General features: G+C 40.3%; 2 protein-coding genes across 2 annotated transcripts; one reads left to right on the top strand and one right to left on the bottom strand.

Annotated features, from left to right (window-relative positions):
- Positions 1-13,253: 13,253 nt before the first annotated feature.
- On the top strand, positions 13,254-28,759 carry slc12a4 (solute carrier family 12 member 4). The gene is made up of 24 exons (XM_083901214.1): positions 13,254-13,401; positions 19,971-20,068; positions 20,155-20,286; positions 20,622-20,768; positions 20,981-21,035; positions 21,250-21,380; positions 21,614-21,855; positions 22,126-22,340; positions 22,466-22,630; positions 22,792-22,890; positions 23,004-23,061; positions 23,153-23,327; positions 23,710-23,828; positions 23,916-24,014; positions 24,159-24,278; positions 24,365-24,469; positions 25,010-25,178; positions 25,278-25,473; positions 26,597-26,766; positions 26,857-26,988; positions 27,630-27,737; positions 27,831-28,009; positions 28,228-28,361; positions 28,468-28,759. The coding sequence occupies exons 1-24, from the start codon at positions 13,266-13,268 to the stop codon at positions 28,557-28,559; spliced, it is 3,276 nt and encodes a 1,091-aa protein (XP_083757340.1). The 5' UTR covers positions 13,254-13,265; the 3' UTR covers positions 28,560-28,759.
- Positions 28,760-45,303: 16,544 nt separating this feature from the next.
- LOC310936488 (uncharacterized protein) lies at positions 45,304-46,140 on the bottom strand (the record flags this gene model as incomplete). Its single annotated transcript, XM_083900561.1, has 1 exon — positions 45,304-46,140. One exon carries the CDS (start codon positions 46,138-46,140, stop codon positions 45,304-45,306), a length of 837 nt encoding a protein of 278 aa, XP_083756687.1.
- Between the last annotated feature and the right edge of the window lie 25,949 nt (positions 46,141-72,089).

Below are 72,089 nucleotides of genomic sequence, written 5' to 3'. Positions count from 1 at the left end.
TAATTGGCACGTTTCCTCTCATTGGCTTCTTCAATCCGCTCTTCCCAGGGCATTGTGAGTTCCAGCATGATCAGGTGTTTGGAAGCCTGAGAGATGTTGGTGCAATGTGCTGGGGGAACCTCAGCTGTTTTTCCAGGTCAATGTGCAGCTGCCAATCAGCAGCTTTGTGGAGGAGGCCTGTTGTTGTCTGCGGACCTGCCGGTGGTCTTTCTCCAGCCTTGATGAAGGGGATTGCCTTCTTCGGAGCCTGATGGTGTTTGCTGGTGCTGATGGCTGAGGCTATACTCAGGTTTTCAGGTTAGTAGCAGTATTAATGCAGCACATAAAAACGAGTTCTCCTCAATAAACAATTGATGAGATGGAATTTGTATTTTACTAGTATGAAGGTACTACCAGAGGTCTTGAGTAGTCATTCTGGCTGGTCACACTGTAAATATCAGTGTCATGATGCATTTTCACAAAGCTAAAATATCATCAGGAGAAACCTTTTATCTGTTAAAGCTGGTTGTCATATGATGTTAGCTGCTCTTATCTTCAGCTCAAGATCACAAGCACACAAGGCCATAGGGCAGACTTGGCTACACACACACACACACACAAATTCACACAGCTCTGTCCTTTTAAGGACTCGCCTTGACTACAATTCATTGGGACAACCCAACTAAAGTGTTTCCCCTAATCTTACCTATAGCCTAACAGTTAATGCCTAATCTAAACCTTCACCTTATCCTAAACACAATTCACATTTGAGCCCTAAACTTAATCAGTCCCTCAGAAATTAGATTCTGCCTCATTGGGACAAGGTTTTGGTCTCCTTGAGGACTACTGGCTGCCAGTGTTTATGCCAATAATGGTCCCAAACAGGTAGACAATACAAAACAAGACCACACACACACACACACAAGTTTGCACAGCAGCATTCATAGTGAGGACACTCATAAACACAATGCTGTACATAATAATGTGCAATCAAACAGACAATTGAATGTTCCAATTACTATGAATATCAGGTTTTGTGATAGGCTCTGAAAGTGTCATCTAATCCCTTGCCTGCCTCTCAATGCCTCCAGTTCTACCTTAATGGAGCATGAAGGTCAAAACCACAAACTTTCATCAAATTTGTTTAGCCAATAAAAGTCAAGCCTCACCACCATAGACTGTTTCTTAATTGGCAGCTCAGGGGAACACTAATGCGATTGAGTCAAAGGAGAGCCATTTGTTATGGGCATCCCTAGACTGAGGACTTGTTCTTCATTCATAATCCGATTGCCAGGTAATAATCCATGTGACTGATCACCAAAATCTTTTTTGTGTGTATGTGATTGGTCGGAACGCTGGAGAAAACTTTCTGGCATCCCTGTAGCATTTGGCACACAACATTATATGTGAAGTTTTGCTTATTATACTCACTGTATAATAAACTGCTCAGTTTTTCAAAGTTCTTATGAAACGCACATATGATATGAAGTATTTGAGACGCAGTTCAGAGTCAACCAAGGTCAGCTTTGTGTCCGCACCTGTGAGTGCAACTTGAGGTAAACTGTGTTGAGCATGGAGGTGAGTGTTAAGTTAACGGCTATTGTGAGGTTAAAATCCCAAACTGGATGGGATTAACCGGGAACAGCAGGCATCAGTTTTCTTCCTGGAAACACACAGGAAACACTGTGAGCGATGAACGAACCATAACCCAATTTTTTAAGGTTTGAGGGTTAATGAAAACATTTGCTGCTACTTAAATGGGACTGTTTTTCTCTGTTTTCAGTTTCGTAACGCCTAATTTAATATTAAATTATTATCTTTTCGGATTTTGCTGCCACGCTAATTTTTTACAATGGGGCTATTGATTGTGATCTTTGCGTGTAACCAGAAGGGTAATGCTGACTTTCAGCGACCACAGATCAGCTGTGAGGATGATATGATGACCAGCATTCCACACGGGCTATGTGAACACTCAATGGATGATGAAGAACACTGGACCAAGTCCAAAGTCTTTACTAGAATGAGAGAGAGCTGTGAGGACGCCATAAAGCCCCTCATCCACATCTGTACTTATTTTTCTAAGGATTTCCATTAAATGCTTCTTGACCCTCTGAAAGCAAAATGGGCATTTGTTGTGACTGTTGTTTCATCACAGGCCAAAAACGCCATTATTCAACATAATTTGGAATCGTTTTACTTTGCTCCTCTCTGGCAGCTCTGCAACAGCAACAAGACGGTGTTTCACAGATTTCCGCATATTTTTTTTTTTTTTAGCTCATTCTCCACAAAAATAAAAACTACATCAATGTGTTCAAATGTTTTTTTGAAACATTCTCTGCTGAAAAACATCACATTTATCTTATTAACACATTTGTCCTGGGAGTTTTATGGGTTTATGAGCGTTCCCGCAAATTTCAGACACATTGCCTTTTATTATACTTCGCCAAAGAAATTTATTTTTTATTTTTTCCTCGTGGAAAATGTGGTGATCTAAATCTACATTTTGTTTTCCCCCTTAACAGTTTCCATGATGCTCGTCAACAACAATGCATAACTGTGACCCTAAGAGGCATTAAACCAGAAAGGACCACCATGAAGGACATATTGTCTAATATAATAATAAAGGTGCATTATGTAATAAATCTAAAGAAACTGGCCATAAAATCCTCCTAATATGTCACAGAGACTCAGGAATAATATTCATATAACAAACTGAACTCACCAACAACAGCCAAAATATTTGCATTAAAAAATATATTTTGCAGACTGCAAATCATGTTTTTGTTTTGAAATCATGTTTTGGCATGTGGCGCCACCTACCGCCATCTACCAATCATGTAGTCAGTAGAGTCTCAGCTGCCAAGCAACCACGGGTTGCCAGTTACGCCAGGAAACGAAACCTAAAAGACCTCGGTATTTTGAATTTGAATGTAGTAACCGTTTTTGGCCACATTCTTACATATGGCTCCTTTAATGTGTCCGTTTACAGTAAGTCCTTCCCGATCCTGACAGTAAGTACAAGATCTTCAAGCTCTTTGACCATTCTTCACATATCACACACTATATCACACTCTGAACTTAATCCTTGCTGTTAAAAGTGACAACGCTTTGATTTGCTCAACCATTAAAAGTGACATCAGAACAGGAACCTATCAGTCAGACTAAATTCGCCTGACCCTATATACTACATCCGCAATTATCTCTGAAACAACAACAGCAGGCCCATTTCTGTAGTTAGCGCTATAAATTCCTGTAAAGTGCTTTGCCTTGACATAAAATTTAAAAAAATAACAAATCAAAGTGCAGACAGGAAGTGTGTATGTTGGCTGTGTGTGTGGTAAACAATAATTAGCTCTATATTTAGACCCAAAGTAACATGGCTTACATTTAGTAGGTTTTATAAGTTCTCTGTGCACTGAACCCATTAAATCACAGGATAAGGGATGAGATGAGTGGTCCTTAGTGGCAGCTAGTGGTGAAAATAATAATACAATATTAGAGTATTAGCAAAAGTTATGTTTGATTAAAAAAAAAAAAAAAAAAAAAAAATTCTAGACTTCACTCTGTGCCATTTCTTGTTTTATTCTTTTCCGTTATGGCTCAATTTACGTCTTGTCATTGATCCCATCCGAACCACAATTACATGCCCTGTCCTGATTACTCCCAGTGACCTGTGTTCTGTTAGTCACACTTGTAGTATTCAGTGTGTTCATCAGTGAGTCTCTGCCAGTCTGTCATTTGACATTACCTTTTCATAACCTGACTGTCTGCCTGTGTATGGAACCTTATTACCACTAAATGAGAAATGCTTTGTGTCCTGCCATTGAGTCCACTCCCTGCTCTATTTGAGATAGATTCCCATACGTGCAAAATTTAGCAAAATATTTAGTGGGCTCTTTGTAATTGTATATTATTATTATTATGTATTGTGTATTATATGTTTAGGGGAACATCTGCACATCTGTCTGTCCAGGGAGTGGATCCCTCACCTGTGGTTCTCCCTAAGGTTTCTACCCTTTTCCCCTCTTATAAGGGTTTTTCCCCTGGTAGTTTTTCCTTACCCTGGTTGAAGGTCTAAGGACAGAGGATCCCTCTGCAAAACACAGGGGGGTCTGGGGGGGCTAGACCCCTGATTAACATTGGAGACCCTCTGAAAGCCTCAAAGGCAAACTTTGAGGGGGCCTAAAATAATGTTATATGTGTAAAATGTTACAGTCTAATTGGAAAAACATATATACCTATATATTTTTTGTCATTTCAGTTTTACATATATTATCTACATATATAATACACTTTGCATGCTTTCTTATCCTTTATAACCAGACAAAATATAAATTATTTTATTTGTAATTTTGTATTTTAATGTTTTAATTGATTGCTTTCCAAATGCTGTGGAAAAGGCCTGACAGGGAAGATAGCCAATACTGCAGGGTGGCACCTGGGGTGTTGAAACAGTGTTCTGCAACAAATGGGAGATGGGAACCCCGATTATTAATGGGTATTTCGCACACTGCAGAGGGTGTTACCAACCCTGTGAAGTCCCGTGAGACAAACTGTGTTTTGTAAACTGTGGGCTATACAAATACAATTTGATTGATTGATCGATTGTGCCTATTGTTCATATGCCAGTCTGTGTAAAACAAAGACAATAATACGAATGAAGGAAAACTGTACATTTAAAATGTTATTTTCATACCATTTATTATTCATATTTTTGTTTCTTGACAGGCTGGTAGGTGTTGTCATGACCAAGAAAGCTGGTTGTGTTGAGTTGTTGTCTTGTGGTTTCCTGTTTTATTTTGAAATTTCACTCTCCTCTCGTTTCAGGTAACTTCCTCTTCACTTTGCGTCTTCCCAGCCCCGATTGTTTACACCTGTTCTCCATCACCGTGAGTATAATGGTCTGCGTCTCCATTTTGTCTGTTGCCAGTTCGTCCTGTCTTGTGAACAGGATTAACACCGGTTTTCTAGTAGTTTTTCGTTCGAAAGAATCGTTTTTTATTCGTTAGCTTTCCTTGAAAGAGTGATTTTGTTTGTTAGCATTAGCCCTTGTTTTTGCTAGTAGTTGGTTGGTTCTTCGTTGCACTTTCAAAATAAAAGGTTATTTATTTGTTTTACTTAGTCTCCGAGTCGTGCAATTGGGTCCAAGTTCTTCTTCTGTTGTGACACTTGTATTGGAAGTGTGTCAAGAATATTCACAGTCCGTAGTAGGCTCTTGACTGTTGTGCATATCATGCCGCATGACACCATGTAAACCTGGCATAAGTCTTGTGTTTTTTAAAGATATATATATACACACACACACAGTGTAGTACAACTTCGCTTATCTCTATCAAATGACCAAAACAAGATACTCTTGTTGTTCTTCATCCATTGCATGTTGAAGCATATACAGTATCAATGACAAACCACTCAGTGAACCCATGTGTACTGATGTTTTTAAGTTGTTTGCCTGTTTTTCTTTTTTGGAAGAAAACGAAAATGTTTACTAGACCTCTTGAAGGGTAATGGTAGACCAAGCCACGCCTAACTGAGCAGTGAAACTGTTGTGTAACACGCATCAGTGAGCTGAACTCACTGAATCACAAGCAGGCATTATAGAGTGATCCTATGTGGAAAGGGGGCTGCGGTGCTAAATAAATAAATAAATAAATAAATAAAGTGAGTGTAAGCAGCTGCAGAAGGAATCCCAAAGGACTGCATGCTTGCTACTTGTGCTGCTCTCACTTGATCCTCATGAGGAGTGTTATAGTGTAGTGCAGTTAGACGCTCCAAGGAAAGGAATTCCCACTAATTGGAGTTCAGAGGTTTCTCAAGGAAAAAAAACACACAAAACAATCGCAGGTCCTCAGTAACTGATGTTTTCCCTGATGGATGCAGCTCTCATTTCATATTCTAAAATAAGTGTATCTATAGAGACCACTGAGTCTCCATATGGCAACAATTGATACACATTTAAAATTCAATCTATGCAGTGCAGTATTGAAGACAATATGCATGCACATGTAAAGACATCCAACTTGGTGCCACCTGTTCTTTCTCTCTTCTCTCTTTATTTGTAACATATTTAGGGGCCTTTTGCCTTGATTAGACAGGACAGCATGAAAGAAGAAAAGACATAGCGAACGGCCATGGCTTTAAACACACACAGATCACTGCTGGGGGCCCTCGGCCCATGGGGCACCAGCTCTAATCTATCCAGCACTCTGGTTAAACGTCACTTCTTATGTGGGCTAATCAAGACAGTATGAAAGACAGAAATTTCAATGCTGCCAATAACTGTCTCCGTTTTCTGCCTCCCTCTCTTTTCCACACTTTTTTCTCCTTCTTACCTCCACCCCGTCTCTGTATCTTTTCCACCCTCTCATTTCTAATCCTGTTTGAGCTGGTTCTTCGTCTGCAGTCTGTCACAGAATGGCCCTGATGTTATCATGTCCAACAGCAGTAGATTTCCTGAGAAGAGAAGACTGTCTCTGCGCAAACAAGTGTGCATGTGCGTTTGTGCATTTGTTGGGGGGGGGAAGCAAAGCCTCATTCTAAACTGATGTGTTATACACAAAAAGGATCTTTAAGGCGGCTGCTGTGTGTGTGGAATAATGTTTCATCCTCTGTCAATTCTTGATCTTGTCAATCTGAACGAATGTCAGGTGTATCTGATATAATGAAAAACAAAATCCTTTCCTCTAGAAATGTTTGTGATTATTATATGAATCAACTGCTGCGCCTAACCTTGGATGCAATGTAGATGTGTCATAGTTGGACTTTGCTCAGTAGCATGTATGCAGGATTGTTGATGGTATATTCAACTCCCTACATGTTCATTTTGTCTTATGTCATTTATCAGGAGCCTGATCCTCAACCACACTGACATAAACTTGGAATACCAATAACAACGCTGGAAAGCTGCACAAGGATTTGTCCTTCCGCAGGGTCCACTTTGGCTCCACTCCACCCCAAGATGCCAATTTCTTTCAAAAACATTTTGGTAAGTTTAAACATGTGCTTACTTACTTTGGATTTGGCAGTTCATCAGTCTGACGGTGGTCATGTAGCAAGCATCCCGACTTAGTTTTGACATTTTAGGAAAGTGTGATTTTGTCTCTCAGCAAATGAACTGCATGTCTATCTGAAACATGCACCTACTGCAAGACACTGAGACTATGTGTACATGACGGCCTGCTGTGATTCAAACCATTTGTTTTTCGTACATTACTTCATGCTTTTTGTGATGAGACTGGATATCGTGAGAGAACATCCTACACTCCGGGGATTTAACTCATGCTGTCTACCCTTGTAGCAGGTCCTGAGCTTAGGTGTCATCATTATTTTGATGGTCTTTGCTTCCAGACAAACACTATTTGTATCGGTTTCTGCTCTAAAACGAATTTGTGAGTCACATACGTAGGAGGGAACACTGTTCAAAGAAAACTGTAAACTGTGAACCCGTATTTGAGACCTGGTCATATATTGGACGCTCTAATTTGACCATAGGTGTGATTGTGAGAGTCGATGGTTGTTTGTTTCTGTGTGTCCCTGTGATGGACTGGCGATCTGTCCAGGATGTACCTCGCCTATCACCCTATGTCAGCTGAGATTGGCACCAGCGCCCCTGTGACCCTCATGTGGAACTGTGAACTCTGAAGCCTTTGATTTATATTCAGCAATTTAGCAATTCCCGAGCCACCTGCACCAGTCAGTTTGGAGTAAATCAGGGTAGTAACACTAATCCTTCATAAATAAAACAGAGTTTTACTGCATGTCTCTTTTGCTAAATATATATTTCTTTCACTGCAAGATAGACTAGAAAAATATAGTTGACTGAGTTATTCCCATAAATGTCACACATGAACAATGTGTCTAAACCAAAAGAGACACATTTCCTTCAAAATAAAATGCGATAGGACTTGCATGGATCTTGGTTTGAGTGAGGGCTTCTCTCTGTCTCTTAGCTTGAGATTTTGTTTTATAACCTTTGGAAAAACACTCAGAGACACTCGGAGATATCACTTTGTTTAAAACCTCCCACTTCAAGAACAAGGCTAGGTTTTAACCATATGCCTGTTTTGACTATTACATTATACATAAACATAATCATTTATTAAATGTTTTTAAATGTCTTTAATTGTCCATCAGCTTATTTGCATCTAATGGTTTATACCTTATGTCCAGTACTTTCCAAGATGTAAGAAAAAAATCTAAGAATAATCCAAAGTCACATTTTTGTAATGCAGCGAATTAGCCTACATTAAAAGAAATCTGATCCAACGCTATTCAAGCATCAGTAGAAACTACCAAAACATGATGTTAGTCCAGCTGTAGAGAACAACAAAGCTGCTTTTTTTAGACGTTATATTACCATGACCAACCTTTCAGTCACCAGAGCAGCCAGACTGCATGGCATTCACATTTTCCACAGGTCCAGATCTGGAGACAAAGTGGAAGGGCCCTGAGGGCCACGTCAAGCTAATTATTGCAGCCAAAGGTAATTGGATCGACTTAAGTCCCCAAAGGCGCATTATTAGAAAACCCTAATCAATGTCACCGGTAGAGAGACAGGGGAGCTTAGCTTTCAGAACCGATTACATTTATCCATGTAGCTAAGTACCAATTATTCAAAATGCAGAGAAATCCCCCTCTTCAGACAATACACTTTAAAGTCTCTTTCTCTTGAAATTTTCGAAGATAGACAGAGTGACTGTGGGAAAAGGTGGTTGTCCAAACAAATAATGGAAAAAAAAAACACATGTGAAATGCACTGTAATGTTATTTATGGATATGATAATATAACCTATATTATTTGTGATGAGTTACACAAATGTTTCTCTTCCAACAATATAGAATATATTATATTATATATAATATAATTAAATAACATTTGGTATTTGATGCACTAAGCACTATTTGCATCATACATTTTTCTTATCACAGGAGCAAAGTGAGCTTGTATGTTTTTATATAACAGTTTATTAGTTAAAGAACATTAGATGTCAATTTCCCAGTTCAACATGATGTCTGTGACTGTTTAGTAATTTATGCAATGTTTGTAGTTTGTAAATGATACCTCGCAGTAGCCTGTGCTCTAATATCAGAAGAATGACACCTAGCGGGTCTTACATCTTTACCTGTAAGCTAAAAAAATAAAATGTCCTTGCAGAATCTTTGGGGTGTTCAAAGACTGCCATCCAGTGGATGTTTGCCGTAACTACAATTTAGCAACAACTTCCCCAAGTAAGACTCAACATCAGGAAGAAAAAAAGTGAGAGCTATGATTGGATCTCATCTTATAACATCAAAACCACAAATGTTAAAGGGCAATTACAAAAAGTTTCAAAATTCAGTGTTTACTGTAACCCTGACAAGCAATCTTCGTTTGAAATCCAAACATAAACTAGCTGACACATATACTTGTTTGTCATCATACCGGGAAAAGTATAGGCACGAACCACGATCATGTGTGAGCAGCTCCTTTCATCGCACATTCTTCAGCTCACTTTACTTTTACAGCGCCCAAGCCTCTGCAAACAAGCTGACCCATGTGAGGCCTGCTGTTTCCATGGACATGCCCCTCCTGCTTACATGTCTTTCCACAAAACTGAGTAATTGCAATGTGTCAGGCCCTGTGTGCTGCTCACTGACCCTCACTTGAACACAAGTTAATCTAACAAAATGACCATGGTGGAGGGCATTCACAGAAGAATTCTTCTTCTTCTTGATCATGGGCTTTTGACAACACTTTAAAGACAATGCATGCTAATTAATGTGTGTGATAGGGCAGATTCAAATAAAGGCAAGTTTATTTTCAAGATCATTATTGGCTCACAAATGTAATAGTGAATATTTGCTTTGCTGTAACTTTGACTGTTTTCCATCTTGCATTGTGCAATTGCCTGTTCATTTGTAGTTGGATTTTTTGACACATTTCTCTGATATTGCAGATGCAGTAGATGTTTTCAACACTGCTACTTACAGGCTGGATTGAGAAACCTGGTGTGAGTGAGCCGTAACTCTCCTGCCAATGTTCTTGGACCACACAGTACAGTACTTTGACAGTGAGCTGACTTTCTTCAAAAAACAAAAAGTATCTCAGAATGGCTTGAAATTTACCATCATAATAGTCGGCATCGCCCTGAACAAGGATGCGTTGAAAATATTTGCAAACCTCTTAAGGAATCATTTTGATACATTTTTGAAATTCAGGAAATGATCCATTTTCCCTAATGCACTTTGACAGTGAGCTGACTTTCTTCAAAAAACTAAAAGTATCTCGGAATGACTTGAAATTTAATATCATAATGGTCAGCATCGCCCTGAACAAGGATATGTTGAAAATATTTGCAAACCTATTAAGCAATAATTTCAATATATTTTTGAAATTCAGGAAATGATCCATTTTCCCTAATGCACTTTGACAGTGAGCTGACTTGCTTCAAAAAACTAAAAGTATCTCGGAATGACTTAAAATGTAATATCATAATGGTCAGCATCGCCCTGAACAAGGATATGTTTAAAATATTTGCAAACCTATTAAGGAATAATTTTAATACATTTTTGAAATTCAGGAAATGATCCATTTGCCCTAATGCACTTTGACAGTGAGCTGACTTTCTTCAAAAAAACTAAAAGTATCTCGGAATGACTTGAAATTTACGATCATAATAGTCGGCATCGACCTGAACAAGGATCCGTTGAAAATATTTGCAAACCTCTTAAGGAATAATTGTAATGAATTTTTGAAATTCAAAAGCATACATACAAACTGATTATGATGCTTGTTTTTCAATTGTTAACTATCCCTAACTATATCGTATATTTTTGTTGCTACCCTTAACTATAAGGTTTACAATCAAGGTCACACAGAGTATATAATGTGTGTGTGTGCACATCATGTACATATACAGTAATTAAGAGCAGTGGCGGCTCCTGAAGAAAATTTCAGATGGGGGGGGGGGCATTTTTTTCTGATAATGATTAAGGTGACCCATTTAATAAGTGCATAAAGCAAGACAGTATCAATTTGTTGTTAGATGATAAACAGTCCTTCTTGTGTCCACTAGATGGCAACTTGATAAACAAATATTATTCACATTAATCTGATGTATGATGTAAAATAGCTAAACAGGACACAAGATGTGTCCAGCAACCACATAAAGACGGGGGCAGCATATTAAGTCAATTATTTATTAACTGACCAAGTTTTAAGAGCTTTCACAACCTTTACCAGATACATACAACAAACATATGACAAGATATTGCAGACAAATTATTAATTAAGTGTAAAGGAAAGTGCAGAATTGGATCTTTAGATTGGTTGCTAATGGCATCTTAGAGTAATACTCTCTTACACAAAACAGTCCTAATGTCTGATTTGCGTGACCTGCAGTTAAACCCTGAGCGATACAAACATCAACAATGTTATCAAACAAGCTAACGAACATAGCTTCAAATGACTGCTGTCCGCTGCTACGAGCCATAAACAGCTAACATGTATGAAAGCTAGAACTTAGTGGCACTGGTAAAACTACATGTACTTCGTGCTTCAGTTCGTGCTGGGACCGATTTAAACGAGCACAATCCTCCGCGCATTGTTAAAACGGTGACCTTCGCTTTGCTCAGAGCGCCGCGAGCAGAGAGGCGAAAAACTTATCGAGAGACGTGAAGTGAAGAGAAGTTATCCCCTCCTCTCTTTGCTCAATTTAAGTTTGACGGCAAGCACGTGAGTGCATGCACATAAATCGCCATTAAAAATGCATGTATGTTTTTGGAAAAAAATATTTTTTTAACATGAGAGTCAATGGGAGAATTTTCTGGGGTTTCTCTACGTCTATAAAATCGCCCCAGAAGAGGCGGAACCATAAAACGTGACTTGAATCTGATGATTCTGATTGGACAATGACAGATAATATGTCTAGAACACTGATAATAACTACCTTTGCTGGCAGTGATGGCTGAAAGGAATATTAGTACTAAGGATCTTTGGAATTGCTGAGGAAAAAAAATTCTCTTTCTCCTCCTAGTTGGGAGGGCGTCGCCCAAATCGCCCCTATACACCGTCCGCCCCTGATTAGGCGAGTGAACCAGACTTTAGGTCTTAAGTAGATACATTTTTAAAAACAAAGATTCTTGAACCGGAAAAACAAGACTATACATTATATGCATAGTCCCTTTAACGGTACAGTGTGTATGGATTTGTGACATCTGGTGGTGAGATTGCAAATTGTAATGGCCTTTTCATTCCAGAAACGATGTTGTTCTTCATTTGTGTCGTAAACTCTTGCTTCCAAACATGCAACATATGTTGTGGCTGGTTTGTACGTTTTTTGGGCAGCCATAGAAACATGGTGAAGCAGGATGGTGAACTCCATAAAGCAAAGAATTTAATTCAAAGAATACCAAAACCAAACTGTTTTTATTTTTAAGAGATTTCAGACTGCTGGACATATTTACCCTAATGAAGTTAACCTAACCAGATCTATCTACTACATGACACATGGATTCTGCTGTGTGTGAAAACAAACTATCCCTTTAATTGTGTGAGTGTAGCTACCATTCTTGGAGAGAGGAGGGATAACGTTTCCTTCTGTCAGTGATGTCACTATGATTTACTGCTGAGACTTTGTTTTTTATAGTTTTAACAGCTGTAGACCATTTCAGCTGACAACTATGGTGCAAACAGTCTACATAACATTCATGCATTGCCATTAAATCAAGGAAAATGTGAACAAAAATGCATTAAGTCGTGATTGATTTTTAAGTCGCAGATTTAAAAGAAAAATAACTTTGTGCTGTGGTTTATTTCCCAACTCCCTCCCTCTTTTCCTCTCCCTCCATTACTGTTTGATTTTTTTTCCCCCTCCAACTGCCACGTGTACTGTCTGTGTGTTTTGGTAAAGTCCCACATACACAGAGGACTGTCTGTCTGTGTGAACCTTGAACAGATGAGGTCTCCTCTGTCAGCTGTCAGGTTACTTTAACACAGACAGCAGGAAAACGGGGCTCATCCTGTACCGTCTCGCCCTCTCACTCTGCATGACTCATTCATGACAAAGCAAAGCTCTGCCCCACAGGTCACTCTCCCAGAGTGCATCCCAGAGAACTCCACACCGACTCTATTCACACTAAAACTCCAGGAGGGGCTGTCCTGTGGGTGGGGAATATGATAATACCCTTCGGAGGAAGTGAGTGCAGTGTGGTGGAATGTAGTTGCCATTTGTGGGAGTTGGGGCTGGCTAACAGTTAGCCTGCTATGTTGAGTGTGAGCTGGAGACGCAGAGGAAAGTGATGAAAACATGCCTCATTTCACAGTGGTACCAGTGAAGGACCAAGCTCAATCCAGCTATGACAGTCTGGAAGGGATTAACTGGGTGGATTACAGGGACACTGGACAGGAGAACCATGAGTATCAAGACACTGTCAGCTCTGATGGTAAGTCCCACAGCTTGGTCTTTATCTCTTAACATGGACACAGAGTGACTGCTTTGGATGTTTCAAAGCTGAAAGAAAAGTCACCATAAGTGATATGAGTTGTATTTAACAGAGCATGGTGACTATTTCCTTTGTCCCCGAGACACTTCTGAACAGCTGGTTGTATGGTTACCATGACAATCCCCGAGAGCCAGAAAGCAGTTTTCCCACAGCAGGCAGGTCTGTTTTTGACAGCTCGCTTTAGGTGAAGTTGCTGATGCATTCTTTCTGTCATTCTGGCGGTTTTACTTTCCCTACCACGGAAAGTTTAAAGTAAACTGTCAGACAAGTGAGTAACAAAGGGAAAGTGGGGGGAAGAAGGAGACAGACTGGGGGTGGGGTTGTATGTTTGAGGGGTACCAGCTAAAAGAAAAGGCCTCAAGTGCTTTGTCACACAAAAGATGGAGCTTCTCTTTGTGCCCGGGGGAGGCTTTCCTTTCATAGGAGCAAATCTATCCCTCCTCACTCCTCTGCTTCTGCTTCTTTCCCAGTGTCACTTTCGCTTGTTTTTCCACTGTATCAACATGGAAAGCAGACAGGAGAAAGAGAAAACACACAGATGGGAAAAATGAGATGAGTTAAGAGTTTGTAGGTGCTGGAGAGGATTATGTGAGGACAGCAGTGATTTGAGTGAGCGCAGAAAGAAAACCGACTTGGGCAAAGTTTTCTTTTTTTCTTTTTTTTCTCTTTTAATAAAAGACTTGGTTAGGCGTGCCCTTCAAAAGAATCACCCACGCTTAACCAGGCACCAGCAGTCCTACACACTGAGTGGCCATTAATTTATTTTTTCTACAGTCTGTCACACAGGGGAATGTCCCTCTGACAGGTTGCTTCCTACAAGGAGCTGGAGCTATGAAAGACTTAAAAGCTGCTTTGTGTAAGGTTATACGGTTATATACATGTTTGTATGAATGCGTCAGTTTGCATAAACAATGTTACACTTTGCTTATGTGCACTGATATCAAAGCGTCTGAGGAATAACGAGAAGGAATCTCAGCATGTTGAATTCTTTCTGGAACACATGGATGTGAACTGCAAAAAACATTCCAGATTAGAGGTAAAAGTAGTGTCGCAGTCATAGCTGAACTTTGCACCATGTCTGTTTAAAAGCTTTTGATGACAGAAGGGGAAAAATCCTGTTGCTTTTCCTCTTGTTTTCCTGCTGTCCAACGCCTGAGACCAACAACAACAACAACAACAACATTAAGCCATTTAACTGTGGACAACTGCAAGAATGAGTAAATGCTGAACATTGTGAGGATGAGGTGGAAAAGGAGGAAGTAAGTGTGACACAAATGACAAGGCTGCACAGAATGTTTCAGAGACTTATGGAAAGAAGACAACAATATCTTCCCGTGTCAGTGTAACCGGCAGCATTTTAGGCATGAACATGTAGAATATTGCCCGACCTTTAGTTTTAACATGTTGGATTCAAGGAGGAAAACAATGTTGGGTGGGAACGCAGTCACAGTGGTTACGATCTAAAAGTGGCTCCATGTATGGGATGACTTTACCATGGGAGTGGTGGGTTTGTCGATGTGGTACATGCTACAGTGTGACGTCTGCAGCACGGAGGAAGTGACACAGAGCAGAGTCTGTTTCAGGCTGTGAACTCAGCTCTGTTCAGCAGCAGCAGACAGGACACTGTGGTCACTGTGGGAGTTCTGCTCTCCCGAAAATACACTGCACCTCTCATTTGACACTTGGCTCACAGTTGTTGCCTTAGAAAGCACAAGTTGAAGGAAATGAACACGTATGGCATTATGTTGCAAGTTGCTACATACGTATCCAATGTCATCTTACAACGATTTCTTGCTTGACCTGTTGATTGTAAAATCCCACAAGTATCGTAGCGTCAGGATTAATTATTAAAACAATTATACAGTACATCACCTGAAATGCTATATTGAAAAGCAAGGTGATCATTTTGTTTTGATCAGGATATATTGATTTGTGGACTCGCCAGAGCACTCCACTGTTTCTACAGTTGGACAAACCAAACAATGGCTTATGGTAGATTCTAGGTTTTCCTACAAACCTGGAAAGAGACACTTTTTAGGGCTGTTTTTAGTAGCTTATCAGTTGGTTGTATTATGCAAACTTCAATTGCTAATTTATCCAACTCATTGTTACCTCTATTACGATTGTCGCAATGCTTTACTGTTTCCGCATCTGACATAATAGCAAGTCATGTCTCTTGCCACCTTGTTTTTGTCTCCACCGGCTGTGATTTAGAAGCGCTTGTGGCTAACTTAGTCTGATATGGTGCTGGGGTTTATTCAAGCTGAAAACAGCTGCTTGCTATAACTGGAAGTGATGTTCATAAGATGAGAGCAGATTGAACGGAAAAAAGTTGGGCCAAAAAAGATATGCACTTAGAGATGCTCAAACACTTTCTATACTTTTCAATTTTCACCTGACAGTGTCCTTATGGTAAAAGTACAACAGGGACTGAAGACCTTACATAAGGAGAGGCTAATTTGGAGAATGCAAAAGAGAACAGTATAACCATTCCTGTCATGCAGTCTAACATACCACATAGATAAAGAGATACACACCGGGATGGGGCAGAAATGTAGAACGTGGTCTGATTGCAACAAACTCGCAGAGTCAAACGTATGCATATCTCTTGACAACTCATTATTTGCAGAAGGTTATTGTTTTTAAATACCACATTTCACTTAAATAGACAACATAATGCAGCTTTTATTCTGTCACAGAAAACACACTGTGTGAAATCATGAACCTAAAATGCGAGTAATTTAGTATGTGTATTGTATTGTGTATTGGTGTGTACAAATTTCTTGGTCGTATTCCGTTCATTCAATTTCTGTAGACCAGGTTGTATTTCAGTTGTAAAGATGATCAAATCATTCCCTTTTCTGATCTGCTCTGTGGACACGAATGGCTCAGTTTTAAAGGTCCAGTGTGTCATTTATGAGGGTTTTTTGGCATCCTACATCTACGGACACAAAATAATACTACCCATTAGTATTGTATTGTATAAGAAGCAAATATAATCTCGTATTATTTTTTGGTTGTACCCTAGCCAAGAGCCTAGCTTCACATAGTCTGCCATTTTTCTACAGTAACCTGAAAGGACACATTTTGATTTGGTTAAAGCATACTCAAACAAAGGAGGTGCGAATGGAGGAGTCTTTTCAGCACACTCACCATTATATATCACAAATTCTTACTGGATTTTTAATACAACACTGTCTAAGTGTTGATTGCGTACCAAAATGATGTATTTGCCTTTTCGTCACCATGGTATGATTACAGCCAGACGAGCGAGTAACTGCTCACCTCCCTGCAACCGATTATGTGCCTTGCTTTTGTGTACAGCGGCATTTTTGCAAACACACAGCTGATAAACAATCCCTCTATATATTCGATACTTTGGTGGTTTGCTCAGTGATAGTTTTAAACCCTTTGACATCCCCATTTAGTTAATTTGTGTCTTTTTTTTTTTTTGAAAGTCTGCTGTACGATCACCTCTTCCCACCCACCTTCACCCCCTGAGGTAATCAGATTGAGCTGCCGTCCTTTTCCCATCATTAGCACGCATCAAGGATAATATGTTTTGCTGCACAGCTCAGCGGGTTCTGTTCTGTTCAGATGCCTCTCTGCATGAGAGACACCCATTACAGCTAACACTGGCCTATTGCTGTAACAGAATTAAAGAGCTTCTTGCCACAGGCCAGGGAGGAGAGAAAAGTGAAGCAGAGGATGTGTCCATGTAGTCTCTTTCACCATCTTTCTCTCTCGTTATCACCTAAAAGCACATCTCCATTATGTGTCCGTGCAAACATAATTAAGTTCCGCACAGACTTTTACACAAACCAGTATAACACTTACAAAGCAGAGCTGTACATCGTCTCTGCCTCAGCATTAAGTCTTAAATGTTTATTAAAGAGGAAGATTTGCAAGAAGGCTTTCTAAAACCTCAAGAGCTTAAAGGACAGCGATATTGTTTTCCGGGGCTTTCAAAATTGCAAACGCATTACTGTGAAGTTTTCTTCGGTGAAATCACTGAACTGATCACGACAGAAACTCTTGCCGGCTTCAAGTATCTCAGCCGAGTACACAACAATCTAGACAAAGTGAACTAAAATTAATGTTAAAAGGTTGTGTAGCTGGAGCTGTTTCCTTTAAGTGTTTTGTACCTTTTCTGATTTATTTGTGTTTGTTTAGTGCTCATAACCTTTGTACCATCTTTTCTAGGAATTGATCTATTTGTAAAAACAGACCACAGTATACTCTAATAACCCTGACGCACAGGCAATGTGTTTGACCTTTTGACTGGTAATTGTCAAGCCAAGCATGTGATTAATTGATCATTTGTTGTCTAAGACGCAATATGCGTGAGGGCTGTTGAAGATGTCATGTTGTCACTGAAAAGGTGAAAGAGCACTCTCAGTGATCATTTCCATACTTCTATAGGTAAAGTCTTTAGAAAGTTAATATATACAATCCCGCTTAAAGGAAAAGCTGTTTGAGCAGGTTACATTTTTAATTCAAAAGTCCAAGCCACTTTCTTCAGACTTTCCTCCAGCGTACAGGAACGCAAAAGAGTGTTGGTTTCACAAGATTTCACGAGCACTGCGCAGTGTCTGTGACTTTCTGTACTTTTTGGTGACGCATATTTTATTTTGAATACTTCTTCAAATGCCAACGTGATAAAGAAAACCAAACAAATACTCTCAAAAGATCACAATGATGAAGTTAACCCAACTGTCCAGTAGAAACAGGGGGCCACCACGGCATCACTTTGCAGCCCTTTCTGGGCTTTCAGTGGTCGTGACAGAAAATGATCTTCCACACTACATTTAAGTTACACCACCCCACTGAAGATGTGTCTTTCTGACAATGGAGGCCATCTTTGATCTTTTGCCTCTGGGTAAGGGCCAGTTTTATGGTGTCATGACTCATGTCAGTACATGTCTGGCCTTTGTCATCTGGCCATTGTCAGACTTCTTTAAAGGCATAAAAAGGCAACATAGTCAAGTTGACAAGTCAAAACCAATAAAATAGTCTATATGAAATACTAAATAAGGTTTTTAACCAATGGATATTTCTTAGGATAAAGATAACAGTAAGAGTTAGATATTGTATAATTGTTTTCATTTTGACTTTTTAAGACATAAAAAATATCAAAGGGCAGACATCAACTGCTTCCAAGAACTTTGCATTGTGGAGACACTTGTCAGTATGTCTGCCGGAAATTGTCGGAAGAAGAGGGAAGAGGAAGGTCTAGTTTTGTCTGTTAATTTCTGCCTGTAAATATCTTAAATACATAATTTTTAATGTGAACTGTATACGATACATATCAAATGCTTTCATTTTGAATATCTGTTATGGCAAAGTTTAGCCCTGAAATATCATTTCAAGCTCCCTGACCCCTACAGAACACATTAGATCAGTCCCATGAGTGAGTGCTCACCCGGGGTGTCCACTTGTCCTGGATAGTAATCGACAACTCCCCAAGCTAGAGCGCACCACACAGAGCTCCCTTGTAGTCTACATGCATCACACAGCTATGACCAGTGAAGTCTGCAGCAGGAGGATACAGAACACAGGTGAGTGGAGACTCACTATCAGCGCACTGGAATACTTTCAACACACGTTCGGAAATATTTTGTCTTTCATGGCCACTTAGTTAGTTGGCAGACTCTAGTGTAGTAGGATTAATTTGTCTTTTAAACGGTTAAATTGTACATGCTCCAATAAACCAAAGTTAGGTAATTTCAAGGTAATTGCATTTGTGTATGCCTACGAGCCTGAATACGCATCTGTGTGTTTCTGCAATCCGTTCACCGGGCACTGTTCTCATCTCTGCTTGATTGATTCTATTCTCAAAAGCAAAAAGTTAATGGGAGTAAAATCTAATTACAGCCCTGTTTATCACCTGGACCCCATTCTGCGCTGTTTTTGGCCTTACATACCAGCTCCGCTGTATTAATTGTGTTTTACTGTGTTAGTTTATAATTAATTGTGACAAGTAAAAGCTGATTGAATATTGAATTGGATTGCATCCGAGTTTGTGTAGAAAATTGCCTTTTTTTCTGTCTGGTTTGTTGATGAATTACTGCAAAGGAAATGTTTTTCCTAATAGATTTTTTTTTCATATGAAAGCCACACATGTATTGTTAATTAGATTTTTATGTAGAATGTATGCATATTAATGTAATAATGTTTCCCAATACGTTATCCTACTTTGTGTTTAATGCATTTTTGAACAATGTGTCCTTGCAGTTATTTCCCTAAAAACTCTGTCACCTGTCTGGTACAAGATACAAAGAAGTGCAGTAGTTATTGCCGAAATCATTGTCAGTCGGCAGTTGTTTGTTTAATTCATGATTACAGAAAGTCGGATAAGATAACGTTCCTGAATCAGCTCTAACTGATTGATTTATTGGCTACACTGTTCAGTCATGAATTTCTGGTTGTGAGCATAATTGTGCTGCACAAGGTGCCTGTGTATTAACTGAGAGGATAATTTATATTTGTGTTTTTCCTCTCTCCACTAGGACATGGAAATCACAGTGAGAATAGGCCATTTCTCAACAATGCTGACGCTGCTGGCAAGAAGAGTGACTTCTATGACAGGAACCTGGCATTGTTTGAGGTCTGCTACTTTTGCTCTCCATGATTTCTGCCCGATTACTAACTGCAGTTAGATTGACGTCTAAAACCTGCCGTCTCTTCCTTCAGGAAGAACTGGACAGCCGACCGAAGGTCTCGTCCTTTCTTAGCCGCTTGGTCAACTACACCAACATCACCCAGGGAGCAAAGGAACATGAGGAGGAGGAGAGCACTGAGGCTTCACACAGGGAGACCCCCAAGGTCAGGTGTCTGGGCACAACAGAGGAACATTATGTGTTTTTGGATTTAGCCACAGTATAATCCACATCTAGCCTCTCTCATTCGCCTTGCTATCCAAGTTCTAGTTGTGTATTAAGTCTTGCTGATTGATTGCTTTTGGCTTTACACACTGTGCAGTCACACTGTGCCCATGTGAGACCTGGATACATGCAAAGAGCCAGATAACATGATTGAATGACCTTTAAAAAGTACATCAGTCAATGTTAATGATCAATACGTTTGTTTCAGGAAATGCCGTGCTCAATACTCTCCTCTCTCTGTGTGCACCATCCCACCCCCACCCCTTTCCCCATTAGTCACCCAACATGGGCACTCTGATGGGAGTCTACTTACCGTGTCTCCAGAACATCTTCGGCGTCATTCTTTTCCTCCGACTGACATGGATTGTTGGGATGGCTGGCATCATGCAGTCCCTGCTGATTGTTCTCATGTGCTGCTCTTGTGTTAGTATGCACACACACACACATTCCACCACCAACATTATGGGACATGAATGAGTGATCCCCCCCCCCCCCCCCCCCGCATGCCTTTATCACCCACACTTAAGGCTGTGCTGAATGTGAATCAATATTTTCGCAGATATTGGCTCTGTTTCAGCTGATGGTTTGTGTCATTTTCCCTTATTAGTTATATTTAATTTTCTTTTCCTTTGCAGACAATGCTCACTGCCATATCAATGAGTGCCATTGCTACTAATGGCGTTGTCCCAGGTAATTCTTCATACATTTATCCTGCACCTTTGTTTCATTAGTTTATGAACGTAGTTATAAATATATACAACTGACTTTGTAAAACTTCTTGTAATAGTTTCTATTACCGAGTTATCCACATGGGGGCAGCAGAAGCCTTCAAATGAATCAAACATACAATTTGAGATTATTTCCAGGGGCTGTTTGTGTGTAACAGTGTTTTTGTCTTTTGTAGCTGGAGGGGCATATTTCATGATTTCACGCTCCCTTGGCCCAGAATTTGGAGGAGCTGTAGGACTCTGCTTCTATTTAGGAACCACCTTCGCTTCTGCCATGTACATTCTTGGTGCCATTGAAATCCTTCTGGTCAGTTTGTCGAAGTATTATTTTGCAATGCCCTTTGAGGCCACATTTCATTGTGTCTGAGCTACATTTCTGAGGAACTGGTTAAGTTTAGGGCTAAGATTTGAATTGTGGTAAAGTTATTAGGCACTGATTGAGGTCAGGGGTAACACCTTATTTCGGGTGTCCAAATGAATTGACGTCCATGTCCTCAGAAGAATAGCTGCATAAACATGTTGTCTTTTTTTACATTTCAGAAATATCTGGTCCCTCAGGCAGCCATCTTTCATGCCACAGACACAATCGGGAGTGACATTGCCATGCTGAACAATATGCGTGTGTATGGTACTCTCTGCCTCACACTGATGGCTGTGGTGGTTTTTGTTGGAGTCAAATATGTCAACAAGCTGGCCTCTCTTTTCTTGGCATGCGTCATTATCTCGATTGTCTCTATCTACATTGGGGCAATCAAGTCTGTGGCTCATCAGCCAGAATTCCCGTAAGTCTGCAGGGGGGGGGGGGGGGGGGGGCGTTTTCTGTGTGTTTTGAGTATTGCAGTTCATGGTGACCTTAATATAGACTAACTGATTTAAATGGTGGCAAGGGCTGACATATTTGTAGCACATATTTGAGATATAAATGTATCTGTGTCAAATGCTAATGTGTTTTCTTTTAATCAAAAGTCTGTTCTATGTGTAATAAGGAGATAGTGATAAAGACATAATGATTAACATGGTAATAATGTCAACTTTTGTCATTATTGCTGTAGGATCTGCATGGTAGGCAACAGGACTTTGGTGAGAGATCTCTTTGACGTGTGCGCTAAGACTGTGATGGAGGGAAACATCACTGTGCCCAGTCAGCTGTGGAACAGGTTCTGCCTGCCAGGGAACATGAGCAGCGCTCAGTGCGATGAGTTTTTCCTCCAAAATAATGTGACAGAGATACAAGCCATCCCTGGTCTGGGTAGTGGGATTATGAGAGGTAAATCAACTTTTAATTGATTGACTGGGTAGAATTTAGTTGGAAACTCTGAATTACTTACTTATTATTAAAAATATTATATGAATTATTATGAGGTCTAATTACAGTATGTGTTTTCCTGATAGAAAACATGTGGGGCAACTACCTGCAGAAAGGAGAGATCCTGCAAAAAGCAGGGCTGCCATCAGTAAATGTCCATGGCACCATGGAAAACTTTGGCATGTACGTGTCAGCTGACATCGCGACATCCTTCACCCTTCTGGTGGGGATCTTCTTCCCATCTTCCACAGGTATATCACCAAATATAATCATCAAAATCCAGGCAACCCTGCTTCATCAACTAAGTATCTTCTGTCTCTGAGACAAGCTAATCACAAAATATTTCTTGGGGTACTTCAAAACTCACACTAATTAAATACTAATTGTATTTATTGTCTTTATTTTCTCTTAGGTATCATGGCAGGCTCCAACAGATCTGGTGATCTCCGCGATGCTCAGAAGTCCATTCCTGTGGGAACTATTTTAGCCATAACCACAACTTCTCTTGTTTGTATCCTTATTTCAGGATCATCTCACAAACAGTCCCAGAACCCTTTTTTCCATGTTTCACAAATGAAAACAGATTTGATGTTTGACATTTACATTTCCTTGACATTTATTCAGATTTCAGTTCTGTCGTCCTGTTTGGGTCTTGTATTGAGGGCGTGGTTCTCCGAGACAAGTGAGTGTCATTTGTGTCTCATTGCATGTAGCTCCCTTTATCAAACCACTCAAGTCAATAGCTAAATAACCCTGGACATGAATACTTCCAGGTTTGGTGACACCGTCAGCAAGAACTTGGTAGTGGGGACTCTCTCATGGCCATCGCCGTGGGTTATTGTCATTGGCTCCTTCTTCTCTACAGTTGGAGCAGGCCTACAGTCACTTACTGGAGCGCCCCGACTTCTACAGGCTGTTGCCAAAGACAACATCATTCCTTTCCTCAGGGTGAGGCAACACAACACACGTGGTTGATCATACACTAAACATACAGTTGACATTCTGAAACCGTGAGACTTGCTCCGGGACAGAAATAGGCTGCAGACCATAAAGTAGGGTATTTTTAAAGCATGTAATAATTTAAATATATTAAGGATGACCCCTGTTGACTACATCTAGTGTACTCCCTGTGCTGGTCCTTAGCCGGGGTAAATGGGAGAGTTATGTCGGGAAGAGCATCCGACTCTAATTCTAATGTGCATCTAATCATCTGCAGTGGCAACCCCATGAGAGAGAGAAAATATATCATATATTATACATATATATATATATATATATATCCAAGTTAATTTGGATATGATATGTGAAGCTTTTGAGTCTTGTTTTTCAGGTTTTTGGACATGGAAAAGCCAATGGTGAGCCTACATGGGCGCTGCTGCTGACTGGTCTTATTGCAGAGCTGGGCATCCTTATCGCCTCACTGGATATGGTTGCTCCTATTCTTTCTATGTAAGCTCAGACACATTCACATGAATTGTACCATTCCCATTCACGATGAATGTCTACCTAACAATTGTAATTCAATTTATTCATCAGGTTCTTCTTGATGTGCTATCTCTTCGTGAACTTAGCATGTGCAGTTCAGACTCTTTTACGCACGCCAAACTGGAGGCCAAGGTTTAAATATTACCATTGGTGAGTGCTAGTGACCAACAAATTCAGTTCAATTTGTCACATACACAGTCATTCATACACACAGAGACTTAAATCGCTATACTGGACACTTTAAAAGAAAAAAAAATATGGCTGTTGACATGCAAATTGTAATGTGATTCACAGGGCTTTATCTTTCCTTGGCATGAGTATGTGTCTGGCTCTTATGTTCATCTCCTCCTGGTATTACGCTATCGTGGCCATGGGTATCGCTGGGATGATCTACAAATACATTGAGTACCAGGGGTAAGTCGGGAGTTAAATAATGTTTTGAACTTACATTTTGCATTTTGAATATGGAATTGTCTTCTTTTAATCACAAATAAAAACAGAGCAGAGAAGGAGTGGGGAGATGGGATAAGAGGATTGTCCCTCAGTGCTGCACGCTACGCCCTCCTAAGATTAGAGATCGGACCCCCTCACACCAAGAACTGGAGGTACTGTAGAGCTGCACTTTCAGGAGATGCTTTGAATGTTTCCTCACAACTATGCAACATAGCATTTGGTTGGGTCAGTTTCATACAAGAAAGTATACTTTTTTGCCTCACCTGTAAAAATGCTGACATAAAGCAAACATTTCTATAGATATTATGGTCAAAGGAAGTTTAACCCCCGATATGCAAATCCAGTATCTATTACTAAGTCAACTTTTGCTGTTGTTCATACCGTACACTATTTATATATTGTAAGCAATTACTTAATCATTCAAAGAGTAAAAAATGCAGAGAAGTCACTGGGATATTTATGAAAGACAAATGAAACGTGTGTGTTTAATAAGTAATATCTAAAAAACATCACGATTTTATTAATTTGCCATATTTACCTTGAGTGAATTTAATGGATGTAAACACAGATGGAAAAAGAAGAACACGCATGGGTCTGTGCTTTCTTAACAGCATCAAAAGGAAAGAAAACTTCTATATTTGAGTGACAGTTTTTGAGCCATTGTTAAATGTTTTCTGTTTGTGACCAAATAGACCACAGCTGCTGGTGCTGCTGAAGCTGGATGAGGACCTCCATGTAAAATACCCCCGGCTGCTCACTTTTGCTTCACAGCTGAAGGCGGGAAAGGGTCTTACCATTGTGGGCTCTGTCATTCAGGGCAACTTCCTGGACAGCTTTGGGGAGATGCAGGCAGCTGAACAGGTACATACTCGACATTATTCTTTGTGTTTTGCAGCCACTTGTTATTTAAAGTAAGAACACCTTTCTTAAAAGTTCAACATAACCACCTTTTTCTTCCAGGCCATCAAGAACATGATGGAAATAGAACGGGTAAAGGGTTTCTGTCAGGTCATGGTGGCATCTAAGGTGCATGAGGGCATCGTCCATTTAAACCAATCCTGTGGTCTAGGAGGCATGAAGCACAATACTGTGTTAATGGGCTGGCCGTATGGCTGGAGACAGAGTGAGGACCCTCGTGCCTGGAGGACTTTCATCAGTAAGTCCCACTCACTGCCGCCCCAAAATGGTAATGTGCGGAATAGATACCTCATTATTGATAGCGACCATATGACTAAATATACTTCTGGGATGATGAAATAAATTACATAAATTAACTTTATTCATTAACACTGGCACTTTATTAATTTCGTACTCAAACTTGCAATTTTGACTGATTAAGCATGTTCACACTGGCAAATATGGCACCATGAAATGTGTGAGACTTCCCTCTTTGGAAATCAGAAGTCAATTTTGCTCTCCCAGTTCCCTTTTTCCTGAAGTGATTTTCAAGGACATTAAACATTACATCTAATACAAAACCAGCTTAATCACCGCTCCAACATTTACCGCCTGATTCTGTACATTTTAATAAGATTTTCATTTCAAGATCATAAAAGTCCTCTTTATTAAGTGACGACTAACTTGCCAAACAAAAGTGTATCACAGAACCTTTCTGCAGTAATCCAAACACCATCCAGTATGAATTAAAGTGCATGCAAAACAAGAGATTTTCCTCTTCAGACATTAAATACGTTAGAAAAGTGGCTGACAACATAGTTGTAGTAGAGTAAAGAATTATGGAGTAAAGACCTCTTCAGGTCTTCAAGTTGTCTGTTCCGGATTTTAGGTGCGTCTTAAAAAGGTATGGCATAAATCCTCCTAACTGCAACCGCTCCTAGACTATTGCCTTTGGTTTTCTGTAGCTGAGATGTCTTTGTCCTGCAAAGCCGATTTCCCTGGATGCAAAACCTCTGTTTTGCTACTTTATGTAAAATTCCAAAAGATGAGCAAATGTAGCATAGAAGAACAGAAAGAACAGTTTCCTGCTGTTTACTTTACACATGGGGACCAAAGCAGGTGGATGTCGCATTGCTTTGTGTGTTTGATGATTTGATACCAGTGCATTTACATTTATATTCTGTACAAATACTGACGGAACACTGACGATCACCTGCTTTGGTCCCCACCAAAGCTTGCCCCCAGTGTCTCAGAGCAGAGACTGCTGCTGAATTTTACATGATAATTTTAATTACTTTTTTGCCATTAAAGTGTATCTGATTAGAGACACAGCATACATCTATACAGTACAATTTACAACCTATATATTGACCTCCCTGCAGACACAGTCCGCTGCACCACAGCCGCCCACCTGGCCCTGATGGTGCCCAAAAATGTGTCCCTCTACCCGAGCAACCATGAACGCTTCACAGATGGCACCATTGATGTGTGGTGGATCGTCCACGATGGAGGGATGCTGATGCTTTTGCCTTTCCTGCTCAAACAACACAAGGTGAGATCAAAGCATTAACTATAAGGTAAATGTAAACCAGTTTGGTTAAATGTTCATGCATTTTCATTAAATGAAACTTTTGTATTTTAGGTGTGGAAGAAATGTAAGATGCGCATATTCACTGTGGCCCAGATGGACGACAACAGTATCCAGATGAAAAAGGACTTGGCCTTGTTCCTCTATCAGCTGAGAATAGAGGCTGAGGTGGAGGTGGTGGAGATGGTGAGACTTTCCCTTAGTAACAACTGATTCCAGAAAAAGGTTATTTTATTTTATTTAACCGGGATGATCCCATTGAGATTGCAATAAACAAAGACAACTCGTCTAAATTACAGTAAGAAAATAACATATTAGAAAACCTAATGACAGAAACCTAAAAGCAGTGATAGACCAATGATTTCCATTCTAAGTCCTTCAGAATTCATTTAAAATGATCCAGGAAAAGGAGATTTTGGAGTTTGAGGGTGTTCTGTAGATTGCTCCAGTCTGAAGGAGCATTATTTTTTTTTTTTTTATTGAAGAGTGTGCAAAATCCTGGGAGCGCAGTTTGGACCAATGAGACCTTCTTTCCAGAGAATCCAACCTGAGAATAAAGTTCACATTGATGAGACAGAACTTTACAGTTTGTGATGAAGCGAAGGGAGGCATGGCGGCATTTGATACAATAATTACAAAAATGACAACTAAAACCAGATATCAGTAAACTGATACAGGAAACGTTTTCCACAGTTTTCTACAGAATACCACAAATATGCCTGGTTTAAAAAAAAAAGTTTGGGGTTTTAAAATTTCACTGTCCACATCTAGAAATAAATTTCGGACACAATAATAATAAAATTAAAATGTTGTAAATATGATTTCAGTGTGACAGTGACATCTCAGCGTACACCTATGAGCGAACTTTAATGATGGAGCAGAGGTCCCAGATGTTGATGCAAATGAGGCTGTCCAGTGCGGAAAGAAAAAGAGAGGTAGTTGTTTTTATTTATTTTAATTTATTTTGAAGTAATAGTGTTTGTTTCATGCAGACAACCAATCCACATTGTTTCCCATGATCCCTGCAGGCCCAGCTGGTTAAGGACAAACATTCTATGGGGAGTCTGTACTCGGTGGCGGAGGAGGAGGTAGTGGAGGCTTCTCCACAGAAGGATCAGATGACATGGACAAGAGAGAAGTGGGAAGCAGAGAGGAGGAACAAGAACGCTGCACCTCAGAACTTCAAAGAACTCATGAGCCTCAGGCCGTGAGTCGAATACTAAACCTTTGACTTTATTTTTCCCGTTCCCTGGGTGCATGTTTCACAAACTGCAAGCTTGATTTAAATACTCTCTTACTTGCACCAAGTCCATGTTTCTCTGCCCTGTTCTTCTTATTCTTCTACAGGGTTTAATGGCAGCTTGCATCCATGATGTTGCATTACTACCATATGTTGCTCTGTCTCTTCCTCTTGCTGCACTTTAGGGATCAGTCCAATGTGCGACGGATGCATACAGCTGTGAAGCTGAACGAGGCCATAGTTAACAGGTCCCATGATGCTCGGTTGGTGCTGCTCAACATGCCAGGACCGCCGCGAAACACAGACGGCGATGAGAACTGTATCCTTTGCCAGTGTGCTCTGATTTGTATTGTGTCGTTTCGTGGAAGATGGAGTGCTACAGCACTTTTTGTGGCGCTGATTGCTTTCTTAACAGTTATCCTCAGATATGGAGTTTTTGGAGGTTTTGACCGAAGGCTTGGAAAGAGTGCTGCTGGTGAGGGGTGGTGGTCGAGAGGTCATCACTATCTACTCATGACCAACGAGCAGAATGTTTTCCACCTTTGGACACAAGATAGGTCCTGCTCTGCTGCCACAAATGTTATTCTAAGCAAATATTTTGGAAGTATAAGCTTTTGAGAACAAATTAAGTTTATTCTATTCTTGTAGAATATTGGGACACTTTAGTGTACATATGTCTAATATGCCCACGGCTTAGCCATTCTTCGCATAGAAAAGATGTTATTTTTTTCTCTTTCAGAAAAATCAGTATTTTTGTCTGACATAAAGTTTAGGTTCATATTTTTACATATTTATTGGTAGAAAATTACCTCATCATAATGTGGAGGGGGGGGGGCAATCTATATTTAATGGTTTAGCAGACAGTTCTGAGAAGTGCCCTGTTTTTTGTAACAGTTTTATAGTGTTTTTATTCTAAAACTGCCTCTTGGTTACTTTGGAAGCACGTCTATTTATTTATTTATTTTTTCAACAACTCCCTACACAGAGGTAACACAAAATATCACTTTAAATATTAATAATAACGACAGTACATTTGTAAATATGGAAGCCCGAGATCGTGAGCAAGCTTAGAATTTGTGATAGGTTTTTAGTTTTGGAGGGATTTTTTCCATTCCATGCAGCCACCACCCTTTGGGCGGAGACATAAGAACTGTGTGCTTTACAAGCGAGGCAGCAGGCAAATGCAGGGCAAAGCTAGACGTGCCGAGTCTGCCGACACTTGGGGCTTTCGATGTTGAATCGCACAGTGCTGGCAAAGAAGGAACCGGAGCTGCTGCAGGAGATGAAGCAATAAAAGTTAGATATACAGTAGTTGGGGCTCACCTCATGCACATAATTGGCTCTGGAGCCAAACTCCTGGAGAGGGATTGGACTTCCTCCCCATTCCAGAGTTATCAGAGTGAAAGATGCCAGTGGGTGTGTAGGCACTGTGTAAGGTTGCATCCATGTGACTTAATATCAGTAATTGTACTTTTTATTCAGTCACACAGATGTAAACAGCATAAGTAAGTAAGTCAAACAGTTACAGACAGCAGTGACTGCAGTGAGAAGGAACAAACAAACAGAAACAAAGTTTTGCTTTTACTTGCTTATCCACCACGATGCCCTTCTATACATACAAAGAAATCAAATTTACATACGCACATATCCATGCACTGTATGTACACATATATATACAGAATATAGGCATGTGCAAATGCACATAATGCATGCCATTATTTTTGAAAAAATCAAAAATGTGAGCTATACGTTCTGAAATTTATATTTGTACTATTTCATACTGTAACTCCAACAACTGAAATACATCTGCTTTATGTGGCCTTTTGTACAATAAAGTTTAAATAAATCCCTGAAATCGTATGTGCTTCCCTGTCTTGAGAAGAGCTTTTGTTAAGTATTTGTAAGTGATTTATTATTAGTTTAGATCCTATTTTCGGCCAAGGACAGGATCTTAAGGTGTAGCCAGAGGAGGAGGTTGTCCATGCTTGGGAATCTTAAAAATGCATCTTTGGCTTTTGCAGATACAGGTGTTTCTGTTGGCCTCCAACACACACTGGGGTGGTTTGCAGCTAAGTGTGAAGTCGAAATGAGAGTCCAGCAGCCCAAGTCTGAGGGTTCATGTCCGAAAAGGGTGAATTGTAACCTCTAGGTTGGGAATGAGTTGCTGGCCCCTAAATGAAGCAAATACCTCAGGGTCTTTATCGGGAGTTACTAAAAGATTGAGTGTGTGGGATCAGTAGGTGACTTTGTGCTGAGTCAGCAGTAATGCCAGCATTGTACCAGACTGTTGTGTTGAAGAGGGAGCTAAGCCAGAAAGCAAAGCTCTTCATTTATCAGTCGATAGATGTACCAACCCTCCCCTATGGTAGTCACCAAAAGAATGAGATCATGGTAACAAGTCGCCGGATTGAGTTTTCTCTGCAGGAAAGCTGGGCTCAGCCTGAGCATTGTGAGGGTGAGGATTTACGGGAGGAGTTCACAGTTGAACTGCTGCTCCTTTGTGTTGGTAAGGATATAGCTATGATGGTTCAGGTCAGAATAACTTCCACATGAGGTCTTCCAAGCATGTCAAACTGGGAGGAGATCTCAACTGGAGGATTATACAATATATCGATAGACTGTATATAAAAATGGATGTAGTCTTCCAGTTTGAAAGGTGAAGACCATGAAATACGACCACCAGGGGGCATCTCTGCTGTTGCAAATAGGACTCAATTTAAATGGAGGTTGATGGGAAAATCAACCTACTTCAAGCATGAGTTATAACAGTAAAGATGTTCCTATGGAGTAAATGGTATCTTGCAGTTAGTTGAATCACAAATCTCTTGGAGCTTAAAAACAGGACTTTGTTGTGCAACCAAAAGACTACATCAGACTACATCATTTTTATATGTATATAAGCATATCTCATCTGGCCTGGGATTGCCTTGAGCCCCATCAGAAGGTGCTGTGGCAGGGAAAGAGAAGTCTGTAAAACCCTGATTAGCATGTTGTTCCTGTGACCCAATCTTGGATAAGAAAGATAAGAAAACGATGAAGTTAATCGACAGATATTAGTTTTCTTGCTAAGGAAGAACAATGAATACAGATGAACTTTGAACTGTCACATTTGTACATGTTTCTTTTTCTACTGTAAACATTATCTGCAAAAAAAAAAAACCTATACAATTAAGTTATAGCCCTCAGTATTTTAGAATGCTACGATAACAAGTGCAATTCATGAAAACATGCAAAGCCATCATCATCTGAATAAATAAGACGTTTTATGTATTAATTTTTCAGAACGAAATTGTCCCATGTGGTAATCGCACATTCTCATATATACATCATATATACTGTATATGACAAAACGGCTTACATCGGCAGTGCTTATGTGAAGTTTTTTTTTTTACAGCAATGGTGCAAGTACATTATAGCTTTTACGGTTATCTGAAAATCATGCAGATGATGTAGATACTAATAATAAATCAAAATGGCCTCATCAAATTCCTATCAACATTGTTGTCCGAATGGTGTTGATCCTGAATCCCGACAAAGCAGCGTTTCACACTCTTCGTTAAAGGTCTGGTTTCGATTATTTCTTATTATGTGCATTGAAATAGCCCACATGAAAATTCAGCGTGGACTTCCACGGTATCTGATCATGCTGTAATTGAATGAACGTCTGTTCATTAGATACATCTGATGTACTATTTTTTAAAGCCTTTCACACAATACCACTGATTTATTTGATGTAATGATAATGCGACATTGCCATTTAACTGCACTTTTATGCCTCATTTCCACAGAAAGGCTGAAAATGCTCATTCAATTATTCATTTGAACTTGGAAGGTCAACAAGGCTGCTTAATCAGCAGCTTGTAATGAATGTTTATGTTGGAAAAAAACCAGTCTAAATAAAGGTGATTTATGGAGTATTATTAAACACAAGTATTTGACAGATATCCTTTACCAACCTATCACTTTCTACAGCTTAAACACTCTTGACACGAGGCATGCCGAGCAAGCATCACTTTCATGTACCTAGTACCTGCCCTTCATTTATAAAGCAGAGCAATTATCTTACATCAAATGTATTAATCTTCCAGCTCACATAACCCACCTGTTTAAAACTGATTGTCTCTGCATGGAGCAGGGGGGGGGGAATGTTCCAATGCCAACCTTTCTCCAGTAAATCTACTGCAGCCGTCCTATTGTTGTGCCTGTTAGCAGTAAAACCATTATTGATTTGACCATTTTTTTCAGTCTGTTGACAACTGAGGCATCCACATTGTTGACAAGAGGACGGGGAAAAAGTAGATAATTCACATCGTTCATGAACAGTCTGTTAAATAACTCGTCTGGAGAATAGAAGAGAATGAACGCTACCGGCACTAGATCATGTGTCTGTGTCGGTTGTGTCTCCGATAACAACTATCCATCCCGGTCGTAAAACACAGAGCAGCATGAAAACAACGACACCGCTTGAGATTTCTTTGTTATGCAAACTGTAATTCCCTTTTATACGTGAATATTTCTTATCTCCCACAGATTCATAGTCCCCATGGATTCCTACAGTCTTTTCACTATGCAATATAGCACGCGTATGTCCTCGAGGCCAAAAAACATGTTTTGCGAAGACATCGTGACCTTGATCTCTGATGAGATCTTGAGGTGACACATTCACGAGAGCAAAACAAATGTGCGCGAGGTCACAGCAACCTTTGATCACCAAATCGAATCAGCACATCTTTGAGTCCGAGCAAATGTCTGTGCCCAAATTGAAAGGATTTCCCATAATGCTCCTGAGATACCATCCTCCCGTAAGGACGGACGAACTGAGGCACACAGGCGTTTCATAGTACACTCTTAGAAATAAGGGTTCCAAACGTGTTCTTCTACAAGGGAACCTTTATAAAAAGGTTCTACCTGGAGCCAAAAAGGGTTCTCCTATGAGGACAAGCCGAAGAACCTTATATGGTTCTACTTAGCACTTTTATTTCTAAGAGTGTATATCCTCCATGATTGCAGCAACCATATATGCTTCACATACATACAGTATTTCTTCCCCAGTCACTTACATACTGCGAAAAACTATTCAATAACTTGTGTTGGATATCACGACACACTGGAGAAAATACAAAATCCATAGAACATTTACTGCATTCATTTATTATAGTTTATTTTGAGGTCAGCTTTCTACTGGGTACAGGCTGTCCAATATTAATCTATTTGGTTAGGTGACAATTTATGTTTTGCCTCTAGCATATGAAAATAATGCATTCATTTTGAAGACATTTAATGAGTCAAAGCTGTTCAGTGAAGCGTCTGCCATTCTCGTTGACGCTCTGTATTTTGGGTTAGACAGAAAACTGCTTTATCTAATTTGTTATAATTGATTGATGTTTAAGTTGTTTTTTTTCTTTCTTTTTGAAGCCGGTTATCAGATAACAACCAGCAGCATTACTTTAGTCTGAATATATCTCTTAAAATGCCATTAGTCTGTGTCCTTTAAGCTTTTGTCAGCACTTTGTCTCTTCATCTTGCTCACATGCGATTAGAGCATATGATTAGACAAGCTGTACTTATCTTCCTAAGTGTCTTTTTTTTTTAACAATACAATAAATCATTTATCCAACTCAACAAATTAAGTTTCATCCTGGGGTTACAAGGAATTAATAAAGTTACTTCACTGGCTTTGGACCAAACATGGCCAATATGCTTGCGCTGCACATCTTGAAGTGCATTTTGTTGTAAAATTGTTTATCTTCGTTGTTTATGCCTTTTATGTCATTTTTCTGTTACAAAGAAGTGAGGGTTGATTGTGGTCAATCTAGCAAACTCATTTCCTGCAGGGACAAGGCTAACTTCTTCATTGTAGCTCGTGAGGCATCTACACTTTTAGAAATAAAAGTGCTATAAGTAGAACCATATAAGGTGTTACCAAGATCCCCTTTAAAACCCTTTATTCAGGAGGGGGTTTTCAGAAGCAAATGGTTCCAGGTAGAACCTCAGCCCTTTTAGAAGGACCCTTTTGGAACCCTTATCTCTAAGAGTGTAGGAGAATAAAAAGTCAGCAATGAGACATAAACTTGCGTAACTATTTCCTTTGGATTAGTGAGAGAAGTCTCAGTGATGCATTTTTGATCCTGCCGACACACACAGGCACACAACTTACTAACTAACTGACAAAGCATATGAATAAATAAATAAATAAATAAAACTGTGATTCCTTTGTATACATTCAGTGTCAGCGTTTGAGATTCAGAGAACCGCTCAAAAATCCCCCCAATTAGACTGTGACTAACATTTCCAAATAGCAATCCAGCTTTTGACTACTTTGGGCAATACGAGTGTGTTAAGTGGAAGAGAAGGTATCTTAATGGTTTCTAAGGAGTAGTGGTGGGAAGGATGAATGCATTAACCGATAATGTGTTTGCGATAATAGTTTTTCCAAGAGTAGTACTTTGGTTTGTTTTGGAGAAAAGCTTGAGCCTGTGGTGAGTAAAAAGCTCTCTGTAGTGCATTGCAACAAACCATTAAAACCCGCCTGCGAAGCAAACAGCATGGTTGCCATGCAGCCGATGGTGTATCTTCACATCTGCTGTGCTAGTACTGTTACTTTTGCGTGCTACACAGAAAGTATCCTTGCAAATATGTAAAAGATCGATGATGATCACTGATCACTGCGGAAAAACAACAATAACAGATTATTTCACTTTGCTTTAAACTGTAGATTACAAGATGGTGGCGTGAATAATTGTAGAGGTCCACATCACAAACGATAAACTTGCGTGGCCTTGGTGTTTTCCGGGAGTGTGAATGAGTCCGGTGTTGATGGGGAGCATCGGGGTGCCACACATGAATTTCAATTAATTTCATTGGGAAGATGCAAAGCCTGATTCTGTGGTCCACCCACTGAGATTTGGCCTTGTAGTCTGTAATGAGGAGAGCGATTCGGCTGCGACTGGAGCTCCCCACTGCGTCAATGGAGTAATCACAACTGTGTTGATATTACTCTGCCCATCCTCCCACTGCGTGGAGTGGACCCCCAGCTGCCACTGTTTGAATTCAAATTAACCAAATCATTTAGTCATATTGCCGACCTTGGCTTGGATTGTGACAAGCAACACAAGTGATAAAAAATAAAAAAAAGACTCACGTTAAACTGAGTCATTACTGAATTCTCATTATTTGTGTAGCTGGCGGATTCACTTGTTTTTTTTGTTTTGTTTTTTTTAAATAACAGGGTCTCCACTAAACTGCTTTAGAAAATTTGTTTTTTTTTTATTTAAAAATGAAACAGTGGAAAGACCGCAGGAGAAACCCTTTGAAAGAAAGGATAACATCATTAGAATTGCCACTGGCTCAGGTGATTTTGTTGCCACAGCTACTATAGACTTTTAATCATTGTGCGTTTATTTAATAGTTTCCAAAAAGGAGAAACAGACAAAGTAGAACAGCCTGTTCATCAGACATGCTTTTAATTTAAATGCTGAGTTGGGACTCAAATCAACAACCTTCTTGCTGTAAAGCTAAAGGACTAGCCACCTGCTAATTTGCAGTCAAAGTTATCTTAAAGGCACCATATGTAAGAATGTGGCCAAAAACGGTTACTACACTCAAATGCAAAATATGGCGGCGAGTCGTATCCGCCTCCCCTTCCAGACTCGAGGTTGCCAGAGCGGTTGGCGTATCCTCCATCAGCAACGAGTGACTATGGCGAGCGTTTTATCATAAATGAGTGGCTCTAAGACCCACAATTCTGTTCTCTCAGTAAAGATCATGATGTATTATAATGTATGGTAACGTTAGCTGTTGACTAGGGATGGACATATCAGATGCAATAACGTTATGCATGATATTTAACAGAACCTTCATTTTTGCCTCCCCCTTTTAAAACGTTATATAGTCTATGGCGATATACATGCAAAGACCTAAAGAAGACTTGAATTTGGTATCACCATCAAATTTGAATCAATTTCCCGGGCCATGAAGTACATCCCCAGGACATTTTTTATTACCATTACCATTTTTAAAACATGACCTCCATAGCAGAGGTAGATGTTCTGACTATGACAAGGACATTTATGGGCAGATTTAACTCACTAAGCTGCAAGAGTCTGCCTTTTAATTTAATACACTTTAAAACATCAGGATATTCTGTTCATTTAACAGTAAACAATGACATGCATCAAATATAGAATGTTAATTTTAGTCACCATGGCTACAGGTGAGGACTATATATTCAGTGCAATCTAAACAACAGAGCTGTGCCGTTACCTGTGTAACTGACTCATAATACAATTTTCTGATACATCAAATGACAATTGTTTATCATGATGTGCAGCAGCATCTGTTTATTTTTTGGGGGGGGATTATTTTCTGAGTGATATTAGATTGTGTCAGGCCTGGCTTTTTTCTACCCGCAGCATTGATTTGCTTCCTGTCTGCCTGAAGGAAAAATATACAAAAAAAAAAAAAGAGCTGAGTTTAACATTCACAGCACTGAGATAACATAACACAACAGAGAGCCACAGGATTACCAGCTGTCACTCTAAAAGTTCTCTGGGATTGATGGATGGATTATAAACAGAAAGGTTATGAAGAAAAACTGTAAACATTGTTCAAAGTCTAAAGGGATAACAATGGTGAGACACCATCCCTTAACTACAGCACACAGTACTATGCCTTATAGTGGCACTTTTATTTTGGTGAGTGAGTCAGGCACAAATGACCTGCTGCTTCCTGTGTGGGCGTGGCTTCACCTGGAATGGCGCGAAACATGAGTATGCACTGAGAAGAGCGGTGACGTTGATCCACTGACGCACTGTGGATCACTTCCATGTTGAGAGACGGCGGAATATGACAGAGCACATCAACATCATTCACAGCAGGACCAGGATCGAAAGGAACACTTACACAAACCGGAAGCTGCACCGACCGACGGCGACACGCGACGACGGCGACTTGCGGCGGGGGACAATAATTAAAGGGACACCAGGTGAGTTCTCGTCTCCCACGGGTCAGACACGGGTCATATTTATGTGTTACATGCTCTAGTACTGTATACAGGTGGAGTTTTCAGGCTATTGTGTCAGAGCAACGCTTAAGTCTAGAGCAGGGGTCTGAAATACAAATGATCTGGGGCCCAATCAACGTCTAGTTTGGTCAAGAGGGGGCTGGGCTAGAGAAAATAAATAAATAAAAGTACAATACAGAAATGTTTTCATGTAGAATTATGTTTACTTCACAATAATAATAATAATAATAATAAAAAAAAAAAAAAACATGTATTATGCTAAATAAAAAAGCCAGAATCACAAATTAAGTAAATAATAACACATTGACAACTGGAATTTATACACTACATGGTTATATATGATTTAATGATGTGATAACCAAGTTTTATATTATAATACAATATTGCTTACAAACATATTTAGTATTCTGTCTATATTCTATCACCTGTGCTGTGTTTCCAAGGAAGAGAAGGTCAGAGAAGGGCCATGTTTTCATTATCATAATATGAGATTCTGTAGCGGGCGGCATGTGATCATTTGAGGGGCCACAAGTTTGAGACCACTGGTCTGGAGCTTATCAAACTTCAGAAGTAAAGGTTCCTAAGGTTTCTGTAAAACTCCCAAGGCCCACATCCAAATAAGTACACTAGCATTTTAACCAGTTACCATTGGAATTCAAATTTCGGTTTTGTTGTTTTTGCTCATAATAATAATAATAATAATAATGATAATAAATGATCAAGGTATTAAGAATATTCATCTTGATTACCAGCGATGGTGTTAGTATTGCTTTTGAGACAATGGGCTTTTGAGCTGGTTGTTCTTTCAAGTGTGTGATGCTTAAAGTCAGTGGCGCCCCCCTCTGTCTTGTGACCCTCTTGACTCACAAGACGCAACACTAATGTACTCTCTAGAGTGGTAAAAACAAGTGCCTTTCTAGTGGAGAAAAGGGATGCAGTGCCCTATAAGATGTCCTTGCAACTTTGTTTCCTATGGGTGCCCTTCTGATCAAATAGGGTGCTTTTATGAAATTCCCTACTGCCACTACATGACAGTGGTGTCCTTAGTGGAAATTGTATTCAGTGCTGTATAGAAAAGGCCATCTTGGTGATAGATAATTAATTAAACAATAATGTTTGGAGGTCCATATATAGGTCCATGTGAAATTCAGTACCCAGGGCCCCGGGCTGCTTTGGCCACAGGTCACACTTCGGCCACACCTGCCTTTATTGTACTATTGACGCCTTCCCCGTCAATGTTTTTTGCCCCTGCCCTTCAAACTGTCTGTGCACGTCACTGCTTAAACCGATGGAAAATATTGCTTCTGACTTTGTCACCCTGTAGAAAAATGTGTTACTAAGCATTTAAAAAAGTATGTTTCTAATCTTGTTCAATTTAGCAGCATTATTAGCTCTGAATGCTGGGGTTGTATTTGCTAGAGGAGCCAAATACACACAGCTACACACACACACACTTGCTTGTGCTTAAGTGCAGACCAAAGCAACAGAAATAAAAAGTAAACACACCAGTAGATAACCACCTGTTCAATAAACACGTAGAGAGGCAACGTTCACATGCATCGGTCCCCACAAAAAGGTGAATGTGTGTGTCCACTGGAGAAACTCTGTTATGGCTGTGTTTGTACAGAATATAAACATGTGGAGAAGCAACATTTTTTTTGCCATTTTGGTTGCAGTTTAACAACATAATGGACACATACACACATAGCTGGTTTAACTTCAGTCCTGCTGCTCTCTCTCTCTGGATCGGTATGATAGAAACCTATGAAATCCATTTTATTGATGTCCAAATTAATATTTATTTTTTTCTCTGTTTTTTTTTATATTTTATACTTGTTTTACCAGCAAAAAGTGTCTTTAAAGTGTGATTGGATAAGAGTAAGTAATACAATTTAGTTTATTTATGCAAAACAACATTGAACTATGCAACATAGTGTAGATACAGGTCATAGGGCCCTAGAATGATGTGACTGAAGGTTGGTTTTTAGCAAGATGTCAATGAGTTTGATGTTTGTATGTAATGCTCAAGCATGTCTTATACTAAACCTGCATAGCATCATAGAACTTATTCAGAGCAGGGATTTCTCAACAATGTTTAATAATTAATGTTTACCAAAAACATTAATTATAGTTCCACTTCAGGTTTAAGAGAGCCAGGTTCAAGTGTAAGGGTGGGCCACACTAATTACTCGACTCCTCTAAAATGTTATTTTAAAACTGCATAATTGTCTCCCATATTTTCTGGATGTGTTCCAGAAAATTAATCATCATAGCGAGAGTTTCCCCCATGAAATCCCCATGGCAAGTGACCTTTAATTGAGTGCTGAAGGCCAAGCGTCTTTTTTTTTTTTTTTTAAAGGGGGCCTGGCATGAACAAATGACGTGATAACAGAATTAACAGACGGAATCATGAATTTTAAACCGCTGTAACACAGATTTCATAGGATCCGACATAAAAGTCAATGCTTTAAGTGTCACTACCTCCTCCTCTGCCTGCACTCTTTCACCTAATGTGCAGAAGGGCTGTCTCTGAACCACCTGCTCGGGCTGAATCATTTTGAATAAATATCTAATTGCGATTGTGATATGATTCGCCATATCAGAGGGAATTTGAAAAACACATTTAAAATGATTACTGTGTGATATTCATGCAGATCTGTCTGTGAGAATCAAATATATTCAGTCTATAGAATAAGATTTGTATAGATCAAGACAAAAATTAATCTAAAAGGATATTTTGGCACACATTTTGGCTTTGAAAAATATTGCTCCTAATGCAATTGTTCATCCCTATCACCTACCAGCTTCATCCCCAATCCAGATCTTGGGATCACTAGTCGAGCCTAAACAAAAAGTCGACTGAAAAATTGAAATTATGAGGTTATTTCGATTATTTATTGACACAAATCAAATATGTGCAGCGAAATCTTACAAAAAACGTATCCGTCAGTACACAGTGTTGGATAATTCACGAATATCAAAGTATTTGCACATAGCTGGGCTGTCAAACACTGCATTTTTATGTCTGAATGTGATTAACTTCAGCAATATTTAGCAAAAAAAAAAAGTTGCAGTTGTAAAAAGTTACAGCTTTAGCTTCTGTCCTGGAGGAATCTGACCACGGTTTGTGAGCCAGGCAGGAAAGTTTAACACAAACTAAAGTATTGCTGTCACACTTAAAGCAATGACTTTTATCTGTGTTTAACTTTCTCCACTGTGACTCCGTCCTAGCAGATCCGCATCTCTCTCTGCATGTGTGTGTGAGACATGTTTCTCTCCTCACAGTGAAAATCCGTCGCACACAATCTAATTGTGTCAACTACTGTTTAAAGATTTAACCCCCGGAGCCTGTTTAGTACCAGGTTTGGTACCATCCCCGAGTGTAAAGTATCGTTATGAATTGCATCTAATGCTCAATCGGCATTTTTGGTAAGAGGGTGCAGCGCTCCTGTTACCTGGTTTGTAAAAAAAAACCTCTGCCAGCTAGTGTTATGGGGTTATGGAAAGCAGTATTTCACATGTAATAAATAACGCTGATCTCAGACCTGCTCTTAAGTTTAACGACTAGATGTCGCTGGTGGACTTTGCGATAAATTTGTGCTTCACAGGCCTGGCGCTCAGCCACTTCAGGCCTGGAGGCCCCACCAGGCCTGCAATATACTGGCATTAAATTTGAGTATCCTGTATATAGGTACATCATTTGAGGAGGAGTTATATAGGAGCCATTTTTTTTTAGATGAGCTTAAACAATCCTGAGAAACTCTTTTCAATCTCTAGTCTCGTAATTGTAATGTTTTTCATGTTCATGTTCTCAGCCACCGTTTTCTAAAACGTACCGTATAATAACGTGTGAAGAGGAGAAGCTCCGTGTTTGCTTTACACGCACTTTAGAAAAACCACTAGGCTGTTCTTGTTGTTTTTTTTTTAATGATTTTATTGATCTCACTGGAAAGGAGAGTCCAATTACACAGATAACACCTCGAAGCAATAGATGTCCATCACTCTCAGCGCTGAGTAGGTCGTGACTAAGGAACGTTAATATGGAACCCAGGAGTCCCGCATGGAACATTTGAACCTAGCAGCTGAGTCATAATGACAATCCAACCAATCCTTCAACCACCATAGAGCAGCACTTTCCCCATGAGCATGTCATGGGGGCAAATGCTGAATAAGGGCCTATTCATTTCCAGCTCACCACCACAGTATTATTATGTCTTATTCACCTCATGGCTGATGTGTCCTGTCTCGACCGTTTAGTGTGCGTCGCTGAAACGGAACAATCTTTGCCGCGACAGACCTGTAAACATCAGTGGTGCGTGTTTGTGCACAAGTCACTAACCTCTCCAAGGAGCAAAGACGTGTACAGTATAATTCTGTAGTCAACTTGTGGACTTTTGGTCCAGCAGAGGGCAGCAACAGCCAAAATAAAAATCCTTTTTGGAATTCTGCCACATTTTACAAGTCCGTCTCTTATGGAAAATTATCAGATTCCTACTTAATAGTGAGATATGCATACAGGGTTCTAAAGTTAAATAAATGCACAAATAATTTGCTGTTCATTTAAATATTTAAAGCAATTTTTAATTGGCCCCAGTCTTGTTGTATTCAGAGCACTACAGCATAATACCACTCTGTAGAGACTATTCATTGACTCATAGGGCAGTGCTGCTTTAAAAGTGTCTCTATTTTGTGTCAATATGGCGTGCTTTCATTTTCTATCGGTGCTTTGGAAAGAATGCAAAAGACATTTGGGTCTGCGAACTTCTAATTTCTTTTGCCCCCGAATTCTGGCAGCTCTGTAGTCAGTGTTCATTATCTGCTCTTGCAGCTTTGACTTCAGCACAGCAATTACATCCTCAGCTGTGCTGATTAATCCAACATGGAGGCATTTCACAAAATGGTTTTGAAAAGACATTTCCAGACACTTACCGGGGAGTAGCTGTGGCATGGCTTGTTTATGCAGATAAACCACAGCCGGGGCGTATTGCAGTAAGATGTTTTCAATGGCCGCTTAAGTATTCTCTTAACTTCTAGTTTACGCTGTGCAGTAAAACAATAGACGATTTGGAAAATAATTAATTCACCGTGACATTAAACAAAGGTCAGCCTGATTTCATGTTTGAGAGAATGTATTTTTCTGCTTTGTTGAACATATTCCCTCCATGGCCATTCTTGAATACGTCTCCACTTGTTTCTGCTTAACCTTCCATTCTCTCCGAGCAATCGCATAATCAATCACTACCCCATTACTTGACAAGGCAGACAATGAGAGTGTATGAGTGAGGAAAAAACCTTTTGGCCTGTCTTGACAAGCAAGAGGAATGTTGACTTCAGAGGCTAACACGGGAAGAAAACATAGGCTCGGTAAATATTCAATTTAAAGGATTCCCAGATAAGGGGCGAGTTGAAAAATTGAGGCAGTACCCATTCTTCTAGATAAGAGAAGACGGAGCCATCTGGAGGCTGAGAGATAGCGAACTCCCACGCCATCCCAGAGACCTCACTCTCATCTGCTGCTGCTGCTGCTGCAGCAGTAGAGAAGGGGGTAAAAAAAAAAGAGTGCCAGCACTTTTATGATGTTAACTTCAAAATGAATTTATTCACAGTAAGTGCATGCAGTTATTGGCTTTGGTAAACAGAAGGTTACTGTTGTGTCTGGATTGGAGTGATCGATTACTGCGATTGGTCAGTGCTAATATAATGTTCTTCAATGACATTTTAATACAATATTTCTGTATGTATCTGAAAAGTAAAGCGATTTTATTTCATAATGTTATGCTCTTGCACAGTCAAAACCTTTCATATGCTGCTGCATTGACAGACAACCCTCTGAAAAACAAATTTGCTCTTCTCTAATAGAAATGCCTATGCCCGTCATAAATAATCAGAAATATTTGCATTTGAGGAATTTGATTTACCTATTTTCCGTATTTGAGTCCATTTCATAGAAAGAGAAGATATATGAAACATCCATGTGTGGTCTATATAAACACAGTGTGCATAACCAAACTTGGTGTATATTGGGCCCAGGTACGTGTGTCCTTCAAATCCTCCTTGACTGCAAAAATTATTGGATAAATGGACTCTCAACTCTTAAATAACCTTGTCCTTGCACTTTGTTGTCTCTTCTACTATGCTATTCTGTGCCAGCCACATTGGATTTAGCTCCAGGATAATGCATTTGTCAGTGTGTTTTATCTCTTCACTCACTCAGGTATGCTATACCGTTATCCCTAATTACCCCCACTACATTTTACACTTGGCCCAGAATTCTTAATACATGATAACAGATGCAGGTCGATTTGAAATTTTTACTTATTGCGGTATTATCTTTTTGACCTGCATTGCAGGCTTGCTGTCCCACAGGCTCTTGGGTGAAAGCTGTTAACTCTGTGATAACGGCGACCTGAAGTGATAACCTTCCAGCAGTCTCGAGGACACACAGTTTGCTACATACGTGTGTGCTGTATTATTGCAGTGGCAGCATTTCTTATTCAACCTTGGGTGTTCTGCTCTGCTCTGATTCATTTAATGGGATTGTAAAGGGAGGTTAATCACAATGTCTGCCACAGACGCATAACGCAGTGGCTGACCACTGTATGAAATATCACCATTTGTATTCCTGTGGAGGAATTTGAACGGAAAATGCCATGAGTGACTTGTCTTTTTCCCTCTTCTTTAATAGAATTGTCCCCCCCAGTTAGCAGTCACTTTGATTAATTTACTTTCGGAGGCAGATATCTGCGCTTGTAGATTTTCATTAAGATCACCAGTAGAGGCTTTAGACAAGGTTCCTCTTGTCTAAGTTATTAAACCCCTAGAAGACATGATTAAGTGGAAAAAGTTCTTAAGTATTTGGGTTTGTTTTTTTCTCCCCTCACAGGAAGGTTTATTTGTTTAGGGTGAATTTTCTCGAATTTTGTCTCATCCATATAATTCAACATCAATGCTTTCAGCCCTTGTTTTGTTTAAACAACACTGTGAATTGTGTCTGATGCATCCAGTTAAGCTTCAGCGTTGCAGAGAGGTTCCTTTTTTGCTGCTAAATAATGGTATCTGAAATGGTATGAAAATGCATGGAGGCAGTATAAAGCAATGTCAGCTGGAGTGTTTAATTTATAATGTCAGTCAAGCAAGTGTTCCTCTAAAAAATGTGGCTCTCTTTAGATCTCATTGTTCCCCATATTACTTTGCTTAAGGAATTGTTTAATAATTATATAGTGGAAGAAACAGACTATACACAATATATATGGAGGGGGAGGCCTTCAAGCTGAAGGGAGAAGGAGTGTCGCCTGTTGCCTAGATTCATATTTTGTAGAAACAGTGTTGTGTTTAGCTCTGTGGAGCCTAGTTTTAATCTCTTTCTCCACTGTGTTGTGTGATGTTATGTTGTTATCTTAATGATAATCTGTGCTTGTATTTCTGCTCTCGGCATTTATGTCAGGCTGCGTTGGTTTCGGAGCTGTGCCTTATCAACAGCTTTGTCATTAAATCTGTTTTTTTTTTTTTCCTTTTTCTTTCCTGCAGACACATTTCACTGCAGTTATTCTTATCAAAAGATCAGCACACTGTGATTTTCTGTTCAATCAGAGCTTTTCAGATTCAATATAAGACAGACGGAAAAACACAACAAAACTTCCATTGGAAAAATGTATTTAATTTTGTTTTCATGAGAGTTTATACTTTATAATATTTAAATTATATTTACATTGTTTTTTCAAATCAATGGCTTCATGTTTTTTTTTTATTTGATATTCATGGGTTTACCTTGTGCATTTTTTTTTTAAGATTACAACTAAGAAAAGAATAGGTGATTGAAACTAATTATTTTGTCCACAGGCTGTAGATTTAGTTTACTGCCACCTGCAATCTGGAACATGTGCAATTGTTGGCTCTTTCTTTTGTGGGTGTGAAATGGGATGTAAATCTGTTTTAGATTTTACAGCAGAATAGCACTCATCATCACTCTTTGTTGGTGCGAGAGAATGTTTTGAATGTGCCTGGAAAAAAGGAAAAAAAAACAAAAAAACATCCCTTAAACGCTAAATGAACAGAGGCAAGCTTTTAGGGCCCAGTCAAACTGACCTCTGGAGGCTGGAATTGGTGCTCAGTTCTTTTGAAAAAGCACTGTTCTGTCTCAGTGAGTGTTCTGATTGTCTCAGCATTGTGCTTGAGTGGAGGGCAGCTCCAAATGAACTCTGATTCAATCCTCTCCTCTGTTTGACACCAGCTCAGCCAGTCAGTGAGGAGGGAGCACAGACACTCCCTCCCCCAAACACACTCTCTTACAGTGAGTGAAACTGCTGTACGGTGAAGGTCCTAGAGGTCTCTTGCATGCCGTCTGTGAAGCAGATTCGACACCCTCTTTCTCCTCCCACAGAGCACTAAGAGTCTCTGGGGGCTGATAGCCTGGTTCCTGTGGATCCAGGGGGTCTTTGGAAAGAAGGATGCTGATGGAGGGCACGGTCCTGTGCACCGTCATCTCAGATGTGCTCCCTTCGGTACTTTCCCACACCTCTTTCACTACCTTGTAGCGGAGTTTGGTCAGCTGGTGCAGCGAGCCCACTTTTCGTTTCATGATCTCGGCACAGGTGATAGTCTTTGTGACGGCGCGACCCGACCCACTGAAGACCACCTGCCTCAGTCCAGCACCGCTCACACCTCTCCCACTTTCACATTTCTCTCCTTGCATACGTGCCATGGCAAATCCCATTAAGTTGCGGATCTTACTTCCTTCCTTGACGCGCATCTCCAACACCCCGGAGGCCAATCCTGGAAAGGGGCAGGGACTGTCCTCCTCAGTTCGGCAGACTTTCTTGAACCCGTCCTGCCCTAGTTTTAGTGCTGGGGGCGGTACTGCTAGTGGTGCTGGCTTCAGCGGATTGGGGACATCGACCACTGCTGGCTGCATAGCATTGCTGTAAGTGTGACCCTGGTAGATAGCACAGGTCCCCGGGGCTACTACATTCTCCATTTGATGATTCGGCGTGTTCACGTCGAGTCCTGGGTGGGGCCTGACTGCGTCTCTGGTCAGGTACTGGTTTTGGCCAGTGACCACTCCGCACCCTGTGAACATAGCTGCTGTCCTCAGTGCTGTTGCAGCGTTAGTCCAGACACACTTGGAAACAGCTCGGCACCATTATCTCAAATGTTGCACATTTCTCTCTCTTCAGTCAACAGCTATAAAGTTTCAAGACTTCATATAAGAAATATTACCCGCTCCCCTAGAGCACTATCAATGAAGTCTTTAATGCTCCCTCAGAAGGAGCTGGAGAAATAAGATAAACGCCTGGCTGGTGAATTAGGAGCACTGTCGGGACCATTTAAGATATTCTTGAAAGAGTATCTCAGTTTCCTACCTCAAGTGAATATTTGGAAAAGTGCTCTGAAGATGGATAGAAAAAAAAAAAATACTTTGCTGAATTATCTCCTTTCCTTCGTTTCCCAAGTTGGTATGCATCTCATGATTCTTTTGATCTTTTGAACAAAACTTTTCTGCAGAGAAACTTAAAGCTCAAATTAAAAGTCCACCTTTTTCTCAGCGATGCAGTCCGGCGTCGTTGATTTTGATCTCACGATTATGCAGATTTGAACTCAAAAGTGACCTCTTGGCTTGTCCGTCTGTTGTGGTCCACTTCTTGGTTGTTTTTACTCCAGCTTCAGAGGGTGTGCGTCTCCTGTCCTTGTGCCTATCTTGGCATCCACTGAAGTTGAGGTCAGGTATGCATTGAGGTCTGCCGCTGGTGTTTCCTCCCCAGAGATCTGTTTTGTCTCCAGTGATGCTCTGGGAAGACTGTTCTGTTCCCCACAAAGAGACATAAGGGACAGAAGCTGCCTCACAAATGCTCACAGGAGGAGTGTCTGTGTGGTTGAGGGGGAGCATGAGGGAAAGGGGAGACAGCCCTCTTAAAGGCGCAGTTCTTTTCATCTTTTAGATGAACACCCTCCCTTCTGCAACTGAAGCCTGCTATCAGAGGACGAGAGGAGGGACGGCTACTGTGTCCCTTTAAAACCTAGAACGCAGATCCCCGGCAACTTTGTCAATCTCTTTTAGAGGACGTTCCAGTGTTCAATGTACATGACTGATTAAACCTGAGTTTTGAAATAGAGACTCAGTCATCCTTTAAAAGTGCATTTTCAGCTATGAAACAATGAATTAAATTAGCTCTGTTATAATTGAAAACATCCTTCAAAGAGCCTTCTGAAAGTCGGCAGCATTAAATTGCACTGTACTTAGCCTTTATCCTATTAGATGTTTGTGACCGTTACAATTTACATAATGCGGCATTAATAGCTTCATTGTTGAGGCAATCAAGTGGCGCGGTAAGAATGTCTGTCTTTTAACGCTTGGGTTGTTACGAGGCTCAAGAGCCCTTGTGATCAAGGACACGAGGACCACAAAAAGCACAGAGGCATGACTGCCATGTTGAAGGTGCTGTATGAATAGTGACGGTCTTCATTAGCCTGGCCGATCTGTGCAGGTGAGGAGACGGGGCTGACAGGTGCGGTAATAAGCACCTTAATGGGCTTTCCATCACCAGTGGAGGGCGCTGACTTCCTCCATTCTGTACCAAGTCGAGCCCAGACAGCTGTAGCATCGCCGTGTTCAGTCCGGTCTCCTGGCCGACAGGTGGATTTGTTTTCGTGTGTGACTGACAGATGGGATAATAGGTAAAGACAGACCACTGAGGCTGAACCTATGAGGCCAAGAGAGAGAGACAGACTACTTCTAACTACTCTGTAGTATATCCCATGGTGCACAGTAGTACACAGACAGTACAAACTCACTTTTGCTTGGATTGGTTCTTACTGTGAAGTTAATCCATAGTGGCATGAGTATTATATTGGATCCATATAGTAATCAAAAAAAGAATAGGGAAACCCCTCCACCCTCAACTCCAAATGGCAAAGTGGAAACTGGATTTGAAAGTATTGTATTAGAAGAGATTGAATGAGTAACTTTACATATTAATTTGTTTTTATTTGTGTGCCGTGTGTTAGAGCTATTTCCGTATCTCTGGGACCATTCAAGACACTGCAAGAAACATAGTACGAAGCGCCTTTTGTTTTGCTTTCCTTTTTTGTTGCGAGCTAAAAAGGAGACAGGAAAGATGGAAGACAGGGGGGAAGAGGGGAGGGTCTGTAGTGCTCAACACCAAAGTGATCATTCTGTTGTTTGGGAGAAATTACCCTCATCAGTCATACAGAGATGCACAGCTGCCTAAGGGGATCTGGTAATGTTACCGCATAATAAACTGTGTTTGTGTGCCCGCAGTGAGCTCGAGACAAGGCAAGACAGAAGAAATGCAAGGGAGCAGGGGGGTAAAAAAAAAAAATGTGTGATTTAAACTCTGAGGGGTCAAAAATTGATGATAAAACAGCTAGGTAATCATCTCCTCTTACCACACGATCTTGGCACATCATTCATTGCTTCTCAGTTTAACTTAAGGAACCTGTTTTCTGGCAGCAGCATGATAGATTAAGCAATTCAGATAGTGAGCAAAAATGCAAGGCTCTGTGAAAAGTGCCTTTAGACACATATTCACAGCATTTTTTTCTCCATCAAAGACGAAACTATTCTACAGATGGCCAAATAAAACCATCAGGGCTTTGCAGAAGTGCCGTGTATTGACTTTTTTGAGCAGGGCTTTTCCCCCCTCCCTCTTTAAGTGGCTTCATTTAATGATGGGTAGAGAAGAGGTGGTGCTCACGCTTGGTCACTCGCTCCTTCACACCTCCTCCACAGAGTTGGCCTCTGCTCCCGTAGCTCTCTAAGTACTTACTTCTCACTTTATCTGACCTTGGCTGGCATCTGTGACTGTCTAGGTGTTCTTTCTCGCCAGCTTAATTCCCTCTACTTGTTCAACATTCAGCAATCACCCTCAACTTTCTCTCCTGGACACCATAATTTAAGTAAAGAAAACAAAAAGAAGAAGCATTTATTCTCAAAGACCGTGGCAAATAGTAGTGATGATGTCTTGCTCCTCTCCTCTTTTTTTTTGCTTTATACGCACTTCAGATGTCTGAAGTGGTTGCTGTTGTGAACGTAGGTCTGTCCCCTTTTGTTGTTGCAGCATTGCAGAGTCTAAATGTAGAGGGGCTTGTTGTGGTGCTGTTGTCAGGGCAGCAGCACATAAGTGCGGTGCCTCACTGTGACAGCCGGTTGCTCACTTTACGTTGACCGCAAGTGTTTTCACGGTCATCAAGCAATGGTGGCCTGGAGGCTGTCATTTCGTTCTGTGTAGCGCTCGCCTGCAGCTTGGTTCTGCCCCACAAACTCACAGCCGGCCCTTGTGGGGGACAGAGCAGAGCAGCACACGGAACACGCATGCACACTGGATTGGCACACACACACACAGACACACACACACGCGCACACACAAAAACTATATGCTCAGCATAAGGCAGGCTGTTGGAGCAATTACAGAAACATGGCAGAACACGATGAAGCAGGCCGTACTATCAGAAGGGAAATAGAGTGAGCAGAGGAAAAATGATGATGCCATTAATAATAGGGAGGCTCAGGGGCTTGCGGGGAGGTAGGGGTAGATGACCCTCACTGTAATTTCTCCGTGACAGCACTTTACGGTGCAAATCATTGTTTGTATTAGATTTAATTTTATATATATATAAATTTAAAAGGCATGCATTTTCCTCAGAGGCAATAAATAAATAAATAAATAAAACCATGGTGGTGTAGTATACCAAATGATGCATCAAGTGATGTTTTCCTGTCACTCAGGCATCCATTATTTTGGTAAATGACAGGTCAGACCTCCCTTTTCTCGTTCTTTTTTTTTTTTGTATCTCTGTCTCGAGCTATTCATACACATTTCCTCTCCTCCAGCAGCCACTTTCCTCTCGGCACTGCAATGCAGATAATGTCTCACACAGTGGCAGGAAACTTTGACGACGCGGGCGAATATAAGCGGACGCAGGGAAAGGGGTCTACACAATTTGCACGATGTGGGAAATGAAAAATTGTGTTGGGGGGTGAGAGGGTTTTGAGTTTACTAAGCTCTTAAGTTCCCGCACTTAATAAGCTTGAATATCATTACCATTAGCAATTCGGAGTTTAGAGAACATTCAGATACTGCTTCTCATTTTTTACTTGCTATTAAGTAACGCTGATGCAGGTCAGAATAACAAATTTGCTAATGTTCTTGTACTAAGTAACTTGGTGATGGACATTAAATTTGGCTGTTGATAGTTTTATGCGCTCCTCTCTGCCGCTCACTAACAGCATCATCCAAAACACGAGTGAACTGTGTTGAATATTTGCATCCTCACTGTCCTCACTGGATTGTATTCTCCTGTTTGAACTTTCATTGCTGACATATCGATAAATTCAACTTATGTTGACTTCCGCGCTCATTGGGACATCACAATGTGCTAAATTCCGTGAATTGTTGTCCGTAAAACACGGGAGAGTGCTGTCGAGGGCAACAGTATCGGAAAACCGGAAGTCTGCAAAGTCTGTGAAAAGTTCTATTCTTGGCTCCACAGTGCAGCACAGAGTCCTACACAAACTTCCAGCCTCAGAGGATTTATCTGCCCAGTAGATATGTTATAATATAACATATATCTGGGCAGATAAATCCTACATATATATCCTGTATATGACGGCAATGTGCCTGCTAGAGCCTGCAAATGATCACTTTTCCAAATGTTAACTGCTGTTAGCTCCCAGTAGCCTCTGTGGCTGATGTCATTTCCAGTCCCTTACAATTCATTTCATTTTTTTTTTTTTTAAGGTGGACCTAAAGAGATACTACTGAACAGAGCGTTCTGAACAGGGCTGTTTTGTCAGGGTGATTGAACTGCTGTGGTGCTTCATCCTCATGGTATTTTGACCAAAGCATGTCACAGACATGTCCATTAGGACACCAGGGAACTAGGTTAACTTAGAGAAATAGGATACAATATGACTCCTTTAACGTTGTTGAACCACGATCTTTAGTATTTGGATCAAGAGTCTCATATAATATACATTCTGCAGATATTGTAGATGTATCAGATACACAAGCTATTTAATCATGAGTTATGAGATTACTTTTCTACCGTGACCTCAAGGGCCATGGAATAGCATTTTAAACAAAATGTACTCCTAATTGTTATTGCTGTTGTTGTTATTATTATTATTGTTGTTCTTCAAATGGCAAATGGTCTGTATTTATATAACACTTTACTAGTCTTGATGACCACTCAAATGTGCTTTACATTACAGTTTTGCCATTCACACCCATTCATTCATACAGTGTATTGTTGTGCAAGTGCTTTTTCTATTACATATACCCATTAGAGCTGCAACTAACGATTATTTTAATAATTGATTAATCTGTCGATTATTTTCTCAATTAATCGATGAATTGTTTGGTCCATAAAATGTCAGAAAATGGTAAAAAAAAACGTTGATCGGTGTTTGTCAAAGCTGGAAATGATGATGTTCTTGAAAGTCTTGTTTTGTACACAAACCAAAATGATTCAGTTTTAATGATTTCTTTGTTATATGGAGCAAAGAAACCAATAAAATATTCACATTTAAAAAGCTGAAACAATCAGAAATCTTGTTTTAATAATGAACAAAGCTTCAAACCGATTATCGATTATCAAAATAGTATGCAGATTAATTTAGTAATCAATTAATAAGCGATTAATTGATTCATCGTTTCAGCTCTAATACCCATTCACATGCTGCCGATTATGTGTCTTGTCCAAGTACACATTGACGTATAGGAACTCAAACCCTTGACATTTCTATTGGTCACTTTCTGTTTTCCTCCACTTGAATTTCGCTGACTAAGTAATCCTGAGTTTCTTGACTGACATTTTCTTGCTTTTCATAATTAAGTGTGGAATTAAATATAGGATTATGTATTGAATAGATAACCCAGTGTGATGAAATCTTGTTCAGGCCATGACTTCAAATTGAATTCAAAAGTTGTTGTCGGTAGTTGACTTGCCAAAACTTATTGGACGTTATTGAAGAAAAAATCCCAGGATGAGAATGTGAAAGAGTTGAAGCATATGGTAGATAAAAAAAAAACCATGGCAACTCTTGATTTATGAGACCTGCCAATGAAAGTGATGTCTTGAGCTTCATCAACCAACAGTTTTACAAAGCGTTTACACCAGCAGAGAAAAGTTTTATCTTTGATGTGACACTGTGATATAACAGGCTGCCATTTTTGTTGTTATTAATTTGTACTGGGCAAAGCTGAATGGTGTTGTTGTGGTTTTTTTTAGGTGTATTACTGCACACAGCTTGATTAACAGCACCACATTTAAATTGGCAGCAGCAGTTGATAATAGCATTTGTGTTTGGTGCTTCTGTTTTGTCTGGCCTCAGGCTAAAAGTTAATAGACTTAATAGAAAAAAAAAGATCAATTACGTAAACAATTAATTGTCCGTGTTAAAATAAAAAAAACAGAACAAAAAAAAAACAACAAAGATTGCCTCAGAGCAAGTATTCTCCAGTTTTGTAGCTTTCACTTGGGAATTTAATGGCACTTGCTGTCCCACATTTTTCAGCAAACCCAACAGTCGTGCATCATAGCAAGTGCAATGACATTTCTAATTAATAATCATTAACATACAGTAAAGGTGGACAGTGAAGTTGAAGGTAATGTCATGGATGTGATGCTTTATGACTGGATGTTCTAAATTTAAATGCATTTTATGAAATCCAAACCTTGAGTACCCTGAAAGTGATTTTCATGAACCAGCCCAATTATTGGTCTAATGATGATGTCTGTCTGTCTCTCTGTCTATGAGTTAGTTAATAGTTATTTTTTCTGCTCTCTGAACAAAGCTGTAGGAGAGTGATCGGTAAACTGGGAGGCTTTTATCTGAGATGAAATTATTAACAGTAACATTGCGTGCATGCATCATTTACTTTGACTCCTTTGAGCACATTTTGGCAATTTGAATACCACATACTGTAGGAAAAGCTGAATCTTGCCAGAAGAATTTTAATACTGCCATACAGGGTTTACGTTAGCCGGTATATGGCGGCTTTTGGTCGTTGTCACGTGAATTTGGAAATCACCCCGGACTGGCTCTGACTGGCTGCTTTGATTCGATCCAAAACCAAATCAAAACAGCCCAAAGAAGCCGCCTCACTGAGGAAAAAGTGACAAGATTGATGAGGATCGCAAGTTGTCTCATAGACTTGGACAATTTTGAATTCACAAAAGCAGCCGAACACTTCTTAATTTCAATGAAACACCGACGCAAACTGACATAAAGGGAGAATCATGACATTTTGACTGAGGTGTATTTTTTATACGTCACACTTATTTCCCTTATTTTCATTATTTATTTTAAAGTTAACGCAAGAAATAAACTTGTTTACTGTTTGTGGAGTGTTTGTTTCCCAGAATGAAAACTTGCTAAATCCTAGATTTTGTTTGTGTGTTTCTTGTTCTTGTGTGTCTATTTAACAATACTGTATGTCCGACATTAAATACGCCAGAATTTAGAAATATTAACGGCCACATGGGCCTTCAAAAATATTCTAGCGTAAACACTGCTGCCATATGAAGTACCACCACACAATCATAATGAACTAAAAAAGGCACCTGAGAGCATCCTACTTAATGGAGTTAATTCTCAAGGTGTACACATCTCTCTTTATCACATTCTTCCCATATACTCTGTCTATTACACAAACACATTGACACTTATTGAATGACTAGCAAATACATGGTTTTGTAGGATTTCAGGAATTTAACCTAGAGTGTGGGCAGTGCTCATTGTAACTCCAATGTGTCATAACGTTACATTGGACACCTGTGGCTAGGTACTTACTGTATTTGAGCACAATCCACGCAGGATAATTTCCTGGTTTTCATCACAAACTTTCAAATGTGAAAAAGCCTTTTGGATGAGAGGTGGAACTTCCGCAAGAAATCTACAAGTCAAGTCGAGTTACTACTGATTCATTTATGTTTTTTGGATAACTAAAACTTCATAAATGAGACTCAATGACACTTGAACTGACCGTCAGCAGGACACCATTACCAAGGGATGGGGTTTCCAGAAAAGTGGAGAGTGCCTTGAAATATTTCAGCTGATACACTGGGAATAGGGTAACCCTGGATTTCCACTGGACGCGGAACGGCCGCGGAACGGCAGCGGCGCGGTTCTGCTTCGTCCTCTGCCCGGTGGCAATCCCCACCAGGCGCGTTACGGCAGCGGCGCGGAGCCTTGGGAGCCGGCGGTATTCACGGAAGATCGCGCGATAATCTCGAACGGACGCGAGTTCGCGAGATCCAGCGATAGACTGTGTGTATAAAGTAAACAACAACAACACAGCTTCTTTTCATTCTCCGACGTGGAAGAACTGTTGATCTGGTGTCATAAATTATTTTATGTTTCTCCACTTCAACAATCAGTCTCTCGTCGTTCATTATGACTCTCCGAGACGCTCTGATTAATTGACTGTTTACCTGGCAGCACCGGTCACGACGTAATGTTGATGTGAAGTTGTGACAGGTTATATGACCTGCGTATTGTGTTTTATTTTGAAAGGGGGGCGGAAATGTTTTACTTTGATTCTGTGTCGGACTTCCTGTCTGGTGCGATCTGCTTCGTTGAAATTTACGAGGTTCAGCAGCGGCAACGGAAAAAATAGAACTGATTCCTATCGATAGCGCTGCGGCGCGACGAGCCGCTTCTGGGCCGCTGCTGAGACGCGCCGCACCGCGGCCGGTGGGAATGCTCTCATTGATTAGAATGGAAGCGATTTGCAACGGCGACCGCGCCGCTGCCATTCCGTTCCGCGTCCAGTGGAAATCCAGGGTTAGGGTACAGGGTTGGGTACCATTCACATTTGACTGTTACCTTGAATTTGGTGCCTGTATCTAATGTTAAATTTTTTCTGCACCTTACCCTCAAAGACTGACCATAAAGGAAAAGGCATCAAAATCAAAAATCAAACAAAAGGTACTCCATGTCCCATCAGGCCTTGTGAGTTTCACACAGGTGCACAATCTGGCAGAGCTGTACCTCCTAGCTTTTTTTGGACACAACCGATATTATCGGACATTCCACTGCCTTGTGTCTGTGTGATCAAATGCAATCACTTGCTTAGACTGTGTTTTTCCCCCTTTTCTTGCTCTCGTACTCAGACTCCTAATGGCACACACACATTTCTATTCCTGAACATATTCATCACTAATCACTAAATTATTGTGAGTGTGTGCTCACCACTCAGCTCAGCCTCAGATCTTAAGCAGACCTTTGTTAACTACACAGACACCGTTATTCACGCCCCTGCTCAAGGCTCGTGGTCGTTTTCATCAACCAGAACTTGTGTGTGTGCGCGCTGTAGTTGTGTAGTAGTCCTTCCTCCCTCTTCCCTACTCTGTCTCCTCTCTCTCTCTCTCTCTACTACGCACACACTCTCTCACACACACTCATGTACACACACACAGTCTAAATAAGTGCGTCAATCGTGGATTGTGATACTGCAGTTTTATTTTGGGTGGTGCCCTGTAATATTTATCTGATTAATAAATAACCTTTCTTTCCCAAAAAAGTCCAACAATTCATTAATTATGGAATGCAATCAAATCCTCTCCAAATATATCCCTTACTTTTTGATTACATTTCTATGTATACATATTAGAAAATCGATTCACATAGGAATCGCGATTCTAATCATCCACATTATGAATCAATTCATAAACTTCAAAAAAACTTTTTCTATTATGAAAAACCACACAAAACACCAGTTAGTGTTATTTGTGTACAGTTTATTTTTGTAACTTCTGGGGGGAAAAGGCAGCTAACCTAAGATTTTATTTATGCAAGTTTTTTTTTGTACAGTAAGTAAGTTATTGTTTTGAATGAATAAATGTAAATTTTTGTCTTAAGTTTGCCTTTGTGTGATCACATTATCACATTATCTTATACAAACTGTATTGTTTTGATGCCATAATTTGCCTTAACACAATATGCATTGTATCCATTTTTGAATTGAGAATCGTATGAATCCAATCAGTGACCCTAAGAATCGGAATCGAATCGAATCGTGAGCCACCCGAAGATTCACATCCCTAATACATATACTGTTCTTGGAAAAGCAGACTTTGAGCATGTGTAATCTATATAATCATATTTATGTTTCATTTTTCATTTATGTATCACAAACAATCCCATTCTGGCAAGACGCCACGGAGTTGCCTTGTCATCTAAACATGAATAGTTGTTTTTTTTTGTCTTCTATTTCAGTGTTGACACCAGCTTCCTCCTCTGAGTCTTAATTCAGCCTTTTAACAACACTGGATCAGTAGCTACTGTAAAAACAGAATAAGGCATTATAGGCTTTGGAATCTCATTCTCTCATAAAAGCCTTCTTACTGAATTTCTAGATGGTCATGATCCTCTATATCCCATAGTTTATAGCTTTAACGTTCCGTTTTCATCAGGTCACTCACTCAGAGGCGCATGAGGAAGAGGAGCACACATTCTCACATGCATTCCCTGGAAACTATATTCTGTATTTGCAACTTTTTTTCACTGGGGGATGACGGTGGGGTTGTTTGCCTTCAAGCATTGTGCATCCACTGGGGTCGCTGAAACTGACCTGTGGCCAGGGGTTGGTATAGGTGTAGCTGTTTATTTATTTTTTGACCTCCTTTAGAGACTTGCTTCAGGTTTCAGTGAACTTAAAGAGGTCTGTTCCCAGGTCCACACCGGATTTATCCTGTATATAATTGCGTCGGAGAGCAATCACTCTCTGCCCTACAAATCCTCCGTAAAGCTGTGCTTTACAATAGAACCATAATTGCTGGAGTTTAATTGCCTGCCAATGCTCTCTCCCACTGCCTGCTTGCATTGAAGAGCCCAATAATTAGAAACAGGGGGAAATTAGATGGCAATTTTGTCTTGGCAATTATCATAATGCAAAAGAAGTGCCATTAGTATTGTTAGCCCCACAGTACGTAATCCTTTGACTCTGTGAAGTCCCTCTCTTAGCTGCTGGGTACAACAATTCTTGATTTCCCTCTAGCCTTTGCACTTCCTCAGTCACTGCTTTACTCATTAGCTATCCAGGCTGGCAAACACACCCGGAGTCAAACTAGCAGACGGAACACATCCTTGCCTCGAGTTCTGGGAGGATTAGGAGCTACAGCATTAGCAGTCTGTTTCCTTTAAAGGTATATAAATTGGGTGTTAATCCTCTTTCACCATGTCAACCATGAAATTGTGTTTGATATAACAGGAAAAAGGAATGCAGTCGACAGATATTGTATGCGTACCTCACACTGTCATTTAACTTTGTTTCGTGGATTTATTGTTTTGACTCCAAAGTTGTAGACCTTGTTTTAGAAATGGCAAGGAAATATGACAGGCAGATCTATTATTTTGCTCATCATATGCCAGATTTATTTAACCTTAACCATATCTGTAAAATGATAAAGAGAATGTTTTTTATAATGACAAACATGGTATACATCCTATGGTGTTATATCATTTTTGTCTTACGCAACTTGAATGTAGGTGGGAAATTAGCATAAAAGTAAAGATACTGTGGTGTGGAAGAGTGTGAAGGTGACGCACAATAGGTTAATTGTGAACATGAGACGGATTCTGACAAGCCAAGCCAAAACAAAACAATGAGCTTTTGTATAAAAGAGGGACCTTCACATTATTGGCAGCGATTGCCCTCTGTTCCTCAGAAAACAATATTTTCAAAAGTGAGGCAAATAGAGATTGGATTTTAACTGTATTTTTCTTACCTCGCCATATCCATCTGACAGTTGCAGGAATTTAAATCATACCCTAAAAAGCCACCTGACTGTTGTCATGTACACACCTGTGGGTCTCTTTGCAGCAGGACACTGCAAATCTGTAAATGATGAAGATGATGTGATAGTTTTTTTTTTGCATGTCGAATAGCACTAAACTGCAGTACATATGGTGCATCCATAAGAACGTGTAATACACTTTGAGACATTAGTATTGTATTTCAATGCTCTTCACTTCATGCAGAGAAAACTCCAGATTCGCCCTGGATTTGTCTTTTGTATATTCATTATCCCGCTCTTTTTTTCTTGTGTGTTTTGACACAAACACACAAACTTGACTGTTGTGAACTGGGGCTGGATGCTAACATTTGGGCAACGGTAGCTCAGTTGGTAGAGCTACATGCCAATGTGTCCCTGGGCAAGACACTTAACTTAACATTGCTCCTGACGGCTGTCCCTGCAGTGTATGAATGGGTATGAATGACAGAAAATCTCCTGCGCCCAGATGTGCTGTATCAAAGTGTGAGTGAATGGATGTAAATGGCAAACATTTTTAGCTTTGAGTGGGCATCAAGACTAGAAAAGCGCTATATAAATACAATCCATTTACCATTAAACACCGGTTCTCCTGAACAGAAGATCCTCCTGCTGCGGGCACTAGTCCGGGTACATCTGGTTGCGTACATTGAACCGTATAAGAAGAAGAACGTCCGTTGTGGAGGTGTTTCACGAGCGTCAGTGTCTTCTGACTCTGGGTCTGACTCTGGGTCAAAGTCATAAAAGGGACTGCAGCGGGGAGTCGTGACGAAGCTATTTTTAAACATTGTTAAAACAATGTTTTGATAATGAGTAGCAGTGCATCCACCATGCTGAATATGTCACTTCCGGGTATTGGTCAATCACAAGACAGTTGGGAAGGCTCTACGCTGGCTGGCCAATCACAACAGACTCTGTCTTCTGGGTGTGAGATTTATGTCTGAAATATTGCGACTCAGGACAGCGTCAGAAGAGACAGATTTCTATCGGCTCGTTTACAGCAACTAGGAGGTTTTTGACCATAAAAACAAGTTAATGTATGTAAGTAGACCTTCATAACTAACATATTATGTGCAACAGGACCACTCTATGTGAGCTTTAAAGGGGGCATATTATGCAAAATCAATCATTTAATCATTTAAATCCTTACTTAGGACTCTGGAGGTCCTATCAGTCGGCAAAGTGTGAAAAAAGATGACTCACTCATGTTTTTATGGTCCTCCTCAGTTTAAGTACAGGAGATAAAACACGAGATGTTGACTTCCACGTTCACTGGGACATCACAATGCTCTAAATTCCGGAAATTGTTGTCTCGCGGAGCTCCGTTTTGTCCGTAAAACACGCAAGAGTGCTGGCGAGGGCAACAGTATCCGTAAAGTTTGATTCTTGGATCCACAGTGCAGCACAGAGTTCTACACGAACTTCCAGCCCCAGAGGATTTATCTGTCCAGTGGATACATGCTTTATGTATGACAGCAATGTGCCTGCTAGAGCCTGCAAATGATCACTTTTCCAAATGCTAACTGCTGTTAGCTCCCAGTAGCCTCTGTGGCTGATGTCCCTTAAGTTTCATTTAAGGTTGACCTAAAGAGATACTACTAAACCGAGTGTTCTGAACAGGGCTGTTTTGGCAGGGCGATTGAACTGCTTTGGTGCTTCATTCTTATGGTATTTTGACAAAAGCATGTCACAGACATGGGAACCATGTCCATACCAGGGAACTAGGTTAACTTGGAGAAATAGGGTATAATATGTCCCCTTTAATTTCAGAACCAGGTAGCCTTACTTGCTTGCCGTCTTTAGTCTCTGTATGAAACTGTTTTGCCGTCGGGCATGGATGTGATGTCAGTCTGAGAATCTCTAACGCTGTTGAGGCCAAATTTTCGCCTGAATATCTAATATTTGCGAATTAAGCAAATGAGACGTCAAAAACTCGAATGACAAGCACTTCTTGGTGCTGTGGTTGTGTGGACAAATTTGTCAAAAAAACATTTTAACTTTTTACTCAGATAATTGTCACTCTTACTCGTCACCTCTCCATGCTTATTTTCCCTTCAGCTTTCAGAGGTTTGTATAACCATGTGCCTGAATTCTTTCAGAATTGATCTGTGCGGTCCATTGAAAAACTCCCTTTTATCATTTTAGCAGTGTTCTTTATGTGGATGTATGAGAACAGATGCCGCATGTTAAGTTTGCCACCCACCCATAAGGGAAGTAATTTCCGATAGCTATACATATTGTGCCATAATGTAGCTCTTGCACACTTTGCACTCTTAATATATTCACACAGCTGACTTTGTGATGGCAGGCAGCTGCTGTGGTTATAACGGTGATATAAGGTGATTCGTCTCCACTTCACTGCATTGCAGGTGGCTAAAAGTGTAGCAAGAAAAATAAATCTCTATGGTTATGTTGGAGTTTAAGTTTTATGTTGTTATCCAAGCTGAGGTTTTTGTGTTTATAACACAACAATAACTTTATTTTTCAGTTACAGTCTTCAAACCTCTGAAAAAAGTGAACGGCTTTTTTAGTTGTAGTGAAAAATATGTGTTATACAGCTTGCGCATGATTAAATTAAAGCCACACGCTTAAAGGGCCAACACTACAGTAGATTTGAATACATAACCAAGGACAAAGTGACACAGATAAGAGGATGTTCCTGACCTGTCTCCTGAGCCAGCTATGAGGCAGTTTAGTGGCAGGTCTATATAGAAAACAAGAAGTGCTAATACACGCCGGAATAATGAAGAGAAAATGACTTTGGGAATCAGGAAGTCCTTCACCATTAATGTTTAACAACTCTCAGTGGCACTCAAGCAATCAAGCATTGGGATGTACAAAAGATTTTAATTTGGATGCATTATCCAAACTCCTTACAGACCAAAAGGCAGGCAATTGCTCTTACAAAAGATATGCACTGATAAGTTTGAAGGTCAACAAGCTGCTGCAGTAGAGATATCAGCAGCTGGTGTGTACCACGCGCAATCAGCTGCAATAAAATGCAGGCCTACTTATTGTATACATACACATTAGTGGGGGGCCAAGTGATATAAACACTAGAACTGAGTGTACAATTAGCCCCTTTCCCTCCCTCATCAAAGTTTATGATCAGTAAAATGCTTGTGTTTAATTGCACGTTTGAAAGTCATACGGAGCGCAGCTTACACTTTCCAAATGCCATAAAGGAGAACAGCTAATGAGGTCCTATGTAGAGAATAAAAGGGGGATTAATGAACAACACGGGCTGAAGAGGCTAGGCAGCCCTCTTTCAAAGCCTTTACAGTGTATGCATATACTAGGTGAGAATATTCTGAGGCTTTCACGCGTTGCCACAGTATTGAATGGTTTGTGCCGCGCTTGGTGGAGCATTCTGCTGATGGAATCAAAACCCCTTTCACAGATTCAAATGAGGTGCACTCAGCTGTGATTGGTATTGGAAAAGCATTTGTCGAAACAGGGGCTCACAGAAGGCTTCTTAAATACGAGGCAATCACAGTGTCTAACGCAGAGACGAGGCAAGAGGTGTGCCCGGACTGCAGAGTGGAAAACAGGACAAAGGATTATGATGGTAATAAGCAGTAAACCAAAACAAAGTCATCCCCTGATCCCTCATTCTCTCTCTCTCTCTCCCCCTCCGTCTCTGTCGCTCCTATCTCTCTCCCCCCCTAAATCCTTTAGTACACTCAGTGACTCCTTCCCCCTTCTCTTTGCATGACACACACCACATATTGACAGGGCCCATTTTTCCACAGTGCCTGAGCTACAATTTAAAACTCATTTCTCATTATTTGCAGTGAATCCTTACACACACAATTTCTAATCTGTCAAGGCCATGATGGCTGCTGGCAGAAGCAGAGGCTCTTTATGCAGATGCCCGGCTGTACACCTATATGCAATGTCAACTCTTGCACACCCAGTTGGCCTTATTTAATTACAGGCATCAGAACATCTGCATGCCATCAACCGCAAACCTCTGCGCTAATGTCTTTTTGTCGTTCCTTAGCTGAGCTCGCGATGTTCACATTGAAGGCATTTTTTTTCATCTCCTGTGATAATGTGCAAGAGCAGATCAGAAACAGTTTCTTGCTCACAAGCTATAAGAGATAGTGTCTTCTGACAGCCATGAGATAGAGTCTGCCGGCTGGGGCCACAGAGGATAAGGTGGAGGTGGATGAGCTCGGGAGGTTGTGGTGTGCAGAGGTTTACAAACCTCTAATTTTGCCTGTTTAATGAAAGGTTGTCAGGGCTTCACAGTATCCCAAAGTGGCTCCCCTCCTTTCTTCCCCTGCATCTTTTACAAACACTCTAGAGTTATGTGTGTATTTGGTGTGTGTGTGTGTAGCAGGGGACAGAAACAGCCATTATTATGCTTGCAAGAACAGGGGTTGGCAGCAGAGGAAAAAGGAAAAAAAGAGGGGAGAAGATTGTGTCTGGAATTATCCAAGTGTGGCAGTAGTGGTCCTCAGTCACTTTATCAGTGCCACAGTGGCACTTTTTCCTCCCATCCATCTGTCCAGCGACTATTCTTCCCCTTTCTCAGAGTAGGAAAAACACTCATGCTTTCACCATGGATGGCTCAACACAATCACCAACCTTTTCCCCCCCACCTATCTTGCTCGGGCTATCTCTTCACTCGACATTGCTCTTTTTTTCTTTTAATTTCTCAATTCCATCACATTTGTTAAAGTGCAGAGTGCTGTAAAATTACACCTCACCTCCTGCGCACATGCTTTTTTCTATATATATATATGTTCACTACGTGGTTGAGTGTTAAACCCAAGTCGTATATAATAGCTGAAATTCTTTTTGAGTTTGTACATGTCAAACACAATATTGTAGAGAGATCTATCAACAGCTCTGCCACGCTCTTTTAGCTGTGTCCAAACAATTGATTTGTGTAGAAATCATGATTGTTACAAATCGATTGAAAACTTGATTTGATTCAGTTTCCCATCACTACCATAAATGAAGATTCTCTATTGTGCAACAATACAACCGTGAGCAATGCATTAGAAAGCTAGCTTGGCTTGGCAACAATATGCAAGCTGTGCAAGTTTTTTTCTGAAATACAACAAATGCATGGGTGCATGTGACATGTCATCACCCCGTTAAAGGTAGTGGAACGGCAGCCGACGCCAGCAGCACACCAGTACACACTGCACCACTTCAACTTCCATCTAATTCTGAACTGACAAAACGAATAACTATGTCCATACCCTGTTTCATTTGAAGACATGTGTGCCCTTACAGGATGGTACGAAATGAAGGATTCAGTTTTATGATTTTCAAGTGAGCCAATGTATGTGCAGGTTTAGCTTCAACAAATGTAACAAAAAAATATTGGATTTGCTTTACATTGCCATTTTCCTAATAGCTTCCTAACCTTGCAAACCTTACTCTGATTTCATGATACAGCAGCAGAGTAGAACCTCAAATTTAGCCTCCTCTGCTGACTCAGGGCAAGCCATAACAGTTAAATCTGCATGTTACTTTGGTTACTATGCCATCCATGGTGTAGAACCATACATGGTTCCACATACCACTTCTCAGATTCTTTTGGCATCCTAGCTGCCCACATAGGAAGATAGGACAAACTTTCTTGTGTCCTCAGTTTTCACAAAAAAACAACATTGGCCTGGCCATTGTATTTTGGGCCAAGAAAATATTTTTAGTGAATGTAAGAGTTGAGTTTAATCCCCCCAAGTTCAAACTGATAAACAAATTCCAGATTAAACGTGACAGCCCTAGCCCTGATTGGTATTGAAATGGCGTTGACTGAATCTGAATCTAAAGTATCGAGGTGGGTCCTAGTGGGTGTCCAACATGCAATTTGCCACATTGTACTGCAGAGACTGTGTTAAACCATTATGAGTTGTGGTGAGCATACTAATAGCTAAGAAGCCCAGACTTCATTCATAAGGAGACTTTGTAAAAGGGGCTTTTTGCGCCTGTGGACCTGCCTGAACTGGACAAAGCAAAGCTGTCCTCAAGTGTCAGTTTGCCATTGTGGGGTGAATTATTAATTGGACAAGATATAGTCAAAACACTGAAGGACACTTCATTAAATGTTCTCTCTCTCTGACTCTCAAACTATTCATTGTTGTGGATCACTGCAGATCACAGTAATGATGAGGATGTTTATTTGACATTATTATTGTTCACCCCCTACTTTTATTCCTACTTAAGTGCTTTGTTTTGTCTGTAACTTGTGGTTACAGGCATACAAAGGTCCAGTATATCATGACATTACAGCTTGAAATGTACTACACCATATGAATTGCTTGGGGGAAACGGTGTATGCTTGGTAGCAGAGTGGGTTGGTGGTAGTGTTTTATGGCAGCTGGCATCAGAAATGTTGCATTACTGCCTTCTTCTAGATTTAATCATCCATTACTTATTTTATTTCCTTTCTTTCTGGCCTGCTCCCTCAGACCGTTTCCTGTCAATCGGGGTTTGTTTGCCAAACGAGCAACTTTCACAAGATACAAGACTTCCACAAGACATGTGGTCTTCAGGGGAGTTATAGTGTTGAAGATGCCAAAGTTCGAAGCTAAAACATAATGTTTTACTGACTTGCTGCTTGACACACCCACAACAGAGTTTCATCAAATATTGACAATATAAAGGATTATTAAAAACGATCCAAATTAGATTTTGGTGAAAAAAATTAAGCACAATATTATCAGCAAACTTCATTTTCCTAAAATAAATCACATCCATCCATCCATCCATCCATTATCTACCGCTTTTTCCTCCACCAGAGGGTCACGGGGGGTGCTGTGCCTATCTCAGCAGACACTGGGCGATAGGCGGGGTACGCCCTGGACAGTTCGCCAGTCCATCGCAGGGCCACATATAGACAAACAACCATTCACTCACACTCACACACCTACGGTCAATTTAGAGTGGTCAATTCACCTAATCCCCATATCGCATGTTTTTGGACTGTGGGAGGAAGCCGGAGAACCCGGAGAAAACCCACGCACACACGGGGAGAACATGCAAACTCCTTGCAGAAAGACCCTTGTTCCAAAGTTAAATCACATCCATTCTAACATATTTTTCTCCTTCTCCTTCTAGTCCTGTCATCCACTGATCAAATGAATATGGTCAGTGATTAAATATATTTTGATTTTGGCATAATCGTGCAAGTCAGACATAAAGATGAGATAATCACGTCTGTTCAAGATAAAAAATAATTGAGCTTCAAGAAAGTTGCACCATATGCATGAAATAGGTGTCTATGTGTGTCTCTGCCAAGGCACAGCAGTGCTGACAGAGATAATGCACCTTTGTGTCTTGTGTCGCTCGCTGTCCATGGTGCTGAAGTGGACGGAGCCCTTGACCTGAGCCTAACTCAACAGTTTTTCTCTCATTCAACATTCACTGCACTACACAAACGCAAAGAGCAAAGTGAACATACATCCTTTGAAGAGTCTGTCTTCCTCCATTTATTTCCCCCACTCAGCAAACATTTCCTCAGAAGAGGCTATACATGAATAAGGGAACAAGGATGTAATTGCCAACTAGCCTCATATTACGCTCCTGGTTGAAATCTACAGTGTTTGGTTGACAGTACTCCTACTCGTGGGAAGACTAACATATTTATTTCATTGGATAACGTGCCGGTAAATATGCAGCCAATAAGAGTCAACACAAGTAGGGTAAAAGCCACTGATTGACTGAGATGCTTGCAGCTTAGACAGGTTTTTAACTCTGGTGAGATGAACAGCATTATTACTGGATTTAAGAGTCTTCTCATTGGCTGGGCCTCTTTTGAAAGTAGGTGGTCTTAGACCCAGCTAAGCCCACCGTGGCGATTCTGATTTATAAAACCTAGATTTTGTGAGTTTTAGGTAACGCCCATAGTGGCCCATAAATAGGCAGAAAAATCCCCCAGATTAATATTCATTGATTATGAATTCAGGAATTTTGAACAAAGAAATCGAGGCACTTGTTGCTGAAGTTTCTTGTGCAAAAAAAAGTTTGACTTGGTGTACACAGTTGGCATCACTAATGCCCAAAAAGGGCATCAGAGTGACAGAATGTGGCAGATGCTGTAACTGCACAAGGCCATTCTTGCGTTCCACATCAGCACACATTTAAGTTCCACTCCTCTGTGCACTGTGGGTTTGGGGAAAAAAAAGAGTGAGTAGAAACTGTTTGAATGAGTATCACTGTTGCCTGCAATCAATGGTTAGAGGGTTTAGACAATGTAAGAGGCGATGTTGGTCAAAGTGGATTTGTACGCACTGTAATAGCCATACCTAGAAATCTGTTTCTGTGTGTGCTTCTATCTAACACTGGATCACCAGCAACTCCTACTTGTCTCTGGAAATTCTCTCTCTGAAGCCTCATCCACTAGTGCTGCCAAATAAACCATTTTGTGTCATTATGCATTGTGATAACATAACCTTTTATACCCTCCCAATTTGATTGAGTCTGAGCAGCTTTCAGTTAAACTGATCATAAACTGTTCTGCACAATGCTGCCATTATTATTATTATTGTAAAAATCCTCATTATTCCTATTAAAAATGTATACTTTTGATTTGTGTCATGCCTAATCTAAATACTGTAACAACATTCTTCACAATGAAAACAAATATTGAAGAAGAAGCTCAAGTTTTTATATGGCAAAATTCACTGGAGCACGAAAATCTGGATCAGTGCAAATGCAATCTATCTTTTCAATCTGTCCTCGTGTTTACCTTACTTTTACCTGAAAATGCGTCTCATATCAAAAAATAATTTTATCTTGCAACAACAGATGTTTATTTTTTTTTTATGTTTTTGTCACTCATAGGTATTTGTTTATTTGTCTTATGTCTTTTCCATTTGTGCAAATACAATATTGTTGTGAGCAGTAAAAGTGGTATAATTTTAAACAGTTTTTGGTCGTTCATCCTTCTGCCATCATAGTCTTAGTTTCTCCTCTCTCCCCTTTATGTGCATGCTCATGGGTCAGAGTTTCTGTGAAACATGTTTCCCCTCAAGATTGTTTTTATAAATCCCAAACTTTGCATAGGAAGTGGTGTATGCCTTCTTTTGTGAGTACACAAGGTTCATAAATGAGGCCGCAGCTGTTTGGTTTTACATCTCCAGTGACCAGTAACAGTGGATAGATGTCCACTTGTCTCTGTAGAAAGGGTTTCACTGTTCATATACACCCCTCTTTGCACTTACAGCTTTAATGGACAATGTGGAAAGACTTTGTAGTACATAAAATTGATACAAAATGGTGTCAGCAGTCCAATTTAGCATAGGTGAAATTGGCTGCAAGAATGTTTAAAGGTGAGTTTGGTACTTGCACTACCCTTTATCCTCAAACTGATTCACGTGTAAATATCAGCTTAACAGCACAGGGTTTCAAAAACAAAACACAGTTTCTCTCCAAATCTACTCAACTACAGTAAGTAGTCTGTCATTGTTACACATGGCAGCACGTCAAAACAAACCAAACTGAAAATGTGATAAGCTTGACTGGGTAATTGATCAGGCTGAAATTACCAATGGATTTCTGCACAGCTTACACCTGAAAATCCATTGTGCTTCAGGTCATCTATTGGGAATCATAGAGGTATGTAATACAGTGAAATGGGCACAGAACACCGTGTTAATAATCTGTTTACACTTCAACCCCCTTTCCATTGATTTCCATTCTCGACATGCACCACCTGACAAACAGCACCTCCCCAAAGGACATCAGTTTGTTTTAAAGGAGCACTAACATTTTCAAATGAAACAAAACTTTTTTTGGCATTTAAAGGTAGACACACTGTGTTTATGTTTGTGTGTTAATTTGTTACTTGTGAGATTTGCGTTATTGTTTAGTGAAATGATCATTGACAAACGATCAGGTCTTTATTACTGCTTTTGCGGGATACGTGTGGGTGAAACGGTGCATTTTGCATGTACAATATGCTTGTTTCTGGTGATCTATATGTGTGTGAACGTGCATATATTTAAGTATAGACTTTTCAAGTCAGGTCAATATTGGACCTCAATCATAGCCTGTGTTGAGATCAATGGTCTCTTAGAGTTGAGTGTGTGCACACACCCTCTTCCATTCAACTGCACCTTCTTTCCTCCACGTGCTGGTTTGTGTGTCTCACTGCAGCTCTGTCTGTCTGCCCTTTAAAGAGGCTGTGAATGATCTTGTTTAGTGTGTGCTGATTGCCGCTTTAACCTGGCGGCCATGCTGGCTGCTGCCGCATTAATAATCGCATGGAGGCAGAAGAGCTGGTGTGGCCCACACCTTGTTCTCTGCTTGCTCGCTATCTCCAACGGCACCAAGCAAAGAGCCAACAAACAGCAGGGGAAGTGTGGCGGAAAATTACAGTCTTCACATGCCAGCCAGGAAGGCTGCTGCTGCTGCCGCTGATGCTCAGTGGGGGCCAGTGCTGTGAGAAGAAGACAGAGGAATTTGAGAGGGTGTTTAAAATGTATAATACCCGTGTGGAGGCAGTGTGTGATTGTATGCGTTTTTGATATGTATTCTGTTACTTGTGTTTGTATTTAAACAGGTTTTAGTCGAAGCCTCTCCTCCTGAAAGAGTCAGTTTAGAATGGACGCTTTGGTTTCAGGTTTGAATCGGGTTAAACTACATATCGAGTGAGAATCGGAAATAAAGGTACTATGTGTGTCAAATTTAGCAATATTTATTGGTGAAGTTGCATGACTGTTGAGAATGTCACCTAAAATGTACATACTGGACCTTTAAGGGTGCCAGAACTGTCAGGTAATGGAATAAATGTTCCTTTAAGGCAAGATTAAATGGCAACAAAAAAAAAACTTAACACACGTTAACTCACGACGTGTTTCCATGACGACTGACCGATAAAAGATGCACTTGACGTCATGTTTACGTGCCGCGACACCGGAGTCTAGGCACCGTTTATCAGTTAGCTCTGTTAGCTGCATTAGCTCGTTTAGCTAGCGCGCCTACAGTCGAAATGGAGCGGTGTGTTTATTAAACGAAAAGAGCAGCGCCACAAATAACCAGCGTACCGGTGCACTGCGTATATGTGTGCCTATGATTTTAAGGTTTAGCGTTACTTTAGAACTTTAGAGACTCATTTTAACAATCCGGAGTCACGTAAACATGAAATCATGTGCGTTTTTTTCCGGTCAGTCGTCATGGAAACGTGTCATGCGTTAACATGCGTTAACATGCGTTAACGTGCGTTAACGTTGGCGCCGTTAATGCGCCCAGCACTAAAAAAAAAACCAACTCAATTTCTACTGAAACTTTGTTATATGGTGACTGAAGACAGTTTTATCTTTATATAAATTATTGCCCAAGTACAAACCTTTTTTTTTATAAAATAAATGTTATATACACGGGTTTTCTTTAATGGTTCAAAGTCATGCAGGTAGGTGGACTGGCAACTTTTAATGCAAATGTGAGCATGAATGTGTGTGATAAATCTCTCTCCTATGTTGTACCCTGTCTTTTCCCTAGTGTGTGCAGGTATAGGCTTCATCCCCTTGACCCTGCCCTAAATAAGTGGTTATAGAAAATAGATGAGTGGATGAATGTGTGTGTCATGGAGTGACTGTGTTAGTATAGTGGCATATGAGGAAAGGGACAGCAAAGCAATCCATCAACAGACCTCCTTTGTGTGAGCATTAGCTAGCGGTGTTGAAACTACTGACCTTTTTTTGAGCATAGCCAACAATTCCCACTTTCAGTCCAGTGCAGACAACATTTTGATTGGTTGAGTGAAGATTAAAGCTTTGCGCTCTCTGCTGGGGAGAACAGTATAATTGATATTTCAGCTCTGGGCAAACTTGCTGTCGTGGGCCAGTGGCTGTTTCAGCAAAAAATTAATGTTTGCACAGCTTGACGGCAGAATGGTCGGCATGTTTCAGGAAATGTAGAGTTGGGTCTCTCTGGTCCACTGGCTTCTGCTGCAACTCTCCCTGTGTGTGAAATGAACATCCTTTGTGGAGGAAATGCATGCTCCTTCGCTTTTGTGTGCACACTCCCAGTAGTAGTTTACCGGGGAAAAAAAGACAAAGCTGGAGATTGTTGTGATATACTGATTGCAGTGTTAAACAGAGTTTTCACAATGACGACAAAAATAGCCTGTGCTCCTCTAATTATAGGTTGCCAAAATGTGTAATATTTTACGAATTCAACAGCACTTTAAAAAGAAATGAGAGTTTGAGAGTTTTGAGTCCCAGTGCTCCTCGGTAATATCAAGTTGCTCAACAGTGAGAAGCATCTCTTCATCTACTTCATTAACACATGTATCATGCAGCCAGAATGAAGAACATAAAAATCAACGTAGCATGAAACAACTCCAGAGTCCTCGTCCAAATAGCACCCTCGTGGTGCACTTGTCCTGAATGGGCCATTTAAGTGGACACAGGGGATTAGGCAGATGATGGCCTCATATTGGTTCAGTGTGACTCGGACCACATTAACAGAACATTAGTCTCATTTCCATTCTAACAGCATGCACGTCTACTCAACACTGGAGCGCAGGACTAAAATCATTGTGACCCTCACGCTCCATCCTTTCATTTCCTGTCACTATTCAAGCCTTCCTTATCTTCGTGACTGTTCTGCCTTTTTCTGTCCTGCCCTTTCTTGGCTGACTCCTTTTTCTCCCTCCGTCCTTGCCACCCCATTCTCTTCCCTCCGCCGCCTTTATTTCTTTCGTTCTTTCTTGTTCCACATCAGCAGCTGGGTGAAGCCTCTCCCGGTCACGGCTGGCCGCGCTCCCCTTAATTACCATGTATTCTTCTTTAGCTAATAAAAAACGCTGATGAAACCGATTACATGGCAGAGGGGCTTTTGTACGGTGCTAGATTTAGGCATGAATAGATGGGGTGAGGGAAAAAAAAAAGAGAGGGAGACAAGTATATGGAGAAAAAGCTGAAAACAATGCGTAAAAGAGAGATTGTTGAAGAAGGAGAGGAAGGTAGAAGATTGTAAGGGGGACTAGCATAAAGGAATGGAAAGGATGGGTGGAAGAGAAGAAGGGGAAGAAATAGGAATGGTTTGGGCAGTAACCCGTTTGTTGTCTTTGTTGTTTGGGTCAGAGATGCTTTAGGCCCTGAGGGAACTTCCCCATCTTATCACAGCAAGCAGACGGCTGGCACATCTTTCTCATTACCAGCCTCTCAGTTATAGATTACTCCTGCCTTACTCTCCCCAGCCACAGGCAGTCTCTGTTACACTCTACAGAGCCACACTTGCACCAAACACAGTTTGAACTCCTGAATATAGACTTTGCCTTTTTCTTTCCCTTTCATGGGCATTAAGTCTCTCTGTCTACCCATGTAATTGTGGTTTCAACTGCAACCAACTGCAGCTTGGAGGAGAAAATTAATTCTTGCTTGATTGAAAAGCCTGCTGAGGGTTGCTGCTAGCTGGTTCATGATACACCCCTTTCACTTTGCAATGTTTTTGGTTCAGTAGTAGTGTTTGATTCTTTGTTTTTAACCCTGTGCATTACCACATAATATGTGTTATGAACTGTGTGTTAGTTTAACTAAATATGAAGAGCATTCAAGGATCTCATTGTTGGAGCAATTTCTTATAGCAGTCAAGAACCTCAGTTTTAGGTTCTTGACTAAAAACAGGATTGGTTTTAGGTAGTGCTGGGTATTAGGTTAACGCACGACGTGCTTCCATGACGACTGACCGGAAAAAGACGCGCGTGGCGTCATGTTTACGTGACTCCGGATTGTTGAAATGAGTCTTTAAAGTAACGCTAAACTTTAAAAACAGAGACACACATGACTTCTCGTGCGTCTTTTTCTGGTCTGTCGTCATGGAAACGCGTTATGCATTAACGTGCGTTAACCTAGTGCCCAGCACTAGTTTTAGCACATGCATGAAAATTAATTCGCAAACAAAGTCAGGTGCTACAACACAGTAACTCTAAATCAAAATGGTTACTGGCAAAAATATGTGAATATTAAATGTAGATTATAGATAACAAATATTAACTTCTCTGTATTATTTTAGTTATTAAGCCACTTCTTTGTGGTGTATGGTTGAAAAAGGTCCAACTATTGTGTGACAGACAGGTATGATCCATTCAGCAAAGTATGCACACATACAACACGGTCCTTCCAAGTCACTTAGCATAGCTAACATAGCTATCCCACACATTGACTCTTTTAGATGCAGCATATTCCTCATGGTGTTGATGAGGAATAAGAAAAAGCATCAGTGCTTCATTTAGCATGACTTTGTCCACAAGAACTACAGTGC

Source organism: Microchirus variegatus (assembly GCF_963457635.1).
Source record: "Microchirus variegatus genome assembly, chromosome: 14".
In the NCBI taxonomy this organism is placed as follows: Eukaryota; Metazoa; Chordata; class Actinopteri; order Pleuronectiformes; family Soleidae; genus Microchirus; species Microchirus variegatus.
This window is presented reverse-complemented; position numbering and strand designations above follow the sequence as displayed.

Bases quoted from the DNA above. Each gene is read 5' to 3' on its own strand.
- slc12a4 (XM_083901214.1), top strand. From the start codon at position 13,266: ATGCCTCATTTCACAGTGGTACCAGTGAAGGACCAAGCTCAATCCAGC. The intron at 21,856-22,125 runs GTAAGTCTGCAG...TTATTGCTGTAG, and splicing joins GCTCATCAGCCAGAATTCCC to GATCTGCATGGTAGGCAACA. The intron at 28,010-28,227 runs GTGAGTCGAATA...GCTGCACTTTAG, and splicing joins GAACTCATGAGCCTCAGGCC to GGATCAGTCCAATGTGCGAC.